General features: G+C 38.7%; 1 protein-coding gene across 2 annotated transcripts; it reads right to left on the bottom strand.

Annotated features, from left to right (window-relative positions):
- Window positions 1-47905: 47905 nt before the first annotated feature.
- On the bottom strand, window positions 47906-66870 carry pcdh10a (protocadherin 10a). 2 transcript variants are annotated; one of them, XM_006790587.3, is made up of 5 exons: window positions 63766-66870; window positions 62490-62548; window positions 61853-61959; window positions 51587-51970; window positions 47906-49626 (listed from the first exon to the last, which is right to left on the bottom strand). In XM_006790587.3, the coding sequence occupies exons 1-5, from the start codon at window positions 66310-66312 to the stop codon at window positions 49607-49609; spliced, it is 3117 nt and encodes a 1038-aa protein (XP_006790650.1). In that variant the 5' UTR covers window positions 66313-66870; the 3' UTR covers window positions 47906-49606. The 2 variants fall into 2 exon arrangements, with proteins under 2 accessions (XP_006790650.1, XP_006790651.1); XM_006790588.3 differs by having other exon boundaries at window positions 51810-51970.
- Between the last annotated feature and the right edge of the window lie 5219 nt (window positions 66871-72089).

Below are 72089 nucleotides of genomic sequence, written 5' to 3'. Positions count from 1 at the left end.
CATTGGCCAGAAGTAAATTCTGGTCCCCCAGTAGTTAGGCTGTGTTAATAGTACTCATGGCCTTAAACCCTGACCCAGAGCCTACTTATCAAGTGAGTGATACTATTTCTTGTTAAAAGTTGAACTATTTTGCATATCTTTTTATTTTTTCAGGTCATGAATAATTGTCTCATAACCTGTCAGTGGCTGCCATGTTTGGACTATCAAACGCTATTAGGTCAAAGTTTATACAAAGGGGTTTTTACTGGGAAAAACTTCCGAAACAAAGTCTCCAGCACCCTTACTGAGAGTTTTTCTTTTTTTCCAGTGGTAACATCTATTGTTTTGGAGAATTCTGCAAAGAGTAGCCATGCCATTAGCACTGGTATAAATAGTATGAAGCTGTGGCAATATCACTGTTTGCTTGTGACATTACCAATATGGCAAACATAGATAGGCCCTTATAGTCTCTTGGGCTTATGCTCCTTACCTTCCATGTAGCCAGAATATTTGGATAGTAGATGAAGGATATCAGGTATAATACTTCATGTTCTATTCTCTGCTCAGTACAAATACAGAGAAAAATCGAATCTAATTTAACAAAAAAGTAAAACCGTAAGTATATGGGGGGTTTTCTTCAACAAAAGCAATTCCTCATTTCAAACCAAAGCCTAGTTACACAGCAATAATCAATAAATCTTGAACAACAAACAGAAACCAGAAAATTTTTGGTACCAAAAATATAGTCTCTTTGCAAAAGATTATTCTTATTTTATGAGAGAGATTAAAGAGATGATAGATATGAGACACTACTAATAAAGTCTCATTTCTTATCCCAAAAATAAAAAGAAATACATACACATGAATGTCAACACATTTCTAGCCACTTTACAACAGTTTTCCAGTGAAAACAATAATAAAAAGAAAGAATAACTTGACTAGATGCACAGGGAAATTATATTACGTAGAATTTAATTGGCTTTTTCAGTTTGCACTACAGTAATCTTTACTACATGCATTATTGATCTATTTTTAAAGTCGCAAATGGACTGCCTTTAGTGGGGGCACACTCTTATGCGATCTGACAGTTCGCAGCTGGGATCTCCAAATGCTCATTTCCCGAAGCTGCTCCTAAAGCAGTGTGTGCTCCACACTACAAAGTGTCTCATTTACTGTAACAGATTTTGTATCCATAGAAGAGATGATTTTTTCAAGAAAAATAGTCTGCTTGTTAAACTCAGGGGGAATTAAGTCCATCTATAAAGTACATTTGGATATGTTTTCTAGCTCAGACCCCTGCTGAGTAAATCTGTGTGTGTGTGTGTGTGTGTGTGTTACTATGTGAAAATCTTTAAAGTGAGTACTTGATTTGTACATATATCGATGATTGACAAAAAAAAAAAAAAAGGAAAATATCATCTGTCCATACCCTAATAAATAAAGTTGGGAAGCAACAAAGTACAAATATTTTCTGCTTTTACTAGCTATTTACAAACATTTCTGTACTTTCTACTCCTTACATTTCAAAACAGGCTCATTTAGGTTTAACACATTTGAGGGAAGTTTTGATTTCCCACCACTGCATGCTTTCAAACATCAAACCGATTGGAGCATAAATGAAGGGAACAATACATAAAAAAAACAGTCCTGTTAGTTTATCCATCACCGAGACTTATCACATACAAATAGATAAAAGGGGCAAAAGCCCCTATTTTATGTATCATTTTTAAAAAATGATCATCTGCCAAAAAAATGCCAAAAAATGATTGCTGGTATTTATAGCGTTTAAAAGAGTTGGTCTATAAGCTGTCAAACATATCTCAAACATATCGCTCACGAATAACATCAGCTCATTTTGGGCCAGAAAGAATATTTCTGTTACAAGGTAGCAATCAGTTTTTATCAAAGCGGTTTTTATCAAGTTAAAAACTTTCATTAACATTAAAATTATCTTTTTCAAGGGAGATGTCTTAGGGCAGCAGACATAAAGAAAACATCACAGCTCTGTAAAGACATATTGAGCAGCCAAAGAACTGGTTGATTAAATGCACTCAGATACTTGCAAAACAGGTAATTTCTTTATTTAATTTATAACCCCTTTCATAACTCCTGTTGACTACAGGCTATTTACAGCAAAGATACAAGAACACACAGAATCATCAGAAATCGCTTTTAGTGCAGATGTCCATAATCGGTGGAGATGGTACTTCTAGGGGTTTCTTGTTTTCTCAAAGTGCTTGCTCAAAGGTAGATCATTTGATTGTTGGGGTTTCTCTCTGTTATTGTTGGTGTCAAGGTGCAAGCACTGATAAGAGTGGACCGAGCTGAGTCTGGTGTATAATTCACAACTTTACTGTAAAGAGAACTGATTTCAAAACACAGAGAATTGGCACTAAGAGACTCTCTGAAGGGAATAGCAGAGATAGGTGAGTTCAGTATGATGACAGCGATTCCTCTGATCCACTGGGAAATCGACTGGAAGAAGAGCAGTGTTTGGCACACTAGGAAACACTACACTAGAAAATTCATGGAGAGGCCTGATTACCACTTGGCAGGTGATAAGCAGATGATCTGGCAAAGAGTGGATGCCTGGACTAGCTCTTAAGGACTGACTGGCCAAATCAGGAAAATGAGTCACAGGTATGTATCCCCAGAGACCCCAGTGGTTGGCTCCTCCCAAAAGGAGGAGTCAACCTTGCCCAACCCAACCTTGATCTGCAAAAGAAAGAAAACAGAGGCCCAAAACACAACCAAGGTCTGTCATGACAGTAGCGTCTTTACCTTAAGTTGGAATGCACCTTGAGGTGACTGTCATGATTTGATGCTAAATAAATAAAATTAAATTAATTTGAATTAAAAATTAAGTTGAAACAAATTCAGGCAATTCCACGTTTATACCAATGGCAAACTGTCTAGTATAAAGACAGCATTTAGTTAGTGTAGGGAATAGAAACTAGCCAAGTTAGCTGCTTACATCTTGTTGAATTTGTGTAAATCCACTAAGACCAGTAAACCTCAGAGCAGCAGCACAAGTCAGCTGATCACAGTCTGTACACAAAGAAATATTTGTTTTTGTATTTTATAAAAAATATAACAATATTATTATACTAGTATTTGATTTTATAGTGTTATTGTATTTTTGGTACTTGTTTTTCATATGTACATGTGTGCCATTCCTTCTGTCTTTAAAAACTTTAGCTCTGAAAGTTTTGAATTATTTATTTATTTATTTTAATCTTTAAGCTTAAATTTCTACTGCCTTTATTTGTATTGGCAAAATGTAGGATATGATCCTGGTATATTGGGATTCTAAATATCACATTATAGCTTACACACAAATATCATGTTTACCTTCTCCAACATAACAATTGTGTACTGAACATGTCATGCTACCTTTTCTGATATTTACTGCACAAAAAAGGTCTCGTATTTCATTGATTTAAGAAGAACGAAGAAAACTTGTGGGCTTGTGCTCTTGCACGTGGTTCTTGTTTTATTGGTTTATTTTACTAATATACCACAAGGTTCATTTAGCTTTACTCTTTTTTGTTTCTTTTATGAGTCATTCAACCTTTATCATAGTATTTTTAAACACAAGTATCTGTATTTCTGCTAATTTTTTACAATTAAAAACACAGTTGAATTTAATTCAGGCAATTCCACCTTTATAACAATGGCAAGCTGTCTAGTATAAAGACAGCCAAGTTAGCTGCTTACATCTTGTTGAATTAATTTGTGTAAATCCAATCATTTATTTTTGTATTTAATGAAAAATATAATCATATAATTATAATAGTATTTGATTTTATAGTATAATTGTATTTTTGGTAGTGTTTGCATATGTGTGCTTTACTCCTTTTTTGTTTCTTTTTATGAGTCATTCAACCTTTACCAGAGTATTTCTTTTAGCACAAGTATCTGTATTTCTGCTTACAAGTTAAGAATGTCTTTACTTCTTCCACATTTGCTAGTAACTGCCAGAACCAAAATAAAGAACCCCTCCCCCAACGAAAAACAGAAAAAAAAGAAGAAGAAGAAAGAAAAAGGTCTCTATCTCAAGTGACGACATCATCTTTATACTTGTCTGAAAGATGGGCTGAATTTGATATGGGACACACACACACACACACACACACACACACACCTACTAAGATATCTACAAACACTGGAATCTTCTTAAATCTATACTAATCCATAAACCTCTGGGTGCGCCACTTTCACCGCTTCTCTGTCGGCGGGACCCGCATGCATTTTGTGCTGTATTCATGTTGTTGAATCATCGGAAGTCATAAATTATCAATAAATGGAACTGAATCTCCACATATACTCAACATGCAAAGCAAACCTCATTTGCTTATTGTTGCTGACATTACATTATACATTATATGCTTCCCATATGTAAGTGTGTGTGTGTGTGTGTGTGTGTGTGTGTGTGTCTGTGTGCGCACAAATTCAGACAGGACTGTATGTGTAATGAGGCAGCATCTGTTGTGTTCTCTACTGCAACTAAACACCAATCAAAGATGATTATGATGTTGACAAAGTTTCCCAGCAGATAGCACTTATTCAACCTCTGCAGGAGTCAACTCTTAAACAGAGCCAGAAAACTATTTTTTTTATTGTCAAAGATTTAGATGAATTAGTGAGTTTGATGTTATATTTAAGACCGCAAGAAATATGAATGATTTTGGAGCTGGTGAAACAAAGTTCAAAATTTCAAATAAATGTTTAAAGATACATCTTACAAACTCTGTACTCTTCAGTTGGATAAGTGGAAAAAAGACTAGGAATATCTCTTTTTGCTTTTCAGATGCGTTTGCCACTTTCATTTTCAACATTTGAAACTGAATAGCCTTGGGTTACGCTGTTTAATTGAGTTGTTAAGGTGTTTAATGAGATCAAGATGTTGATTAATTAGAAAATTAATTAAGAGATTAGTGTAATTAAAGTAACTGTTATTTGTGGCCTTAAATTCCATCCTAACCTTGGTCATTGTTGTCTTTATTTAGTTTTTTTTTTTTTTTTTTTTGCAATCAGCTACAGCATTTTTGCTTTGTATCATCTGTTGCTTTGTTAAACACATTCTTTGCAGATGTAATTTCACAGATTGTGACACTATGCTATCAGTCATTTAGCTTGCACAGACCATTCACCAATCCTTTTTCCTCTGTATATGGAAGGCAGCATTGTTCCTTTTAAGATGTTTGCCAAGCAAAAATTGAAAAACAATAGGTTTAAAACTTTGATAGTGGATAGTAGAATAAATTATCTGTCAGGGAATAATGCATTTATGTTTATTACTCACTCTGTAATTTCCTGTGAATTTATTGCCTATACCAAAATCTGTGATCCCTCATTTGTTTCTTCTGCCAAGACGTGTCAGATTATGGACAGCTTTATTATTATTTTTGCACAGTAGCAGCAGTAGTAGCATAGTATGACACTAATTGTGCCAGGTTTTTGTTGCTAATTCAGCCTATAGGTTTCTCTTTAATTACCAAGGAAATTACATTGCTATGGTAATTAGTGTGGTAATTATTTGCATATGATCAGATCTGTTTTTACTGATGCTGTCCCTCTCGGATGCTCCCACCTTCTCTTGTTTGTAACCTTTTTTTTTTTTTTTGTAACTTGTCACTATACCCAGGGTTTCTTAGCTTCCTGAAGCTGAACTTTTTTTATTTTCATAAAAATGTGCTGGCTTTTAACATTTGCATTTAATTGGTTTCAAACACAAACAAGCACACAAACACACACACAGATTATTCAAATAATTAAGACAATCTGAACTGTTATCAGACCAGCAACCAAACAGCAGATGTAAGTCAAAGTGCATGACTGGCTTTAGGACTAATGGTCCAATTCCAGACGTTTTAACCAGATATATGTCTGATTCCTGTAAAACATGTTACAAAGTTTTGTTCCATAACACCCAACTCATCTTTGGACAAGTGCCTCTTTCATGGCGAGCACTTAGCGTCCATAGATCTTACATTGCAGTTGTTATACTGACCTTTAAGATGAAGGTGATTGAAAATTTCTTGAGAATAAAATCAAAAACCTACTGCAACTTTCTATTGTCAAGACTACTACTCCATCCCATTATTGTTAATTGTGATGCACTCAGTATACAGGACTTGACTGGTCTATACAGGCTCATACTAAGTATATTTAAAGTTATTAAAATACAATTCAAATACAAAATTTAACCTACATGCTCCCCCCCCCCCTGAGGGATATGTTATAATGTCTGAAAACTATCCCATCTCTGCTTTTACTTTAATTTGATATACAGTGGAAATTCATTAATCTTTTCTTCTACCCTGCATCTATCCATTCTTCCATCCCTGCCTCATCCATTATTCATGCCCCTTTCTACTTTATCTGTCTAAAATAAACTGACTCCACTTGAGCAGTAAACAGATACATGCTATGTCCTCTTACATCTATTTACCCATATTTTCATTTCACTATCCTTTGTAAAGGAAACACATTTATTTTTCACAGTGTGAATCATATTTTTCTCCACTTCATTATGGAGCTTGATAAGATGACTGCCCAATCCATTTACACAGCAGTTATAGACCACCTGTGCCAACATGCTGTTGCGTCTCATGCTATTACCTGCTTTCTTATGCTTATCCTACATCTCATATTAAAGGAAAAATCAATATGAAATAGGGCTATATTGAAGTGCCAACATGGGGACGTTAGCTCATTTTTTGTCTTCTGAATATAATACTGGCTAAAGTAAACACAAATCTAAGAAACTGAACTAAAGTCCCTTTGAATTTCCAGCACTCTTTTCTTATCTTGTATGACACGAAAAATGTTAGTCATTTGACTGTAGTAAGTATAACTACAGTCTAGTACTGCCTCTACTAGTTATACTTGACTGTGACTGGAGCAATGTTTGTTTCTGGGGCTAAATTCATAAGATGCCAACTGCAAAAGTCAAAAACAAAATTAGTTTGATAATGTAGTTCATGAACTATCCAAAGCATTTCAATTAATAGTATTTTTGAAATAGTCATCCATCCATGACAATAAACTGGACTGGGTTAAAAACACCACTGCACCATAGAGGAATGACGAAAGCTATCTCTATTTTCTGAGATGGACAAGGCTCAGGATTTTCTATGAGTCTGTTGTGGGCAGTGCCACACAGTGTTGCATGCTGGAGCCACAGGTTGAGGTTCACAAATGCCAACAGACTCAATAAACTGATCCATTGCTGGGACATGACTGAATGTAGTGTGAAGCGCTTTGGGGTCCTTAAGGACTAGAAAAGCGCTATACAAATGCAGGCCATTTACCATTTACAAAGCTGGACTCTCTTCAAGTGGTGTTGGAGAGGCAGAAGTCTTCCGAGAGCCATTCATCCATCCATCCAGAAGACCAGCCACGTCCTCTGGTTCATCCCAGGGGACAACTGGGTTTTACTAAGCCAGGCCAAGAGATATAATATCTTCATTGTGTCCTGGGTCTGTCTTGGGGCCTCCTCACAGTATGACATACCTGAAACACCTCACCTAGGAGGTGTCTAGGATGCATCCTAATTAGATATCCCAGCCACCTCAACTGGGGGAGTAGCTGCTCTATTCTAAATCTCAAGCTCATTCTTTCAGTCACTTACCCAAAGAGGCCATAGGTGATGGTGCAAATGTGAACTAACAGCGTCATGTTCAGCTCTTGCTTCACCACAACAGATTAGTATAGCGTCCTCATCCCTGTTGTTTCATCTATCAGGCTTACTCTCCTCGCTCCCCTTACTCATGGACAAGACCTAGAGATACTAAACTCTTCCACTTAGGGCAACAACATGTTCCACAGTAGGCACTCCAGCAATTTCCAGCTCAGAGTTATGGCCACACACTTGGTGGTACTAATTTTAAAAATCAAAACAAAAATTAAAATCATGATCCAATTCAATTCAATTCTATTTATACAGCACCAAATCACAACAACAGTCGCCTCAAGGCACTTTATATTGTAAGGTAGACCTTACAATAACACATACAGAGAAAAACCAAACAATCATATGACCCCCTATGAGCAAGCACTTTGGCGACAGTGGCAAGGAAAAACTCCCTTTTCACAGGAAGAAACCTTCCTTGCATTCAGTACAGAGAGGTAGCATTTATAATCTATATAATCTATATAATAATATGAACATATTTTAAAGGAACAGTTTTATAAATCCAACTTGAAACATTTGTGGGACTTCATGAAGTCTCTAGCTAAATCTAAAATCTAAAAACACTGCCCCTAGCTATTTAACAGATCTTCTTCATTTGTATAACCCTATAAAAGCACTAAGATCTTCTAACCAGATGCTCTTAATGCAACCTAAGTCTAGGTTGAAAACCAGAGGCGACCGTGCCTTTGCTATTGTAGCTCCTAGACTGTGGAACAACATCCCTATTGCCATTCGCTCTTCTGAGACTGTTCAGTCTTTTAAATCTCGTTTAAAGACCCATCTTTTTACTCTGGTTTTGATGTAAGATAGTTTGATTATCATTTGGTTGGTTTCTATGCTTGTCTCGTCTTGCGTTGTATTTGTCTTATTTTATTTTAATTTTATTTTATTTATTTATTTATTTTTCTAATTTGTGAAGCACTTTGATCAAAACTGTTGTTTTTAAATGTGCTATATAAATACATTTTGATTGATTGATTGATTGATTGAAAATGTCCCAGTGAAGAAACTGTTTTGAAACAGTGTTTCAAGTGTTTCAGTATTTCCTGGTGTTTTGAAACTGGAGACTTAACGGTTGACACAATTAGGGACCTAGGTTTAACATTGTATAATGAATGTGGTGAAAATACCAGACTATCATATCACAAATCAGTCACACTCTATTCAGTTAAAAGGGCAAGCTCAGATTGTGGCACATCACTGTGGAAGCCCTGGTGGCAACCTCAGAAGCCACTAACTACCACAGTTTTTGAGGTTGATGCCATTTGGGGTTCATGTCAAGTCATACAGGGATGGTGTCATGACCTGCTGTGGCAGTGGTCTCTTTTTGGAGGTAATGCAGGTTCAAATTGGGTAATGCCATGGCATTTGGAGGTAATGCCACACAATCTGTGTATGATGCTGTGGCATTTGGAGGAGATACCATAGCATCTAGGGATGATGCTGCATTTGGAAGTAATGTCATAGTTTTTTTGAGTAAGGCACAACTTTTGAGGGTGATTCCATACTCCGAACTTGGGGGTGATCCTGTGGCATTTGGGAGTAGTGCCAAATCCTGCCATGGAGGTGACTTCTGTTTGGAGGTAATGCCACAGGCTTTGGGGGTATTGCTATAGCTGTTGGTGGTGATGCCATGGCTGCTTGAAGGTGTTTAGAGAGGATGTCATGCCATGGGATGATAAAATATGGAAGACAGGTGAATAACTGGAGTTGTGTCTCCTTTGTAAGGCAATGTAATGTGGCAAGTTTCCGTACATTAGTCATCTATTTCTGAGTGCATAATCACATATTAGACTGACTCATTCTCTGAGCTTATTCTCCGTTTCTTTCACACACATCAATTGTCTCGGTTGGTGGTAGAGTTACATGAATTAGTAACCAGTTGGGATCAAGATATACCCAAAGATATTTTTATGCACTGTTTTACAAAATCTGTAAAAAACACATTTGAGTTTTATGTAAGATGCTATGCAAATGTTTGACACTGGAAGCAATGTTAAGAAATAAATAGTTTGTGTTCACTGAAATTCCACTGACAGAGAGATTTTAATTTAAAATTAAAACAGGCATTGGATCAAAAGTAATAAAATTCCATTGACTATACTTTTTTAAACATATAGAACAACAACATTTAACAGTGTTCTGGAAGATGAAATAGGCACTTTGTGTGAATAAAGGAGAAATAATGGAAGCCAATGTTATTTTTTAGTAACTTTTACTGTTTAGTGGTTTCAAAATTTCAAAACATCATGTGATGTCTCTCATCTTCACTGGTTAACATATAGGATAACAGCTAACAACATCTTTTAAGGTGGAACATTTTCTGTGATGTTATTGGGAACATAAGTTAACATTATGAACACAACACACCTAAAATGTCATTGTGACATTTCACCAATTAATTTCACTTTATAAGGCATATTATAAACTTAATGCAATTATTGAAGCTGTGATTTAAAAATTGTCAAGTCTGTAGATTAACGTGAATAACTGGGTATTGTTTCTGCACTACTTTCAAGTAGCCAATTTCAAGTAGATTTTCAGAAGTGTGTTCTGTGAAACCAACCATTCTTGGCGTAAGCTGGCTCGACAAAATCTAAAAGCGCAGTCAGCGATAACAAGAATCACAATGGTGGTTATCAACTTTCTCTGTTAAGCTGGTCTTATGTGTGCAGGCACATAAAGGGCCTCTCTCTCACCTACAGCATAAAATGGGCAAATTGTGAACATAAAAATACAACAACACAATGGAACACTGTTGTTGCAAATAAGACAAAACAGCAAAGCTGGAAGAAAATAATTAATTTTGTAAATTCATAAATTTGCTTTGAAACTTTAAACTTGGTGTATTTAAACATTAAAGCTTACTTAATATATATCATCCTCATTGTTTCATATAGTCTGAGGGATACATTAAAGTTATTTTAGTCTGATGCCAGATCAAAGTCAAATGAATTATCCACTGAATATTTTGGCAATTAATGTAATCTAGTCCACACTTTTAGCAAGAAAAAAAACAAAAATGAGTGAAATGTGACCAAAACTCTACACTCTAACCCTGCTGTTTATTTAATGTGTTACCATTAGTTACCATTAGTTGTCATGATTATATAGGTTGAAAGAGAGCTACCTTTGTGACATTATGTTTAAGAACAACAGATCAACAAGTCATGTTTTGTAGTACACCCCTCTGGACAAGAGCTACAGTAGCTTGTGGCATCACCCCAGATAGCCATGGTAACATATATTCATCTCCAGACAATCACAAACACTTGTGGTAAGTCATCAGCTCACAAAAACTGTGTTTTAAGATTGTTGAGGTTGCTAGAAGTGGTGCAGACAGTCATGAATATCATAGGTCAGAAAGTTCATCATAGTCGTTAATCACCTTACAAACGCCGTGTGTTATAACAAGGCAGAGGTATTCTGTGTTAATTTGTGTACTGTTCTTTTATGATGTTTGATTTTGATGTAAGTGTTATTCAAAAATTTAGATTTGTTTTGCTTTGTATGTATGTGGCAGCTTCAATATGGTTATATTGTTGGTAACTTGGACTTGGAAGCCAGAACAAGTTTTATCCATACTTTGAATATACTCTGTTGGGGATATAAAAGTGTATTCTGTTCTGTTCCTACCACTTGAATGTGAGGTCATCCCCTCAAGACACTGATAGAACTACATCATCCGCTTCGGTGGAGTTCAGCATCCTTTAGGAACAAGTTTGACTTATTTGTTAGCAACTGGGCAGCATTTTGAAAAGTGTGATTTTGTATGGATTGTTTGTTTTTTTAGTTAGATATTAAGAACAATAACCTAATCATTTGCTGTGTGCTAAAACTGAGGCCAGCAAACGTAATCAGTTACAGTAGCTAGCTTTGAAAAAAGTTAGGTTTTCTATTTTACATTAGACTTTTGATGGACATAATGGTCACACGACAAATATCGGATTAACATAATCACATACAGTATATCATTAGTTTTTAGTCAAGAATTTGTATTCTGAATTATGACCAATGCCAAAAATATTACATTGTACAATATTGGAGGGCAGTTTTGCTATCCCATTCAATCATAAAAAATATATAAATATGCATCCTTTCAAAAATTATGTCTCCCAGCCATTCATGCTTGTTTAGATTATGATGATCACTAGAGTTCTAGTAGAATTGGGCTGAAAGATCTATTGCTTTATTACCTATTTAGGGGATAAATCATGTTTTTAAAAGTAACTAAGTAACTAATTACTTTTGAAAATAAGTAATCAGTAAAGTAACAGGATTAATTTTTTCGGACATAGGTGCAGTGTCAAACTTGTCATCTAACATTCACAAGAGGTCATTATTTTTTTTTCTCCACAGAGTAATGATTTACAAAAGCCAACAAGAACATCTTAGCCCATTCCAACCACTCAGCTCACATCTTGCCTATTTCTTATCCTTGTTGTATTATTCATTTTTTTCTTCTCTTTTTAGAGTCGATGCAGAAAGTAGTTCTGGCATCCTCATTGTACCTCTTCTGTGGAGTTAGTCAAGAGTGATAAAAGTACATAAGTGGGCACGGTGATGCATTGAAGACAATGAAAAGGAACGCGGTGTTACTTCAGAAACACACCATCCTTGAGTCTTCCAGTTTTTTGATGTCTGTCTCTTTGATCTTTGATGCTGGCTGCTCCACTAAACTGGGTGGCATTCAGTCAAGCTTCTACCTGTGCCAGTGCTACATAACTGTCAGAAGATGTCATTTCCACAATTCAGACTTTACCAAAAGTTATTTATGTTTTCCCAGACCTCATTACCAACTTGTTTCACACCGAGAGATGCACACATTACTGGGAGTATACATGCAGCATAAGACATGCTTGCTCATTGCTTATCGCCACATCAAATAACCGCACATTATTTGATGGCATATTTCTGTATTTGTTGAAGTACCATTAGAGCCAATCTTGTACAGGAGATGGTTTTGATGTCTATAGTATACATTTTTCATGACTAGGCAATTGCAGGTTTTTCATTTCTAAAAGCTAAGTAGCCATGATTGCATTGCCATGATGAGTGGCAGGGTTTCCATGTCACTGACCAACTTCCTCCCCCGATATGTTTTAATATTTCCAGATAAACTGAATGGTAAAAGAGAATACATGCAGGTGGAATGAAGAAAATGATTATGTGCAACCTCTATGCTCAAAAGTTGAGGATAGTATATCAACTTTTAAGGGACAAATCCACAGTGGATCATCAATAGTGGGGAAAATTACACCTTGCTTCTTGCTATGGGCAGAAACTCCCCAGTCAGCCAGGCTTTGCCTGTGATATCACCAGATTGTTAGTGTGCTCTGTAACATCACACACAAAATTCATGGAATGTTATGAACTGCAACGTAGTCTTAACCTTCGTCATAGTGCACCAGTGCTGCTGATGACAATACATGTACATATGAAGCTCCTACTTATGAGTCACTCTTAAAAATAAAGATGCAAGTTCCCAGTAAATAGAGATGAAAAAAGCCAAAGAAACTCAAGAATGCAAGCACAGCATGTGTGAGCGCGTGCATGTGTGTGTGCGTGTGTGTGTGTGTGTGTGTGTGTGGGAGAGGGAGAGAGAGAGAGGGAGTAATTTAAAGGTCATTGTCACAATGAGGCCTGCTAAAGAGTGTGTATCACAGACAGCCTGACCCAGCATAAAACCAAGGCAATTAAAGCCCAGCCACGGACCAGGGAATCGACACAGCACAGCAGTGGAGTGATCCAACATGGCCTCGGTCGCACAGAGTAAACAGAGGCTGAGGGAAAGGCTAAGGCAACTGGCAGTAAGGGAGGGGAATAGGTTATGCAAATGATCCTGGGCTCCGACAGAAGGGAGTCAATGGAGTTCCTCCACGCTGACGGGAGCAGAAAGTTAACTACACAAACAAGTCACTGGGTTTTTGAACCAGTTTTCTCCTTCAGTCCCTCTGTCTCTTTTTGCAGTCTGTCTAGGTCAAATTATTGCAACTATCAGCTGATTGTAAAGCTCTGAGCTTGATTTAAAAAAACAAAACAAAAATAGACTCCAAGCCGTCTGTGAATGGCACCCTTGGTTCTGGATTGAAAGCTACCACTGAACAATTTGCCGCAATCCATTTTCAAGTATACTTACAATCTCAGAAAGTACACTTTCTTCTCCCCTAACCAAACGAAATTCCTTTGTATTCCATTTAGCCCACAAAACATCTTATCTTTGCTCATAGTCTGCAGTTGACTTGAGAGAGAATGACAGGATGGCTGTGTATATGTGGGTATATTTTCATGCCATTCTGGTGGGAGAGACTTGGCCTGGTTTTCAAAGCCTAGTGCCAGATGGTGGGAGCAACTTGCGAGGCAAAGGAGGAGAAAAAAGAAAACAAGCTTGACTCTATAATGCCAAGACCAGATGAGAAGACATAACCCAAATCAGACACGCAGACATACAATCTTGCATCTTGATCACAACTTCAAAAGACTACTTTGAGAGATGTTCTTTCGCAGGAGCCTCAGAAACGCTGAGGTATGCTATTGTTGGAACATAAACAGAACCGTCTGTTCATCCCACTTAGAGGATTATACATTCACATTTACAGTACAGCTGAATGAGAAGGTATAACACTTTTTTTTCCTTTGAATGGTAGTATACATCATCTGTTCCTACATATCTGGAATAAAGGGCTAAAGTGTTAAACAACTAGTTCGCTGTCACTGTGTCAAGAGCTTTATTTTAGCATCTTCAGTTCTCTTTTTTTTTTGTTTTATTTCAATGTCAATGATAGTTCACCCAGAATACACCCCCAAGTTGCAGGTTTATTGCAGACATTCATGTTGAATCCATTTGGTGCAAACTATTTAGTTACACCAAAACCCCGCACTGCATTTGGGTGCAGCTCGTTTTGATGTTATCAGCCCACTACATAGCCATTAGCAGTTCACTACAAACTGTGAGTGTACAAAGAGGCCATCATGACAATTGTTAGCAAGGTAACACCAAAATGTGTTTTTTCAGGTTAAGGAGTATTTAAAAATGTCATATAATTATTGAAAACACATTCAGTAAGGAATGAATTATCACAAATAAGCATTGTTAAATGAAAACAGTTATAAACATTATAGTATTTCCTAGTGTAGGGACTTAAACTAGGGTTTATGTTTTGCATCAAAAATATAGTACCCTCCTAAAATATGTAAACAAAGAAGTGACACTGATATTTTTCCATCTTCCATCTAGGAAATTGTTTTACATTTGTAATTTATTTCCACTTATCTTCTATGGAACATGTTGTATTTCTACACTATTTGCACAGAAAAAAGAAAGAAAGAGAAAAAAGAAGCTAAAACCATTTTCTGTTTTTTGCTTCATTTCTGTTTTGACGTCAACTTCAACTTAAAAATAAATAAGAAAAATGAATATTTTTCCTCTTACGTATTGTAATTTTGGAGGAATTTTCAGTTTTTAGGATGACTTTTAAAAAAATTTCAAGGGCAACAATAAAATATCTTTTTTTTTCACCATTAATCCAATAAGTTAAAATAATAGGACTTTCTAACAACAAGAATGATATTCATCCCTCCTGTTGAGTTTAAGGTTACTGGAACAATTTGTGTATTGCATTTACAACTAAATATAATTCAACAATAATTCAAAAGTCCTCATCTGAGTTTTATCAAAGCTTATACTATAATAAGTTATATTATTAAACATAGGGGAACTATGACAATTAGAATTTTCAGTCAGTTATACTTTCAGCAAAAAGTCCTGACTGATTCTTTATGAAGCAATTAGATGAGAAATGATTGAATGCCCTCTCCTCTGGTGTGGTCATTAAGTGAGGGCACTGCCAGTATATTTTCCAGAATTTCTTGCAGATCTTTCTAAAAATTTGACAAAAATATCTTACCAAGGCTCTGTTATGTTCTTAAATTGCTGCTAGATTTGAGTTTGTCTACCATTGCCTGTTTCTCTTTTTTATTTTAAGTAGAGGACTCTTTGTTTACCAGCACCCTGGCCACTTGGTGAGAGGTTTCAATCATATGTCTGGTGTTAAAACTTTTTTCTATGGATTCACAGGAAGATGTGAGCTTTTGATCTCAGTACTGTAAATAAATCTGTTTTCAAATTGCTGTGTACGTTGTCATCTAGACTTTATAATTTTTACTTACGTTTGCTGTTCAGTGACTGAGGTCTACATTATAGAAATCACACAGACACACATCATGTACTACGATCCAATGTTTAAATGTATGAGGATTTTGAGGCAGGGGTTAATGGGTCATTCATGGCAGGAATGTTGTTAGCCAACATATGGTGAGTCCAGACAGCTTAAACCCTATTTGGACTAATAAAGGAGGACAAGTCAGGTCAGGAAGTCCAAGCACAAAGACTGTGCAGAGATGACCTGAGAAAGAGATGATCCTAAGTTCATCACACCCCTACACTTCAGTGCACGTCTCACAATACAAAGAACACAACACAGACATGCACACAAACACTGCATAGCATGCATTTGTACTCAACACCTTGTGCTGGGTACTTTGTCTTGCAAAAGATTTTAATGCCTGACAAACTTTTGTATCCTCAAATAACTTGGATTAGACAAATCGGATGAATCAAGCATTTTAGTTTAATGTTGTGGCTCTTAAGATAAAATACTGTTGATAAGAATGCATGTCTGTAATTGGGTGGGTTTTAAAGAGTTAACTGTATTAAGTAACTGGATCAGTTAATTGCAGTCTATTTTAAATGTAACTAATGAATTGATTACAGTTTAGTTAATTAAACTTTTAATCTGCTTTCTGTATAATAGATGGGATAGACTAAAATGCAACCTGAGGATCAGTGTACAATTACATGTATATTTTAATTAAAGAAAATTCATCATGTATCATACCGCAGAACAACCACAATTAATGTGGGTTACATATATTTCCACATTCAGAATGCTGTTCTTCAGTACAGAGAATCCTCAAAACACTTTTGATCACAGGAGCTTATTGACACTAAATATTCTCTGCTTGCTAATAAATGAATTAGAATAAGCATAGATGATCCCTAACACAGCTAATGTACTATCACATTTGGGAGCATTCTTCTCAGGTCTGCATACTACTGCATGTGTGAGAATAGCTATAGAAAGCATTTTTGAAGCTCCAGAGGGAACTGGAGGAAATTAGATTTTGGCAGAATTACCACAAGTTACATCAGTTGCATCAAGATCAGTTTGGGGTGAAAAGTTTGCCCTGACATCTTCCTTGTGCAAGAGTAGGTAATTGTCCAGAGAATTCCCAGCTGCCATATTTCTAGTAATTTAAAGGCATTTGAGATTAACAGTCTTCGATGGAAGAACAGTTCTGGAATATGGAATATTGTCCAGACTAAATAAGTGAAAAAAATGTTTTTGCTTTGTTTTGTAAGTTTATATCAGGTTTATAACAGATTTACAAAGCAGAAGAAATAAGTGTTACCCCCAAAACCCCCAAAACACTTAGCAGTGACTAGTAAAATCTACTAAGAACAGTACAAATTCTCATGCTGTTTGATGAAACAGCACAAAAGCTTAAACCTAGGAGATCTATGTAAGAGAATGTGGGGGAAAAAAGGTTTTATGAAACATCACACACAAATTTCATGGAATGTCATGTTTTATGTGTTTTATATGATATAACAGTACATGTTAGAGGAATGTACATTTCAGGAAAATATTTCAAAACCACAAAGCATGCAATATAATAAATATAAATCGATAGGAAGTCACATTTGTACGGTATAATATTATTAGATATATTAAATTAATATATTTCTTTGCAAATTATAACCTGAACACAGCTTTGTGTTGTTAAAAAAAATCAAAAAACAGCTGGAAACAAATGTTCCCTTTTTAACAGTTAATCTATTACAGCCATGTCGAGTACAAAATGGGGTAAGCTATCTGCTTGTTTTATTTTAATTTAATTTTTTTTCTCTCTGCGCTGTGCTGGTACAGTGACTGTACCTGCCACTGAGACACTAAAGTCATTGTGACACAATCTCTGTGAGATCGTTTTACTCAGATAAATGTTATTGTTACTGTGTGACATTATCTCAGGGACAATGCTATTGCACCGATGTTTAGTAAGTTGGATGTTTACTACTTAGTTTAGCTGTTAGCATCCTAACAGATTTTTTAATAAGCAGTTGACAAAAAGTACAAAAAAATTATTAGATTTCTATAGGCATTCAAGGAATTAGTCATAATGTAAAAATAGGGGCAGGGATAGCTCAGTGGGTAGAGCAGGGGTAGGCAATTCCAGGCCTCGAGTGCCGGTGTCCTGGAGGTTTTAGATGTGTCCATGATCCATCACAGCTGATTTAAAGGGCTAAATGACTCCTCAGCATTTCTTGAAGTTCTCCAGAGGCCTGGTAATGACCGAATCATTTGATTCAGGTGTGTTAACCCAGGGTGGGATCTAAAACCTGCAGGACACCGGCACTCGAGGCCTAGAGTTGCCTACCCCTGAGGTAGAGTGTTCGGGGGTTCAAATCCACTGAACGGCTACCCTGAGGTACCCTTGAGCAAGGTCTCTACACACTGCTCCCCAGGCGCTGGATTGGTAGCTGCCCACTGCTTCACTGAGTGAATGGGTTAAATGCAGAGCAATTTCTTATGGGATTAATAAAGTACACATTAAGCAGGGTACAACCTGAGGTTAATATAATTTTACCAATTTAACACATATTGTTTGAGCTTAATGTCTTCTATTGTTTAAAATGTTTGATTAACAGTATTTTTCCTTTTGTGTACTATACATACGTACGTGCTAATTAATGTAGAGAGCTGTTGCATGCATTTGCTGGTTAAAAATTTGGATGAATGGATAAATGGATTGATGGGGTGTGCTAACTTGAACTGAACTAAATTCAAATAAACTGAATTAAGACACATTTGAAACATATTTAAAGAGGCTGTGTCTTATTGCCTCATATCAACATACAACAGTTTAAGATGTATTTGTTAAGATAGATAATTTGTAGTTTGTAGATGAGGATCATTTTAATAAGCCCTTTCATATCTATTAGTGGCAAGTTAAGAATAGAGACTGACAGCTGAAATATTCCATTGTCTATTTGGAAATCTTTTTACTTCCTAATTAGATCTTTTCCCTGAGATAAAACTGGATCCATAAAAAGAGGTCTGGAACTAAGTTGCAGAAACATCTGAGACTTTGAAGTGGCTATAACAAATATGAAACTCAAGCTGTGCTTGATGTAAGAAAAGCTCAGTCATTACCCCTTAATATTGTGACTGTTGTCAAAGCATTCGCATAATTTATTATCAATTTATAGCACTGCTATGAGAGGGCTTTATCTTCATTTCTATTCAAAGTGTGCTTCTGTGTTAAGCAAGGCAAATACAGCTGAGCTGAGAGACTCTCTCTACAGCCTCTGCTCATTTAGCTCTATACGACAAAGGGAGATGAGTTGCATTTTCGGATGCATTCATTATTTTCTCTCTCTCTCTCTCTCTCTCTCTCTCTCTCTCACACACACACACGTACTCTGTCCTTGCTATTAAAATCTGTGGGTATTTTTGTTCCCATTAAATGAATTATACCCATTACTCTCTCTGACAACTCAGCATTGAGTGTGTGCACCCCGATTTAACATTGTTCTAATTCCTCTCACTATTATTGCAATAAAGCATTCATCATAATAATTAACCATTTTGACATCTAATTTAAGTTAATTAATTTAAGAGAAAGAATGCTTGTGTTATATGGAGTTTTGTGAATTGCTATGAAACTTCTGATAATCATGGGGTCAGAATGAGTGTTGATAAATTTCACATTCTTTGGAACTACAGAAAAAAAAAAAACATTCGCAGAAATGTGACATGGGTCACCTGTCCATTAAAGGACAATGACATTGATCCATCTTGGTAATGGCAGTAATGGCAGATTCCTGTGAGCATAGCTTATGGTGACCATTCTTCTGTGTGCCAACCTAATGATAGACACTCGAGTGAAATGCTCTATTCTTAGATTGGTAGCACCATAATCTATCTGGATAGAGGCAATCTAGCTTTTCAAAATCAGGCTATTGGTTTTCTCTGTATTGCTCTTCTGTTATGGATCCCTCCAGGCAGCACATTGATGTACTATAATTTGCGTGTCTTTGTTCTCTGCATTTGGCCAAAAGCTTCTTTGTTCGAAGAGACAAGCGATCGCAAACAACAGTAGGCAGATATTGTTATTGACACATTGTTTTCTTTATGATGAAGCAAACTCTTGCAAGAAGTGCATTTTGAATTCACATATTGATTCTTTCAAACCGAAGCCTAGAAAATATATAGTTATTTTGCCAGGTTCTTGGTTTGCTTTTGCAGTGATTGGCGTTGAAACAAGAGCCTAGTGCAATAATAAAGCACATCTGATAAAGACGTGTAGATTTTTATGTCTGTGCATTACCAGACCTGCCTACCAGCTACTGACCAAGTGACTCAAAGGTATCACAGACAACAATCGTAGTGTATCAGATTAGTGAGCATGAAAAAACAAAACAGCGAGCACACCAATATGTTTCTCTTGCTGTCACCAGAGCATGCTTTTTCTAAAGCAAAAACACCATTAAATGATATTTAATATGACATGTCTTCAGCAGTACTCAGACAGGTATATTTATCATGCACGCTAATAGATTAGGGAAACACTCATTTGGTCTCAAGTAGCACAAGTCATTAATTAAATTCTCTTCTCAAGTGATTTTTCAGCATGCTCTATAAGCACAACAGTGATATATGCTTGTGTCCCAAGCACAAAGTCAAACTGCAAGTAAAAAATTGTATTCAAGGCATATAAAGTGAGGTGATTGGTACCTGTTGTCACATCAGACAGGCATATGGATGATCTTGTTGAGTTTCCACACATTGCAAAAATAAATAAATAAATAATGTATATTGGGAGATGCCCCCTAGAGTGGTGGAGATTGGCCGAGCTACGCAGTCCTGTGGGACTTCCATACAGATGAGCAAAATGATGGTGGATAACCAACCAGACATAGTGGTGGTAGACAAGCAGAGGAAGACGGCCATAGTGATAGATGTAGCGATACCGAATGACAGCAACATCTGAACACGTGAAGCGTGAGGAAGTACAAAGGGCTCAGAGAAAAGCTCGAGAAGATGTGGAGGGTGAAGGTAACAGTGGTCCCAGTTCTAGTCGGTGCAGTGACTCCTAAGCTAGGCGAGTGGCTCCAACAGATCCCAGGAACAACGTCAGAGATCTATGTGCAGAAAAGTGCAGTCCTAGGAACCGCTAAGATACTTCGCAGGACCCTCAAACTTCCAGGCCTATGTTAGAGGACCCAAGCTGGAAGGATAGACCGCCCGTAGGGGCAAGAGGGGAATTATATAATAATAATAATAATAATAATAATAATACTACATTTTGAGTGTGCCTTTCTAAAACCCAAGGTCACCTTACAAAGAGAAAAAGACATCAATAAAACAATAGATTAAAATAGATTCTAATAAGTTAAAATAAATTAAAAATATATATATATATGCTGTGTGTATAGAATCACATTGAAGTGACACCCTTCAATATGTCCGTCAGTCTGTCAGAAATGTCTGCTTTAATATGAAATGATGTTCAAGGTCCACAAATTTAAAATTCTAACGAATTTCATAATTTATAATTAGAAAGTTATCATGTAGGCCTTTAATCATCTTTTTCTTAACTTTTTATTTAAAATACTGCAGTTTATGACTTGCAAAACTACTGGTATTCTCTTTAGTATAATCAGTAGTTTAAGTTTAGAGATGATTAGCAAATCTTAGGTTAAACTAAGATGGTGGACATTACACAGAAACATCAGTCAGTCTCCACATCAAAGCCTTACAGGCTCATTAGCATTTTTAGATGATTGTATTTAACCACAGCTATAAAGCTTGTTAAAAAAGAAATGTGTTTTTATGCTTGAAATCCATTTATTTGGAGCTAGTTCACTGACACCCTGTCCTTCCCCTCCTCTTTTCCCACCACCACCATCATCAATATCAGCCCTTCAAACTAACCATGTTTCAGAGTCACTTTTGCACTGAGTTCTGTGCCTCTCACAGGTACTACAAAACAATGACTCCATTTCAGAGACTTGGGTTTTTCATTCCATTTTTAAACTCAAGTACCTTTCCGGAAATCCATCACAGGCTGAGATACATAAAGTTTTCTGTTCAGACCTGACAATGTTCTCAATGTAGTCTGGGATGAAAAATACTAAGAAATATTCGGCTGTTTGTTACTAGTTCCCAAGGTAAAAACGAAGGATATAATATGAGACAATATTTTTAATATTTTATATTAATATTCATACTTTTTCACTAATTTCACAAAGTATTAGACAAAGAGTTGTATTTCTGAATTTTTACACGGATCTTAAAACAGAAGTGTTCCTAAATTAAGTAGAGTTCATGTTAAGGACAGAAACATTTGTTGCTTAAAATATGTATACCTAGTATGAAAACCTCTAATTAAATAGAGCATAAACATAAAACTCTTCTTGGTAAACTGTTCCTTTATTATCTAGGTTTGTTCTTGGGTTGCTCTGGCACACTCCAAACCCCCATTTCCCAGTCCTGTTATTGGTTTTATTGTCTCTTGAGCTCTGTAATATTTGTGGAAACTGTCTCCTCTTGTGGTTTTGTTTTCATGCAGTTCTCTGTAGACCAAAACATGGGGTTTTGAAAATTATTTGTTTTTTTTTATTTATGTTTATTTTACATACAAAGGTCAACTTACTCCCCTTGTGATATACTCCTGTGAAAACAGTTGCAAAATGCATCTAAAGTCAATTTGACCAGGGACACCTGCATCGCATTGCTTGTATTTTAACATATTTGTAGTTATAAAGAATTATTATATAGCATAATTTGTATTTTTTGGACATAAAGGATCTAATGCCGTTTAATCTTTGACCCATTTGAGAGACAAAAAGGCAGAAAATCGTTAACTGATTGACTTTACCATCGATTTTAAACCTGTTCAACCAATTCCCACAACTTTGTAAATTTTCAACACTAAATTACTGAAGTAACCTTTCAAGAGGACTCTGGTGATTGTTCTAACTGTGACTGTGCCTCCAGCAGTGGCATGCACGGGGGATGGACGATTGTCACCATTTTGCCAAATTGTTTTCTTAAACATTCATTTATCAGGTATGTGTGTGCACTGATGTGATATTTTTGTGCTCCATTTTTGCCTTAATATAATAGCTGGTGGCAAAGGGGGCACCTGGTATGGTCAGGTTAAGTACCCTGAAAGTACTTTTGTTGTTTACCCAAGTGCCCCTCTAATTAGTTAAAGTGTCATCCTTCTGACCTTAGGGCAAAACATAACCTTTTCCCAAATTCTGCACACTCCATTTTATTATTTTTTACTTTTAACCCATTAGTGTAGCTGTGTTTATCACTGCCCACACTAATCAGCAGCATACATACATTTCCATACAAGCTTGAAATCAGAGAAAATATTCCAGCTGGACTCACGCAGTCAAAATTGCCCACACATATCACAGGAAAAAAAAAATCTCATGTCCTTTTCAATATAGAGTCGTGTTGCCATTTCCAGGCATGCTTATCCATTAGTGCCAGGGAAAATGAAGGGATGTGCAAGTATGTGTGTGGGGTGGGCACACACAGGTACAGCACAATGTTCATGACTTCGTCTGCCAGACTTCCGTGGCTAACTGCATTAGTTCTGCTTCAGTCACAGTTGGAGACCCCACAGAGGAAGAGACTTAGCTGCAATGAGCCACCCAGGAGAATGCAACTGATCAACAGTGTTTACTTCTGAACAAAATTTGTGTGCACTCCGAGGGGCCTCTGTCTAAATATGTGCATTTTGAGCATGTACTTGCTTTCATAGTATTGTCAATATCTGTGTGCATCTGTGCAGGTGTATTCTTGGGAGGTGTTTGAAATGCAGAGACAAGAGTATTTCTGAAATTGGAATGTGGAAATGGTTTGGCATGCATACGCAGGGATTTCAGTGTCTCGCTGTGAGTGTTTTTCAGGAGATGATTATGGTTTATTAGTATGGGACTGTACAGCCCTTCTAACTGATAGTCAGATGTCACAACGGCTGTTGCATGAAATTCATTGACTTTATAAGGAGGACATGCTGAGTTTTGGCTGGCAGGGGGGCACCGACAGCTTTGTAAATGTTTGGGAGATAAAAAGGCTGTGTGACTGTGGGCCTGTGTGTCTATCTGTGTGCATGTCTGGCTAGGGTGTAAACAATGGCTAAAGAAGTCTTGATAAAATGTCACTTGGGCGCTTGACCTTGTTTGACAAATTAAGGAGCAAATAAATAAATCAGCTTGAAATGCATCACCGCAGGGTGGTAATACATAAATACATACCCACACACAGACACACACAAATAAACAGATTAATGCAAAATATGGGGGTCTAAAATTTTAGGATGTGATTTCTAGTTTATTTTAAATTACTAGGTTGATAAAATACCTGGACGTGACATGCCACTCAACTAAGACCATGTTAGTTTTTTTTTTTCAATTAGATTTTTCTCGCACCAAATCACAACAGCAGTTGGCCCAAGGCACTTTATGTTTTAAGGTAAAGACCCTAAAATAATACAACAAAAACAGAAGGTGGAACGCTGAAGGATCTGCAGATCAGCAGAAGCAGCTTCAGTCCTCTCTCTACACAGGATGTGTCAGGCACTGTACTGTGCATAGGTCATTTGATAGTACTAAGCTCTACACACATTCATTGTATTTACAAGAAAAATGACTTAATATCACATCCTCTAGAGAGAAAATTACAAAGTCAATATGATATGCTTCATTGTCAACTATATATATTCAGTTTTGTGTAACATACTGGGATATTTATAATTAGAGGTATTTGTATTTATTGGACTATTTTGTTATATTTTGGTAACTTTGTAATATATTATATTTTTAAATTAACCCTTTAAAGCCAGTCGGAGTGGGTCGGATTTTTAAATCCCTGTAAAACCGGAACCACGTAAGCTAGCACAATAATTGTTTTTTGCATATTAAACCGGAGGAGTTGTACTTACATCTCATGCCATCAGCTTGTCCTAGGTCACGGTTTCCTTCCACATAAAGCTTTGCAAAAATTGCATAAAAAGCGCTTGCAGGAACAAAAACATAATATTCCAGAAACACACTTTGCCGATCCGATCAGCTGTTCGTAACACTTCCCACATTGAAACAGACGTCAGCGCGAACGATCGCATGTCCGCCATTTCCTGCCCGAAAACGGAAGTGACATCATTTTCGCGGAAAATGTAGTTTTTTACTTGCCTTAAAAGCCTATACTGGTGTTTTTATAAGTCATGTTTGACTTTATGCTTTTCTGAATAGTTTCTGGAATGCTTAGAACTCAAATTGCACTGCTTTAAATAGTTTATTTTGATGCATATGCTTTTTTCTTTGCAAATTTGCAATATAGGATTGTTTTTCGTGTTTTTCTGCAGTATATAAAAATTGGTGTATCTCAAAAATAAAAGTATGAAGACACTTAAAATAAATTTCCTGTGGTTGTAAACTATTTTTTGCAACTTTTTTGCATTTAAAGTTTTGAGGGATAAACCTCTCAATTTTCTCTAATTAGAAATATATGTAAAAAAAACAAAAATGATTTTCAATTTTTCTGTAGTTTATTGCACTTTTTTACATTTTATGTGGTTACTATGGATTTAATGCATAAATTTTATTAAACTTTGGGCTATAACAGTTGTATTGATGTATAGCAACTTGAAATGCTCCCAAAAATGGCACTACAGCATATAATAATATAAAGTAAGCTCTGGCGAACTTGGTTCTATGGTAGGTCTTAAAGGGTTAACTATAGTAGATTAATGTTCTTACTGTCTTGGATCAACTGTGACCCCATAATTTCCTCTGGGTTTAATAAAGTATTCTGATTCTGATTCTAAAGAATACACTTAAGAATTAACATTATCATTACCCTAGTACCAGATTGGGTATACCCTCAACTGAGACGGGTAAATACCTGCAGAGGATAAGGCAAGTCCTGAGGGGTCAGCTAAATAGAAAGAGCAAGATCTGGGAAATCAACACGTACACCCTGCCAGTGATCAGCTACCCCACTACGATAATAAGATGTCCAAAGCAGGAAACAGAAGCCACTGACATCAATACAAGGACGCGCCTGACCATACATGGAGGGAGCACCCTGAGACTGTACGCTAAGCGAAAGAATGCAGAGGACTGGTGAGTGTCAGAACCACTGTCCAGGATGAGACAACAAACATGAACCAACTGTGTGCTTAGTGAATACCTCAGGCAGCAGAAACCCAAGAAAGCAGAGGAGCAAGAGGAGGAACCATCATGGAAGGACAAGCCCCTGCACACAGCTTATAGAGGAAGTGACTGACAATCAGAAATCCTACTAGTGGCTGGACAAAGCTGGACTGAAAGACAGCACAGAGGCACTAATCATGGCAGCACAAGAACAAGCTCTGAGTACAAGATCCATAGAGGCTGGGGTCTATCACACCAGGCAAGACCCCAGGTGCAGGCTGTGTAAAGATGCCCTTGAGACAATCCAGCACATAACAGCAGGGTGCAAGATGCTAGCAGACAGAGCATTCACGCCATAACCAAGTGGCAGGCATAGTATACAGAAACATCTGTGGCGAGTATGGCCTGGAAGTTCTGAGGTCAAAGTGGGAGAATGATATGTGATAGCTAACCAACGAAACATAGTAGTGGTGGACAAGTGGAGAGAGACGGCCATAGTGATAGATGTAGCAATACCGAATGACAGCAACATCAGGAAGAAGCTTTAGAAGTACCAAGGCCTCAGAGAAAAGCTTGAGAAGATGTGGAGGGTGAAGGTAACAGTGGTCCCAGTTGTAATCGGAGCACTAGGTGCCGTGACTCCTAAGCTAGGTGAGTGGCTCCAACAGATCCCAGGAACAACATCAGAGATCTATGTCCAGAAAAGTGCAGTCCTAGGAACAGCTAAGATACTTCGCAGGTCCCTCAAGCTCCCCGGTCTGTGTTAAAGGACCCAAGCTTGAAGAATTGACTGCCTGCAAGGGGAATTTTATATCATGCTGACTTTAAATAGAAAAAAGAGCCTTTCAGTTAGTTTATAGGTTTTTTTAAATTATTAGTTTTGCTTTCAATTTCGATTATTATGTCAAATAGTTTTGATTCCTATGATTCAATAAATGTCACTATTGCTTATAACACTGACTCAAAAAAAATGACTTTACTTTCTGTAGGTTTACTGTGAGTGTAGACTATTAACATTGTGTATAATTTTAAATTAAATGGATGGCACCATATAATAGTTGTATTGGAATAGTCTTTGAAAAGTGATCGGGACTGATTTAGCTGTGTCAATGGAAAATTGTACTTAGTAGTCAGTATAATCTTTTAATGATATAAGTTTGCATATGGTAGAATACTGCATGTAATCATTTGTGTTTAGAAGTATATAGTTGGTGGCATATTGAAAGAATGTCTCATCCTTTGGTTTGTAACATTCCAGGGTGTTCTTGCGCTCACCCCCACATCCTAGGAGTATGGAAGAGGTCGTACCTTGTCTTATTGTTTTACGGTAGGATTAACGTAGTTATATCTGTTTTAGTCACACTCTGACCCCCCCCCCCCCTCCCCCCCCCACACACACACACACACACACACCTCCACATTTCAATGTATGGAACAAACGCTCACTGAAGCATATAAATAAAGACCAGGGCAGTACTCAGGGCTTAGTCTCTGAGCCTCACTCTTGGTGTGTGAGCTCAGGAGGCTGCCCTTGCTAGCAAGAAAATCTGTGTGTTTCTCCTCTCTGATTCTCTGCTGAAGAAGTGTTTTAGAATATATCTCTTAACAAGCTGGAATGGATAGCACTAAATTGTTTTAATTGCAGCATTTTAAATACACTTAGAATCTAGATGCAGTTCAGTCCCACAGTGCAAAACTCAGTGTGCAGCATGAATCTGTAACCAGTCAATGAAATACACTGCCATTCAGCAACTCTGCTGTTAGCTAGCTGTCTGTCAGTATGGGACTGTTAGCTCTGTTTAGCTGTGATATTCACTGACAATGTTTTCTTTTTTCATGTATAGATTAGGAACCACACATTTTTAGGCCTTTGTGAAAATTACTGTTACAAAGACCTACGGCATAATCATATGTCTAGTATTTAAATTATATGCACAGCTGGTAATTCTATATTTAATAGGCTACTGGCCATGCTGTTGCACAGCTCTGACTCAGCCAAAACAAATAAACAAACAAACAAACAAAAAAAGGTATATATAAAAAACTATTTTTACATGTTACATAGCTTTGTGGAGGCTGTGGTTCAGGAGGTAGAATGTGTTATCTACTGATCGAATGGTTGGTGTTTCAATTATCGCCTTGGGCGAGATCCTAAGCCTCAAATTGCCCCCAATGCATTATATTTTGTCATAGCAGTACCAGGGCTTTTACCATCTATTTTTCTAATTCGGTTTAAATTGTCATGAATGTACAAACCAATTTCAACAAGGATACATTAATTCAATTTTAAAGTTGTAATAATCTATTCTTTATTTTCTTTTTAACAATTCTGTCACAGTCATGTCATGTCTGATGTCTTGTCATCTGTCAAATCACAACATTACCAAAATGACAGGAATAACAGCAATGCATTTAGTACATTTAGTGTTTATCTCTAAGGACTAAAAGGATATCAAGGGTGCTTTTGGAGATGTTTCAAATTCAAAGGACAAATTAGCCCTTAAACAATATAGTGTTCTTTATGACAATATTTTATGTGAATGTTTAAATTTAAATATTACTATTATTTATCAAGCAAATTTTATGTGGTTATGTCAACTTTGTGGTTCCAGTTTCACATGTATGTAAATATATTGATCTTTGCATTTCATCAACTTAGGCTCTTAAAATCTTTGATGGACATTTTCTTTTCCTTTATTTCTGACATTTTATGCATAAAGTGGTTAGTCAGTATTTCAACAGATATGCTCACTTGTTGCAACTAAGAGTAGTCATTATAAGCCTATTATAATGTATAGGTCAAATTATTTGTTTTTCCGAGATATATCTAGAGCTGTCACACCTTCATGCACTCTGTTTTTGCAACTAACAGTAGCTTCATTATCAAATGAGACAAATGATGCATGATAGTAATGTCAGTCCAGCACAAGACAGCGCTACTTGGCTAAAAAAAATTATTGTCCTGTATAAGATAATTGAAATAATGCATGTTTGTACACCTGAGTACATGTACATTTAAGGTATTGTAACTGCCATTAAACAAAAATATTGTCCCACTTTTCTGGTGCAACATTGTAATTATGTTTGATTGTACACAAAGAAATATGTAGTAGGAAATGTAAATGTTTAAAAAGCAAAAATGATTGAAAGAACAGATTAATCAAATTCCTACTCTTTGGATATATTATAAAACTAAATTCATGCAGCCTATCAAGTGAGTGTAAATAACTTTATACTTGCAAAGTTAACTAACTTGGAAAAAATATAACTCTACAAAACAGCCACGCAGCTAACTGCCAAACCTAAAATTAGTTTAGAATTGATTGGATGTTATAATTACAGCAGGTTCGGTACTTTAGAGAGACTTTAGATGCTTGAGTAAAACTGAGTGGAGGAGCACATCCACCATAATTTGTACCATCTGTGGAATATTGGCCTCTTTGAAAAGTACAGTGTAAATTATGCACAGTCTTCTACTCATCTTTCAAGTCTGTGAAGGAATATGCTCAAATACAGACAGACACACACACACATACACTGACCTAGACACCTACACTCATGCACACACACACACACACACACACACACACACAGACCGAAACCCTTTCCTCCTTCCCAGAGCTTCTCTTCCTTTATCTAATCTGTGTTTTATTGAATATGGTAATTATAATGAAAGCCCTATCTTGTGCTTGGTTTAATTTGTTTTTGTGCCTTTTTCTGCTCTCCTGCTTACTCCTTCTGATGAATGTGTGTGTGTGTGTGTGTGTGTCCGTACGTGTGTGTGTGTGCGCGCATGTGTGTGTGTCTGTAGGTGTGTGTGTGTGTGCACATGTACATGTGAGATGGAGATACACTATGTGTGCTAATGAGCATGTGTGTGTTTGTGAGAAAGTAGTCCCTGCTCTGACACACTGCGTTACAGTGGGACCTTTGTAATAAGGAAATAAGACATGGCTGCTGATGTCACAGGAGTTTAACTGTGGCTCAAGGGAAGGAACTGCACACACACACACACACACACACACACACACACACAATGTAGACAGCCCAAGACATCAACAAAATTCTTCCATCGGGCCTATTGGGGGTTCAGGGGATTAAATACAACATGTAGCCTTAGAGACCCGCTTCTGGTTGGCTGACACGTTTTTGCTCTCAGTGCTCCTGTAAGGTTGTTTGTTGTTTGTGTTCTTGTGTTTGTCGATAAAACCCAGAATGCTTGATTATGCCTAAAAAGTTGCAATTCTGCCACCCCAGGTAAGGAGACATTTGATGTTTCTAGCTTTTTCATTCTCTATTGGTTATTCACGGTTATTCACTCATCAGAACCTCAAAGGCTGAGTGAAATTAAATACAAAGAGAAAAAAGGGAAAAGGCTGTTGATTTCTTTTCAACTTGGTACAAAACAGATGCGGTGCACAGACAACAAAATATAGACAAAGTCAGAAAAAATTCTCCTATAGCCCATTTTGTCTTGCTTTTCCAGCAATACCAACAGAATCAATTCTTCTCTTTTTTTGGCCCTTATTTTTGCACCAACTCATGCTTTCAATAAAAACAACCTCCTTTCAAAGAGCTTCTTTAAAATTCAGACAAACCCAGACTGCCAAGAGGTAGCCTTGTCACCTTATTCCTTGTTGCTACATATTTTAAGTGGCAATACAGTGAAAGGAAACCACAGGAGATGCATAGTTACTGTAATGGGGAGTCTTTTGATATACTAGCTCCATTTGACTGGGGTCTGGGGAGTCTCGTTTGAAAGTATTATCTTTAAAGTCAAGCTGCATCCATTCACTCCATTACCTCTGATGTTAGTCAGTGTTAATAAATAGGAGAAAGTCACGTCATCTTTGACACTGTTAATGCTTGCTGCAAGTAATACACAATGACTGTGAATAGGAAACCTGTGATTTGCGTAATTTTATGTGTGCATGTGCACATGTGCGAAAGAGGAAGAAAGAAACAGTCTAGCAATAGATGGCCTTAGCCTTTGGTTTGAAATGTACTGTAAAAGAAATATTGCACAATTCACTCTCTGAAGTAAATGAAGCAGCTGAATAGCCACACACACACACACACACACACACACACACACACACACAAAAAAAAATACATGAACTCAGTGTCTTTCTAAATAGATATTTAATTTGAAATCTCATACTAGATGAGGCCTTTTCAGTGTGATATATTCATTGTACATGTACTCGAGTTTGTGTTTCCTTAATATGCATATGCACAAAAAAAGAGAAAAGAACTTATGTGTTGTGGGATTTTTGTCATGGAGGTCATGGTGAATGTCAACCAATTGATAAAACATGTTCTGGCTCGTGTCCATGTGCATGTATCAGTAGGAAGTGTTTTTTAATCACTGTATATGCCAGAACCTGCCCACCATATCTCCGAGCAGCAGGGTACCTCTATTCATGTTTGTTAGTTTTGAAGGTTTTTTCAATGCAGATATAATTCAGATTACAAAAAATGTTGTAATGACATCCAAAGGTTCCCTATTTGGGTTTTCTACAAGCATGCTTATGTAGTTTTATTTAGTTTTGCTTCCTGACATTTTTTATTCACAATTCTACTTGCCGGCCAGGAAAAACCTTGATTCTTCTCTCTGAGGGCGGATGTGGCTTGTTGCCTCTTGTCTCCACTGGCAATGTGGGGGTAAAGTGCCACAGGGGTATCACACAAGGGGTTTCCCATTGTGACTGACAGTATGAGATATCAATGTTTCCCTCCACTGCTTGTGTCTCAGTCTCTTCTTTCGTGTATACATTTTCAGCAGATGTACATGCCTCAATTTACAATTTTTCTGGTTTTCCTTTAGAAGCTGTTGTCAAAAGAAAAGTTTATTTCCTTTCCAACATAAACAGTAAGTAGACAAGACTTCAACAAATGTTTCACAGAACAAAGACCCACTTTGATCTCCCATTAGTATTTAACAATACAATACTCAGCAGGAATAAAAACATAAATGCTCATTTGCTCCCTTTTTTCTAACACACCATGTTTTTCCATCAAAGGCTCACTGACGACACCTCAGGAAGGGAAGAAAGAGCCTTGAGCCATATAAGCCTAAGAGGAATTATGCATTACTATTAAACAACTGTGTCTCTGTACAGTATAGTATTTCATTGTGGTAATGCTTTTCAAAAAAGGGAACATAAATTGAGGAAGATACAGTGTCCTAATAGAACAATGAAATATATAATCTTACATTACAATCTTCTTATTAAAGGTGAGTTTGTGGATCACAATGGACAGAAGAGGAATCATCCAGTGACTGAACGGTTGAGGAGAATCTTCTAAAAGTAACTGTAAATATTAATACCATTTTTTTAGTCAATAAATAGTGATTACATTATGTTCTGTCTAGACACGTTTTGGTTTTTATGACAGAATTAAACAAGCAAGCTACAGTTTGTTGTCCATTTGGGAGAATAATTATGTGCCCCCATGTGGAATTTGTAAGTTTGGCCATTCACTCACAACCATCAAACATCTCTAATTTTATGATGGTGGATCACTTGTTGAGAAGCACAAGATATTTCTTGTAGTGTAGTGACCAGGATTGCAAACATCTCAGGAGGGACTCTGCCCACACCTCTTTGCAGGAGCTCACTAAATCTTGGTTTCTTGGCTGATTCTTGGCGTCTTAGGTCTCTCCAAATATTTTCTGTTGGATAAAGGTCTGGAGACAGAGTAGGCTACTCCAGGTGTGATCAAGGTCTCCATTATTGGTGACTTTGCATCGGAAGGTGGCGAATGATGACCCCCAGGTGTTCCTGGAATTGTTTTGGGCCACAGTAGAGGTGTGCCAATGGCCGGAGGCGGAGTGGGCGCCACAGCTGCTATCCAGAGCTTTGTGTTCTTTGTCCCAAGAACAAGAACGGGCGGAGATGATTCTTGGTACTGGCTGGGTACTACCACTGCCACCACTGCCTGGTTTCACGGACCAGACCAGCCCCTTGACTGAATTCACCCGAAAGGGTGCTGCAGATCTGATCTAGTGGAAAGAGCGGTGCAAGGCGATGTTTGTACAGAGAGTTGGGGGATGTTTTGTCCCAGCAGATAAGGGGGTCAACTGCCCAATCTTGTACTAACAGAGCGTAAAAGCAAATATAGCACTGTGGAGAAGGAGTGCCTGGTGATCTGGTGGGCGATCGACTCTCTTCGTTATTACCTCCTGGGACACTCATTCACCATCTGTTCAGACAACGCCCCGCTGCAGTGGCCCATGAAGGATTTCAAGGCCCGGATCACCCAGTGGTATCTGGCTTTGCGGCCCTTTAACTTCAAGGTGGTCCATAGGCCAATGGATCCTGGACTCAGTCAGGCGGTGGGGGTGTGTAGAGGAGGTATGGGCTTTGGCTCCGCTGCAGGGGAGAGGTGGTGCAGCAGGCAGTGCTGGGTAGGCTGGCAGGGCATCTGCAGTCACTCTAGTAATCACGACTGACTTCAGTTTACACAAGCATTATCTTCTTTTGCCATTCTTTGACAGCTCTTTGGTCTTGACCAGCAGTCCCCAACCTTTTTTGTGTCACGGACCGGTTTAATGTCAAACAATATTTTCACGGACCGGCCTTTAAGGTGTCGTGGATAAATACAACAAAATACAATGATACAACCAACACAAAAACTGTGGTATTTTGTAAATATATTAATAGACATGAATTCACTGTGTAATTTGTAACTTTATTAGCAGCTTCCTCCTGAAATGCGCCAACAACATTGAGAGTAATATCCTCCTCTCTGCCCCAAAATGCTCTCTGGTCGCTATGGTAATGTGTAAATATTTCTTTCGAAATAAGACACACAACTACAACACGGGAAAAGACCCAGGGAAACCGAGTTCATGATAAAAACCCTGAAAACCATAAAGTTCACACCCGAGCCTCAACTCTCGCTGTGCGGTGGCCCGGGGGTTGTGGGCCGCTGGTCTTGACCATTGTGGTAGAGGTTGAAATGGTAGAAAGTGATTATGTGGACAGGTGTGTTTTATACACGTAACAAGTTGAGATCAGAAGCATCTATAGATTGATTAATTGCCATCTCTGTGCCCATGGTTAAAAGGGGTCCAATATGTATTTCACTCAATGATATGCAAATCAGTTTATAGTGGGGGGGGGGGGAATTTTTGATTCTGTCGCTCTTTCTTAAAATGAAACTACTGAACATCAAACTCCCGCTTCCAGTCTTTATTCTGCAATAACTGTTTTTCACAGCTTCAAAGATAGAAGACCATTAGAATTTATTTCTAAAATAAGTGCAATGGCGTAGCAGCTACGTGACAATTTGTTTTATATTTTCCAGGCTAAAAAAGACAAGGTCGATTTAGTAATGCTTTAGCATTTATGTAGGCCAGTCTGTCCAGTATGACTTTTATGTTGATTTTAAAAGGTTTTAAAAGTCAGCAGGTCATGGAACAAAATAACCAAGCCTTAGATTCCCCTTTATCATAATGCCCCCAGGGGAGCAGCTTCACTGATATTCTATATTGTGTATTGTGCAGAAAAAGACTTTGATCAACTCCGAGGCATATATTTTGGGCTTTTGGTTACATCAGTTCTGAACCATATCATCAATAGAGCAGGTCCTGTTTTTGATGATTGAGCAACAAGTAAGTAGTCTGCCTAACACACCGTCTGAAAAAAATGCAGAACAAAGTTCAGTCAGTGTGTAGGTTTTCTTTGATCTTGTCAGCATGTCACGCTGATATTGAATGGGCTGTGAGCTCACTGGTTAGATATTCCCATTTGATCTAATATATCCGAGTCTATCACTTACCAGAAAAACAGCACTAGTGAGTAGTTCATATGTGACTTAAAACTAGTGTTTATACAACCTTGCATGAAGAGGAAGGCATTTTACTGGCATGGTTTGGGCCAAGTTTGCCCCTTAGATAGAAGGCACTGAAAATATGTATCATGTGTTGAAAAACTGGTATTTTAATGGAAGTGAGCTCTTCTAGAATAAAAATGTCCTTACACACAGGACATCCGTTGTTACCGAATGGGTCAATAATGTTCAGATGAGAATGACATGCTATGGCCTTTGTAGTCACTAGATCTCAAAACAGTAAAACACCTATGTGAGATTTTGAACAACATTCTCAAGCATCCAAAAAAAGGAATAATTCTTTGGAAGGCACATTGATGATGTTCAGAGGTCTCATAGTGACCTAATTTCTAACTATTCCTACATAATTCATCACACATTTTATATTGTATTTTCATTCAATTTGTTAACTTCCTTTATGCTCACTTTGACAATTGGATAAAAATGTTAGCATCATTCTCATGTTTTAGTAACTGGACTGCAAGCAGAAGAAACGACTTACATGCCTCACTGCCCAAAGTATAGAATAGTGTGACACAGTAACTTGACTAGATCCAAATTGCCAGATCCAGTGAATTCATGTGACCTTCTAACAATATATAATCTCTAAAAATAATGGCTGTAACTACTTTGATGGTATTCTAAAGTATGGTTTTATCATTTGATTTAGTGTAAAACAAACATTATATTTTGTTCAACAGGATTGAAACCTAGCAAGCGAGAGAATAAGCTCATCGCCAATGAGTTTGCTGAGCTTATAAGTGATAAGTTTTTGTTTTAAAACTGTCTATACAATCAGACTTTGCTTTATTCTGGCCTCCTGAAATGGCTTCACTTTTCAGACATCAAAATTATATCCATCTGATAGTGTTGGGGTCATTACTTAAATTAAATTAATGTATTGCACGTTGCTTGTTATTTTTCTCAAAAGTAATTCAGTATCTTACTTAAGCAATCACCAGAGAAAGAAATGAATTACAGTACTCATTACTTATTACATTATTATCGTGTTACTCCATAAAATGACTTGAGACGCATTACCAGTTAAGAATATAAACCTTTGGTTACAGTTCCACAAAATGTGAACACAGAACTAACAACATAACCCAAAGTTGATAAGTAGCCCAAAGAGAATTGAAAGTGATCATCACAGTGATTGTACTATAGAAAAAGGTACAGATAGAAATGGAGGTTACAGTATTGCAAGTTTGTCTTTCCATACTCTGTGGTGAAAAAAAATGTCACATATTTTAAAAAAATATAAAAATAGTGACCTAAGTTACACATCGGTAATCTACATTGAACGTGATATGATAAGTTCAAACAGAGAACGTAACATTGCACACAGGGGGATGATGAAATTAGCAAAATATTTAGGAAAATCCCCCAAATTGAATTAAATTGAATTCTGTTTTATTTATATAGTGCAAAGTCACAACAACAGTTGCCTCAAGATGCTTTATATTGGGAAGTGTCACTTATCATAAATATTTTTTAAAACACATAGATGCTAATAATCACTATATGTGCCACAATGATCGTGCAAAATGTATTTTAGACTGGCTCACGCGTTAAGGAGAAAATAGTGTACTGACAGAACAGAGATGGCAAGTACAAGTACCAAATACCAAATCATTGTATTTAAGTAGAATTTTTTTTATTTGAGTGTTTATTTTTCTGACAACTTTTTACTTTTAGTGTCACATTTTTACACAAATACCTATATTTTCTACTCCTTACAGTTTCAAAACAGGCTTGTTACTTTAGGTTTGAGGAATTTGAGGATATTACTTCAAACATACCAATTCGAGTCTAAACGGAGAACACAGTAACATAAAAAATGAACAATCGTATAGGTGTATCCATCACTTATATTAGGAGTTGGTGGGGTTTCTCTGGTGTGGTGTCATGGGTTTGCTTCTGTTTTCAGCACAGGTAGGCGGGGCCGGTGTGTCACGGGATGCTGGCACACATCAGACGTCATTTGATGGAGCATTATTTAGGAGCAGCGCGACAGACCCCCCCCGAGTGGTAACGTGTTTGTTAATTTCCACGGTGTGCATTACGGCCAACCCATGTTTGGGATTTTGTTTGCTTACCTGTTGTCCTGTATCCTTAGCCGGATCCATCACCCGCTTGCCTGTCAGCTGTTCGTGCAGCCGTATTTCCGGGATCACTACAGAGGTCAGTCTCAGCTTTACTCTCGCATCCTGGAAATCCTCGCCCGAGCCTGTACAGCCAGTGTGACAAGTGAGCTCTCCAACTCTCCCCATATTTATTGCCATTTCTTACCGGTTGTTTGGTATCTTCCCCTAAAGTTTTGTTTTGTTTTTTTCCGAAGATCCACCCTGCTTGCGAAGGATTACCCCTTTACCTCCGAGTGCGTGTCAGCCCCCTTCCCTGGTATATTTATCAGTGTACATAATCTCCCATCCTGTGTTAATAATTCTGTCACTGTAAATAAAGAGTACTTCCTGCATTCCCTGTGCCTCTGTGTGTTCTGCCAAAGAGTCCGTTCACTCTGCATAACAACTTATCAAATACAAAGAGCTCTCTACAAGACTCGACTACTGTAATAGTCTGTCTAATCAAGAAAGGGCTAGCTCGTCTACAGGTTGTTCAAAACTGCAGCGAGGCTACTGACCCGCTTAAAAAAGGTAGCTCATATGACTCCTGTTTTAAAGACGCTACACTGGCTTCCAGTCAGATTTAGGTTCCATTTTAAAATTCTAGTTTTTTCAAAAAGCTTTTAATTAGACCCGGGTTTTTAATAATGTATTTATGACTGTATTGTGTTTTGTTACCTTTCTTGTGAAGCACTTTGTTACATATGTCTGTGAAAAGCGTTATACAAATAAACTTTACTTACTTACTTACTTACTTAAAGAGGCAAAACCATAAAACTTCTGCATCATTTAACACATTAAAATCAGGGGTTAAGTGGGTTGGTGTCATTTGACAATTGTGTATGACAGGCAGAGTGCAGACCCAAATCCAGATCTCTGCCAACAGACTTTAACTCAAAGTACAGTTTTATTAGCTGGCAAATGTTAGACTTAATAAAACATAAAACAGAGTAAAACTAGAGCAAACTGACTCAAAACTAATGTTGACCGATAGACAGGAGAACAAGCTCATAACAGGAGCTGAAGAAAACTAAGGGCTTAAATACCTACATGACATAATCAGGGAGATGAAACACCAGGGAACACAGGTGAACTAAATCTGACTAACGAGACAGGGGAAGCAGAACTGAACAGACACGCACATGAGACAGGTGGCTAACAAAATAAAAGAGGAAGTAACACTGAAACTCAGACCCAGGAACCATGACAGTTGAAACAATATAGAATTGCATTTGTGGTGCAGACATCTAGTTGTCAAGTTGTCATCATGTTACTTCATCATCTAGCTAGAACTACAAAAGAGGATTGAGCGTAAATGGATTAATGAGTTGTGGCAATTAATTTCAAATACAACATTTTTAATGGCTCACCAAATCTCAGCAAACACAAATTTGTTACACAAATGCAGTTTGTCACACACTGTGTCTGCTACCTAAAGCTACATCTACTGTATTTCCCAGAGAGAGAAAAGGATGAGAGATGGAGAAAGATGTCAGAAAGACAGGACAGGAGCGAAACAAGGGAGGTTATATTCAAAGGACAGAACTGCTCAGTGGCATTTGTAAACGGGAACTCTAAAGCTTATGTGCAATGTCCTCAGTTTTTACCTCTCAGCCATGAAAGGATGATGGGGTATTGTTGTCACCCCATTGGGAGTCATTTAGACAGACGAGCGGCATGGACACTTAAGTTTGTGAATGCTATAACTCGAGAACGAGGCAAAGTAGGAGTTTTAAATTGATATCATAGTTGTATCTCCTAAAAATCTTACTGAGCTTGACCTCAAGGTCAAGGCTGGAGGTCAAGTTTTCTGAAAATTTTGTGAATGTGACAACTTATGAAAGAGGTAATATAAGAGTTTGAAACTGATACTATAGATGCATCTGCTAAAAATCTCAGATGAGTTTGAATCCTGGTGACCTTGACCTCAGCGGTCAGAGGTGAAGTTTTCTAAAAAATCTTGTCAATGTGATAACTTGAGAAGAACTTGAGAACAATGACAACATAGGATTTTAAAAATGATACCATAGGTGTAGCTACTAGGAGGCTGAGGTGTACCACTGGCAGTCGTCAGTATTTTTAAATCAGATATTGGATCTGTATATGACAGGAAGTTTGTTTTTTTAACATTGTGAAACATTCTGGAGAACAAACTGAGATATACTAACTTATTACAAGTTTGCATGAAAATAGTGAGCATTTTAAAGTAAAACAAACTGATTTGTTTGCTATACTGTGTGTAAAGCTCTATTTTGGACTGGTGCACAGTGGGTATGATGTTCATGGTCAGTGTTAGGTTTGTGTAGCAGAGATTAATTTCAGTTTAAGATGTTGATGCTTACAGTAGATTCCTTCACTAAATTCCTCCTTTATGCCATCTTGTTACAAACGAGTACACTGCTATAAGTAAATAAATGAACACTCTTGGATATCGATGTGGTCAGTTAGCATATCAACACAAAAATAGCAGATAATATTATTAATCAGTTTCAGTGGTGTTAATGAAATGAACAACTAGTCCACTGGGAATGGTTTTGCAGTTGGAGGCTGCTGACATTTTCCCCCTCCCTCTTCTCTTTTCTGGCTGTTTTAAACCAGTGAAACTGTTTTAAACCAGTTTCACATTTAGCTAGGGTCAGTTTCACTGTTAGTTGCATGAGATAATACCTGGAATCTACAGCTGTTGCACAGCAACTCCTCCAGGATGGTACATCAATATGATCCATTTTCAGAAGAGCATGGAAGAGGTTCTAGGAGACAGACAACACTCTAGGAGAACAGGACACAATATTAACATGCTATTTTGGAACATGTTACACCCGACACCTGTTATAACCTATGGCAGGAAGACATTCAAACACCTAATAAATATGCATTTTTATTTACCATACTATTAAACTGCTGTAAACTGTGTTTACTGAATATTTTAACTGGGATTATTTTATTTATTTCTTTTTCAGCTATTCTGCGAATGAGCTCATCACTGAATCACAATTATAATGCTTCAACCTCATTCAAATTTGATTGCAATCAACATAAAATATCTCTCTAGAAAATTTGTTTTTCTAATGTTTTCTCATACACATAATGTGGGCCACAGTGAGAGAGTGCAGACAAAATCAAGAGCCCTTGCAAGTCTCATAAGTAGCAAATGTCATTTTAGCTAAAATAGTAGTGATGATATCCATTTTCTTTTGATTATTTTATCATACACAAAACAAGAGATGCACAGGTTGGCAAGTGAGGACTGGTCTAAATGTTACTTTTATATGTGTGTCAAATGTAACTCAGACTGTGCGACTGAAGATCTCTGTCTTTTCTTGCACGTCTCCAACAGCAGAGAGCAACCCCTGTCTCGCCTGCAATTTCTAAGTCTGACAGCTGAGAGCCAGATAGCAGAACAGGAGAGGAAAGAAGAAGGAAGAGAGGCAGAGGAGACAGGGCCTGAATTTGTGGAAGGTGAAAAGAAATGGGAAAAATGGGCAAATAAGTAGACATACATAGGGGATAGTTATCACCAGATCAACCCTTCCCCCTATTCTATCCTTTCCTCTGTGGGGACCAGGTGTTCTTCTGAGGGGGCATGACTGCAAAGAAAAAAAATATAAAAGCCTGCCCTCATGTTCACTTGGCATCTGCACCTGCAACTGCAGGGTTGGGAGGTGGGGAGGGGGAGAGACAAGGCGTCAGATAAGGTTGGTCTCTAGAGGTTACTAGCTTTGTTGTTACACCACCCTACAGCAGACCTCTATGCCCTCAGCAACACCCTTTCCCTCTGCTTGACACATCTCCTTGAAATGAATGCCAGGCTTTGAGTCAGCAATTCAAGTTTCTCTTTCCTATAGACCAACCTCTTTCTTGCTTTCCCCCCCTAGCTGGTCAGGTATATTCTGTTTTTACTTTACTGTTACTGTTTTAAGCTGTTTTGTGACAGCTGGGGACAAGGTAGGCATTATCCTTTTTTTCTTAGCATTTTTGGCACTTACGCACTTCCTGTTAGTTTTCTCTTATACAGCGATGCATTTGCTACTCATATGTCTTACATTATTTACACTATTTATTTCAAATTCAATTTCAACAACTATTAATATATTTTACTTCCCCTTATATTTCTACATGAATGCCATTTCTTGTTCCACTAATGTACAGTATGAACATCAAGCCACCTTCTTTTCATTTTGTATTTTGTTTTTTTTGGGGCTTTTTAAATGCTCTCCGTGATGGGTTGTTGTTGTTGTTTTTTTCTTCCTGTGGTTAGCCTGTTTGTTTCTGTCAGGCACGTTGCAGTAGCCTAGCACTGGAGGCTGAGCTCTGTCCTCACTGGGTTGTTCCCTCCCTTGAGGTCAGGGTGTGTGAGTCAGAGGCCTGATTCCGTCACCCCAGGTTACCAACTCACTACTTCCTGTCCAGAATTTAGAATGAGAAGCTGGCTGAGGGCAAAACGTTCCAGGCCCTGTGACCATGTGTCTGTTGTGTTACAGAAAAGCAGAGCAATTGTTATCTAGGCCATAACTCTTTTTGTTTGTTTTACTTTTTTTCTGTCCTGAAAGGACACAGGCCAGAGAACTGATTGTGATTGTGCTAGATGCAGTTTGTGAATATACTGTCTAATAATTGTTGTGCTTGTTTTTTTTTTAAGTAAGATAAAATGGATTTCTTGGGTGTATATACTGATTCATCAGTCTTCTAACAAATATTAATCAGTGTAGCTTTAAAAATAAACATATAAAAATGCCTGCTTCATTGCAGTATGTTGACCAAGAGTCAATGTTAAAACCTAAAACGTAATGATTATTTAACCTCCTAGGACCTGGCGTCCACATATGTGGACATCACATTTTGGGTTTTTTTAGCCCATTTTTAGCCCAAAATACTCAATTTTGCTCTACAAGGGCCTGATATCCACTTACGAGGACATTATGCTGCTACTGTTCTATCAAAATTTTAAACGATATCCTCATATGTGGCTCTTATATGTCTTAGAAACAAAAATAAGGTAAAAAAAAATCTTGTAATTCTTTGTTTTTACATTCATCTGGCCCCAATCAGCCCAAATATCAAAGAGAAATTAAAAATGCATGCTGTGGAAGAGTTCGGGTCTTAGGAGGTTAAACAGTGTTGCGAAAAAGGTTTGAAGCAAATATATGAACACAGAAATAAATAGATATAGACCTTTGTAATACCAAAAAAACTATGTCATTGTTTATGACAGCTGGCAAACGATCTGGACTGGAGTTGCCTTTTTTTTTTGCTTTCGGTGCTTTCCCCGACAACCACCATCATGTGTCTGTGCTTGTATCACTGATGCTATTGTCTGTTTTCATCTTTGTTTTTTGTATTTGGATCTTGGCTTCTCCTGGTGTAAAAAACAGGAAGCTATGATTGGTTGAGATACAACAAGTAGTCATTTGTCTCTGCCAACTGTAGCAAAAACTTACAACTGCATAATCTGTGCCTAATCTGACATGGTGACCATATCAACAAGCAATACCTTGTAACTGTACTGCAGCTTTAGGCAAACCATGTGCAACTCCAAGCAAATAATTACATTTCTATCACAGTCTTTCTACAGTCTTGTAAAAGAGGGTTTCGACTCCGTATCTAATACAGCCTGAGAAAAACTAACAACAGCATGATTGAAAATAGAGTGCCTGTTTTTCACACTCCTCATTTTCTGATGAGCTGAGTCTGACTGATTCATTAATCATAGTTTGTCTAACCAGAAATCTAATTAAAAATGCTTTGTTCTGACTTTGAAAATATTTACAGTAAGTTCCATAAGTAATTTAATTAAAGATTAATCTTTGAATTTATTATGATTTATAGAATAGAATAGAATTCAACTTTATTGTCATTGCACATGCACGGGTACAGGGCAACAAAATGCAGTTTGCATCCATCCAGAAGTGCTTTAGCCATGATATAGATATATTACAATATATATTAGCAATAATATAGATATGTAAGTATATTACAGAAATGGGTCTATTATGGTATGTTATAATGTACACTGTATGAAGTATGTTATGAATATTCTATAACTATAAGTATGTACAGGCTGTAGTGAGTACAAGCTATGTACAGGATATGAACAGGATATAAATATGAAATAAAAAACTATACAGAAATCTGAGATATACAGCTATACAGAAATGGGAACTATGCAAGTTATAAACAGTTGTAGGATTAAAAATTATCGTATGTACAGAATGATTATTTACACAGACCTATACAGTAGTGCAGTTAAGATAAGTGAGATATGTGGATAATTTCTACAGAGGCTATAAAGGGCTGGTGGTTGTGAGTGGTGGTTCAGTCCATGTTATTATTGTGTGTTTGAGGGTACAGTTGTCCATTGTGTGTGTGTGTAGGGGGTTGTGGGTGTGTGTATGTTCAGTCCATGAGTTTAACGTGGGTCAGATGTCAGGAGGCAGAGTTCAGGTGTCTGACAGCTGTGGGGAAGAAGCTGTTCCGGTACCTGGTGGTCTTAGTCCGGAGGCTCCTGTAGCGCCTCCCAGAGGGCAGGAGGGTGAAGAGTCCATGAGATGGGTGACTGGGGTCTTTGATGATTTTCCCAGCCCTTTTCAGACACCGCTTCCTGTAGATGTCCTTTATGGCAGGAAGTGGTGCTCCGGCGATGCGCTGGGCAGTTTTCACGACCCTCTGCAACGCCTTCCGGTCCGAGGCAGAGCAGTTCCCGTACCAGACTGTTATACAGTTGGTCAGGATGCTCTCGATGGTGCAGCGATAGAAGTTCACCAGGATGTCTGAGGACAGGTGGTTCTTCCTCAGAGTCCTCAAGAAGAAGAGGCGCTGGTGAGCCTTCTTGACCAGCTCGGAGCAGTTGGTCGTCCAGATGAGATCCTCGGAGATGTGGACTCCCAGGAACTTGAAGCTGCTCACACGCACCACAGTCGTTCCCTTAAAGTAGATGGGTGGATGTGGGTCAGCATTCCTCCTTTAGTCCACGATGAGCTCCTTGGTCTTCTCGGTGTTAAGCAGCAGGTTGTTTCTGTCGCACCACTCAGCCAGACGATCCACCTCCTCCCTGTAGGCGGCCTCATCGTTGTCACTGATGAGGCCAGTCACCGTGGTGTCATCTGCAAACTTAATGATGGTGTTGGAACCATCAGCAGGTCTGCAGTCGTGGGTGAAGAGGGAGCAGAGGAAAGGGCTCATCACACAGCCTTGTGGTACACCGGTGTTCATTGTAATTGTAGATGAGCAGTGGTTATCCAGCCGGACATGTTGGGGGCAGTTGGTCAGGAAGTCCAGTAACCATTTGCAGATGAGGGAACTGATGCCCAGGTCTGTCAGTTTCCTGATGAGTTGTGAGGGGTGGATTGTATTGAATGCTGAACTGAAGTCTATAAACAGCATTCTGGCGTAGGTGTTGTTGTTGTCCAGGTGTGAGAGGACAGAGTGCAGTGCGATGAAGACTGCATCCTCTGTGCTCCTGTTCTGGCGGTATGCGAATTGGTGGGGGTCCGGGGGGGGGGGGGGGGGGGGGGGGCAGGATTTGAAGTGTGCTAGGACCAGCTGCTCTAAGCACTTAGTGATATGCAACCAGTAAGTTTGATGGTTAAATGTTTGATTCTAAATGGGGTTTTTTCTGCTCAAATTAGAAATGAAATCATTTCTTTATAGTGAGCTGAAATCTTATTGACATTACAGTATGATCTAGAAACATATTTGACCTAGATGGCAAGCACAATGCCAACCCTGCCTAACATGAGGTGAAATGAATCAAATGAACCGCTGTTGAATGGAGTTTGTTGTGTGATGTGAATGTTCACAAAATGCATTCTGGTCAACAGGGCAGCGAGGCTACGTCTCCGGTCAGTAGGTTGTTGCAGACCTCTCCTGCCAACAGATAAGGAAAGAGATAGGAGTAGAAATAGGCATTGAAGCGCACACTGTAATAGCTGTCTGCTCTGGCCTGATGAGGTGGCTGGGGAATAGAGCCCAAGGATATGGGAGTGTTTTTGTGATAGTGTGTGCGGGCTCATGTAGACTGATGAGGTAGCCAGGGATAAGAAGGCAAAGGAGGAAGTCTGCATGGGTGTGCCGTACATGTGTGGACGGCAGGGTGTGTATATGTCTGATGAGATGGCCATGGTGAAAGGTGGTTGGACCAGGCTGTGTAAATGATGGCTGATGAGGTCTCTTGAAAGTCTATTTAGCGAGAGTAATGAAGTAGGTCTGCCAGGGGAGAAATATGTGGGATAGGCTGTGTGGCTAAGACAGACAGCTTGGTCACCTCACTCAACCTTTTATGGCGAGACGAAATGCATAAGACATATCAGTTGTCATGACTTGTATTCTCTCTGTTTGCCATCAAGAAGAAGAGGAATCACATCACTGCAATTTACAGCCACTGATAGAATGTCAGCATCCACCCTCAGATTATGTAGCCTGCTTGGTGAAATCCAGATGTTTGTCTATATTGTCATTTTTTATTTTCATTTAAAATAAACACCTAAATAAGTAATACTTAAGCAGACTGAGTTGTTTATTTACTAAACTAAAGCCATTATAAATCAGGAAACACTTCTATTTTTTTTAAAACTGTTTATAGGCAAACTAGTTTATTAGCTACTCATCTGTCCTTTTATCCAACTAAACTGATTCAAAATATTTATTCAGTATTCCTCAAGTTAGGAATCTTTGCAACAAAATGTGGTAAAATATGAGATGAGAACTGTAGTAATTTTGTGTAACAACACAGAAATAACTTGGTAATAGCAACGAGAAAATGTTTAAATTCATTTTAAAATACAACAGTGTTTTTTTTCTTTCTTTTTTTTAAAACAGTTAACCATCAGACAGTCCAATAACACTTAATGCAATGATTGGTGAAGTCATCAGAGCTGTGAAAACAGCTTCTTTCTCTCCTTGACAGAGCCATTTGTAACAGCTATAAACAGTAAAATGGTAAAATGGCCTGTATTTATATAGCGCTTTACTAGTCCCTAAGGACCCCAAAGCGCTTTACATATCCAGTCATCCACCCATCCACACACTGGTGATGGCAAGCTACATTGTAGCCACAGCCACCCTGGGGCGCACTGACAGAGGCGAGGCTGCCGGACACTGGCGCCACCGGGCCCTCTGGCCACCACCAGTAGGCAACGGGTGAAGTGTCTTGCCCAAGGACACAACGACCGAGACTGTCCAAGCCGGGGCTCGAACCGGCTTGGACGGCAACCTTCCGGTTACAAGGCGAACTCCCAACTCTTGAGCCACAATCGCCCCTAGTTCAGGCTAGTAGCCTGAACCTAGTCAAGAAACACAAAAGACTCATGCCTTTGGGTTATTTACAAATTAAATTGGATTACTTTCTTAAGTGATTCAAAATGATACCTCAAATTCTTTACCAATGACACACACATCTGTTTAGAATGTAGCATTAAAAATGGTTCTCTTACATATGATCCCATATCTATCAAATTTAGATTTTGGTCTTATCTGACCTTTATTTAATAAAGGTAATGCCCCCAATTTTTTTTTGTTACAACAAGGTAATGGTGGGGCAATGATAATTGCATGATTGCATAATGATAATTTTCAGATCAAATTTTTATAATGAGGTAATTACAGGGAAAAATATTCATGCCGTACTGGAAATTGTTTCAAGGTCAGAAGATGTCAGTAGTAACCATGTTAAACAATAGATTTTAATGCTCACAAATTTTAAGTTTTGCCATTTCAGTTCTTTCAAAATTAATGGGATAATGTTAACCCAAATTTCTCATGAGAATATTTTGGGGACAATGTTAAAAGGAGAGAAACCGTGATTAAAAACGAAAAAAAACAAAAACAAAACTTGTTGATACCAACGTATTACCCTATTTTACCATATTAAGACTAATCCAAGCTGTGACCTCTTTTTTTTCCCATTCCTTTTCCTCTAATTTTCCAGTCTCATAAATAAACATACCCTGGATTGTTTCTGGGTGAGATCAGAACCCCAAAGGCAATTCATTCATGAAGGCAACCACCAGATTAGTCACATACTCTGGTCACATGTATCCCTGCTCTTTGATGAGGGCTATCTTGTGATCGACACAAACAGATCATCTCTGTTTTTAGGACGTCAAGTGAGGGACTGCTGTTTCCCTCATGATTTCAGACTCCAGTGCTCCTCTTCTTCTCTTCTTCTTTTTCTTCATGTGTCTTTGAACTTGTGCCAGGCCATGTGAAGATCACACTGGAGTGAAAGGGTGGGATAGGGATTTTTTTTTATGAAAAGCTATTGAGGTCAGGGAATGGGGAAAGTAGAGCAAAACCATGGTGATTACTTCTTGAAAATCCAAGACATCTTTTGGGATAGAGCTATGCATTTTTTAAAACGAAAAATCATGTGCTAAAAACAACAGCAAAAGCAGTTGAAGTGGGCTGTGAAGATTTGAAGTTATAAATTGTTTCGTTGCCTTAGGGGAACAAATGGTTCACAGGTTCACCAAAAAAAAAAATCTTCATAAGAATATAAAAGCGCTACTGTTAATGTTTATAATGTGGTTTTAACCATATCAGTGACTCTACACTACGATTTATTAAGTATGAGAGTGACTTTGCCAGTTTTATAACTACTCTGTTGTGTGATTTGGTAGAGGCACTCTTCCTTTGAATCCTTCCAACTTTCATTATGCCTGGATTTGATTCAGACAATACTATCCCCCAGAGGAGAAATCCTAATGACACCTGTGTAATCTTTTAAATGTCTCTGACTGTTGGGTAGATTGTCACAGAATCTGCTGCAAACATGCACAATGAATTTGGCAGCTCTCTAATTTTTCATCAGCACCATCTTCAAATCAACTTGTAAAAAACCTGTGGCATTCCCATCAGCTCAGCCAGACTTTTTTGGGGGGTAATTAGCAAATGTTAGCACACCCATAACTAAACTGATATGGTGAACTGAGTAAACATTAACTGATTTATGAATGCAACAAAACACACCTTAAATAACTTCAATGACACTGTTTATTTATCACCACTTGGTCTGTGTATGTATATGTGTGTGCAATTCTTTGCGCCGCACCATCTTTGATGTTCATATGTACTGTATTTGTGTATGCCTTCCCTGTATGATTGCAAAACCCTTCGATATCTTGCCGTGATAGCCCTCTGTCCTGTACATGATCAAGTGTTCTGTTAGTAAAAATACACAACAGGCCAAAACAACTCAACTGGTTCTTTGCTACACACAGCAAGGCCCAGCACCTGTAAGTGGTGAAAAGTAACAATCAAATAAGATCAACTTAATTCTTGGTTCATGTGAAGGGGTTTTCTGAAGCACTCTCCCTTCACTTTAATCATCTTGATTTTGTAGCACTTGGTTTTATTAGATTGAATGACGATATGAGGTGTAGAAACTAACCAATGGTTACACAGTTTTCAGAAAAAAGTATATTGTATGCGTATATATATATATATATAGTTATATATATAGATTTATATTCATTTATAAGCTTTTAAAATAGCACAGTAAACACTTTGCACACATGATAAAAACCACTGAATGTGTCTGATTGTTTATGTATAGGCCAATGGCATCAAGGGAACCACACCCTCATCAAAGGAAATTTCACTTTCTCTGCAGTCAGTCAGCTCAGGAAGGAACATCAGAACTGTTACTACTTCAGAAATGAGAACATTCATTTGTGTGTGTGTGTGTGTGTGTGTGTGCTTGTGTGTACGTGTGTGTGTTTTTTTATATAGATAAACTGAACGTGAGGCTAATGAGCTTCTTTTTCTACGCAGTGCTTTTGTTCAGAGCTCCTTCCTGAAGTGGCTTATCTGGAAAGATGATTGAACTCAGCGCTAGACCACATGTTCCTGTCTGTAATTGCAAGTTGGAATATTTTAGAGTTTGCACACTTTAACCACACAGAAAGAACAACAGAAACAAAAAAGAGAAGTTATATAAAGACAGTCAAGTCAAAAACCAGAGATACAGAATTTATAATACTTCACATTTTCTCTGCTTGCCCCTCTTTACCATGATTTTTTTTTTTTCATACCTGTACAACATCTGCTCTCTCTCTCCTCTAATTGTCTCTCACTTTCACTCTGGCAGTTTGTCTCCTTCCCGCAACACAGTCTCTGTACAGCTGGCTTAGTGGTGACCATAGAAATAGCTAAAGGGTTCCGTGTGACGTTGGTTGAAGTTTGTACAGAAACATTTGTTTTTTTTTTCTTTTTGTTTTTTTTTTCTTTATGTAAACAGGCACACACAAATTTCTAGAGGCTAACTCTTCAGTCAACAAAAACACCTCCTTGACTTAACCGTTCCCTCATCATCACACATGATTTGTATTCCTCCGTTTGTTTCAGTTCCTTTCCTCTGTCTGCTGATGACATTGTAATTTTCACATGGTCAAGAGTTTCGGCCCCGGTCTCAGTCCTGCTGAGAGAAATAAGGCCTTGGATTGCTCCTTTGATATCTAGAGGTTTACAGCTACTCAGTTTTTATTTCTCCTTTCCTCCCTCAGCAGACACAGCCAAGGCTTCGTTACAGTTCGCCACCCAAGATAATGAAGTTTAACCAAGGTTGCTGTTGTCCAGGTTGCCGTTTGTTTAGTTTTATTTCGCTGTCTCTAGCATCAGTGTTGGTGGTCTAGTAAAGGAATTCACGCTGTCTCCGACAGATCCACATGGAATGAGCTAGCAAATCCTTTTGCGGGCTGAAAAGACAGAGAACACACTCGTTAAGACAAATGACACCCTTTCCCTCGAGGCTTTTTAGTGACACAGGCGGCTCGAAATACCATCTCTTGAAGGATACGTGCCACAAAGGACGCTCTGTGAAGTTATTTATACACCCTAGAGGCTGGTTCTCACAGCATAATTGTAAAACTAATTTGGGAATTGGGTAAAAACATGTCTATCAGTGAAGATAAATGCTCCAAAATTTGGTGGCTACATGATGCATGCGTAGAAAATACACAGAGCACTAATTGATTCATTAATTATCTATAAATGGATCATTAAACATTTATAAATACTTTATCAAGACAACCCTGGTGATCAGAGTATTGCCATAGCAGCATAAGATGCTATTTTTAAAAGTAGAATATATTGCCTATTGTTTAATAAAGTCTCAGCTTCTGGGACTATTCTGATAGCCTATTTTCTTACAGAATGATGAACAGCAAAACCTTTGCTGTGGCACAGCGGGTCCATTTATTTCAACTGATAAGAAAAAATGGAGGTAACATCAAAAAAGTAAATTGAAATAAAATAAAGTTGTGAGTTTTGGACTGAGCGAATATGGAGCACATTTATCCTAACCCTGCAAGGCAGACGAGATGAGCAGACGCACAGGCAGCTATATTTGGAGCAAAACAAGCTCTAGCACCTAAAGGCTAAATACCAATTATTTTTCACACAGACCTGATGTGCAAGAAGAAGATTGCTTGCCTCTGTTAAGTCACAAACAAGAAAAAAGCAGGTTATGGTGCTCATCGTTTACCTGAGAGACAGCCCACAGTCAGCATGCAGTATCATGGAGGGTGGTGGTTAACATGATGGTGACTTGACTGGAAATGACTTCTCTACTGAATGTGTATATCAAATCCATTCTCTACTCTTAGAGCTAATAGAATATTCATGTAATGTGGGAGCCTGGAAAGCAATTGAAGGTGCTAAGAAGTGTCCAGCCATCCTTTTTTTCCCCTTGCTTTCCTTAGAAATGCAAACTGGAAACTGAAGTCTGATTTTTAGTGGTTCAGGGATTATCAATATGTTTCTTTTGCCAAATTAAACTTACTTTATACTGCAATAGTTTCCTGCCTTCTTGCAGAAAACTTGTGTACGTGACATTACCAACTGAAATAGTTTGACCTCATTGTTGACAGCCCATCTCACCCACTCTTCTTTATGTCATGTATTGATCCACAAGCAAGCAAGTATAGATACTCAACAGTTCCTTTGTAGAACAAAATGGACTTCCGTCCTTGTGAAGAAGAAGAAGCAGCAGCGTGGGTTGTATTTCACCTTTTGAGCTATTCAGTAAGGAAGTCATCATGCTCGAGCAAAACCAATGTTGAGCAAATGGAAAAATATGTCCTCTACATCATGAGATGATCTGTCTTTTGTTTGCTCTTTGCATGCTCTAATCACACAATGTAGATATGTGGAAACATGACGTGTGCTTGTTTTGACAACCTTTACTTGTATGAGCATCAGATAAAAAGGATTTTGAGGGGAGAATTTGGAAAAAAAGGAAAAAGAAAGGGGCAACAGCAAATTACCACAAGTCCAATTCATTTTTTTATTATTATTTTAGAATAAGTCACATAATTACAAGCAGCATTTAGGGTTAGGATGAGGTTGATTAAAAATTTAAGTGTCTTTTGGAGAAGGACAGTTAGAAATAGTTTTTTTTTACAATTTTACAATTGATAAAATTAATGATAATTTACAAAAAAATTAAAAAAATAAAAAAACTTAACAGAACGATATAACAAAAGATAAAGCCGTAATTTTAAACTCCTTAATAAAAGAAGAAATAAAAGTTGATGAACATCATTAAAAAAGTCCAGATCAGAATCAAGAGGCAGATTCATTGTCCCCTCCTTTAGTATCTGTACTGGACCAGACCAAAGTCATAGGGTCCCAGGGACCTTTCATACTGATACTCACAGAGAAAGGTGGGTTTGTATGGTAGGGTCCCCCTATCATACTCTTTCCTCTCTAGCGTGCTGGAGCTGTACTGCTGTTGCTGCTGATGGAGATGATGGTGAAGGCTGTGGTGTGACTGTGACCTTTGGCCGTCCTTGCCAAAGGTGGAGAATGACCTATCGTTGGACGAGGCAGTGGACGAGGTCATGGTGAGTTGGTCGGAGAGGTTGACAGAGGAGGGTACCTCAGTGTCGGGCAGTGTGGCATCCATGCCGGGGACATGCAGATTGCTACGGTAGTCCGGCCCCTGACGCCCATCTGATGGCACAAAGGATGGCATCCAGCAGCGGTCGGAGTGACCCAGGGCCTTGCACTCTTCTGTACAGTTGGAGAACAGGTCAGTGCCTATAGAGAGCATTCAGAGAGAGGATGCCAAGTGCGAATGAAGAAAGCACAAATGGAAAGCCAGAAATGTTGATGGAGGACAATAAGTAAGAAAAAAGGAATGGGGTCATGATAAAAGAAGCAGTACAAATATTTGGAGTGGAAAGGGGAGATGGAGGGAGAGATGAGTGAAAGAAGAAGAGAGAACACAAGTTAGCAATCATTTGCCAATGTCGCAAGCAGAAAAAGTGCTGCAAAAGCTATTCATCACAGAGACAAGGCCAACATTGATGAAGCGAATTGTTTGTTTTCCTCCTCACCCCATTCATTCCGAATGAAATGTGCAATCAAAGTGATGTGGTGTTGAGAAAACATTTCAACCCCCCCACCCCCCGACATCAACATCCTCAGTCTCACAATTGATTTTGAAACGCCAGGAGACAAAATGCGAATCTATATCCCTTCGTCTGTACACAAAAAACGATAATTATGTTAAGAAATGTGCCACAAAACCAACAAAATAGTCACTGGCTACATAACCACACTCTAATGTCAATCATCCCTATACCAACCGACAAAGTGTGTAATTGGCACACAGCTTCTGCCAAAAACAAAAGACCACATAAAAAAGATCAAATCAACATCTGAAATGATATAATAGAGTGTCAAACACACTCGCGCATAAACACCAAGCATGAAGGAAGTACCAGTTGTGTTAATTAAACTGTCTCTGTGTCAGAGTGTGTGTGTGCTCATGTGCATAGTGGATTGTAGTTTTCCCGGCTCTCCAGTGAAATGTGGATGGTTTAGGAAAGCCTTCAAATGGCGCGATCAAAGCAGGAGATGATCGGTTTTGGGTGAGAAGAGGAAAGAGATCTGTTTCATAAGGAAAGGGAAAAAAAGAGCAAGGGAAAGAAAGTGGGCGATAATTCCCTGTGGCTGAGTGGGTTTCAGATCTATTCTACTGATCCATTCAACTGATAGTGTCTCTATTGCTCCATTACTAACACTACACATGTACACACACAAACAAAATAATGTTAGAGAAAAAGCAGAGATGCTAGACTCTTTTCATATTTTTTGAGAGAGTGGGGGTGTGTGGGAGAGTCTGTATAGTCAGTAGTGATCAGTGCAGTCATGTCAACGAATAAATGTGTTAATATTATCTGCCGTCTACATAGCATGTTTTTTTCTGCCATTTCCACAACCTGTCATGGATTACAGATCATTTGAACCTATACATTATTTTCTAAAAGACGAGAAATGAGTACAGAAGAAAGTATCCATAAGGTTCATATTGTTAGTTAAGTTTTGTTTGTTCTGTCTGGTAGATTGCAACTGCTCTGCTGTTTGTTACAAATAAATAAATAAATAAACAAAATTAAGTTGCCCTGTTTCCATGTGTTCAATATAATGATCTGAGCAATCATCAGCAACAAAAGGTACAACCCGCACTTTCTGAACTTATTTTGGTGACCTCGCAGGCTATATGCATACTTGCAGATGTTAGTCAAGGCAAAAAAAGCACTTGTACCTCCTTCTCATGTTTATCAAATTAAAATAAATTAATTGTAGTTCTAGTTAATGTTCTTCTGAACAATGCTAGACTAAATCTTAAGTGCACAAATAATGCAATAAAGCTGATTCCCTTGTTGTGGAGACAGAATACAGTATCTTTCATCATCTGGAAAGCATTATGTAGGCTTAATGCATTAATAATAAAGCTGAGATTTAGGTAGGATTTTTTTGTCTGTCATTTTTATGTTAAGTGGGATAACTGGTTTCACTGTTTATGGATGCATTTATTTATTTATGTATTTATTTATTGAACTGCAACTAAGGTAATCCTTGAAAATACTGAAGACGGGGAAAAAGGCTAAAAAATGATGAGATGAGAACAGCCAGTAAACGGTTACGTATTTCGAAATAATCTTAAAATTAATTCAATCTAATTTGATGCAAATTATTAAACATACAACAAAAACATTATTGTAGTTTTGACTCTGTTGTGTTATACAGTTATTTTAATAGTAAATATTGACTACTGCACATGTAAATAACACAGCAATATCAGTCTTTATATTGTCAGAAACACCACTACAACAGAGCCCATTTCCTTCTATTTGTGCGCGTCGTGTGACTCTAATCTTGCTAATTCATGCCTCATGGGGAGCAAGAGAGGCACAAGACTGTGCAGTGACCAGAGAGCTACAGACAACAAGGGCCAAGCAGACTGGGGGGAGTCACAGATTTCAGAAACAGAGACAGCAGGCGGGCGAAACGGCAAGACTGCAGGAACCATAAGGAATGAGAGGGGAAACCTGGGCGATCGCAGATGGAAAGAGCAATGGCCAGAAAAGACAAGGGAGACCCAAACCTTACAGATGGAGATGGGAAAAGGGCTAGAGAGAGGTGGGCTGAGTTGGAGGCTGGCTTTGATTTACCAGAAACAGCGTTACAAATGTCCAATTAAACATTAGCTTTCATGTGCTTCAACCCTATTTCACAAATATTTTTTAAACATTCATTCAGATGCCACTTTTCTAATTCTAATTATTCAAGGCTGTGTGGAGCAGCTGCCTTATCCGAGTTTAAATAGTTTAAAAATAGATACGTGTTAGCTGACAAGTTCTTTGTTTAGTATTTTACCTTACATATTTTGTTTGATTGCGAAAGATTTAAAGACATGAGATATGTTTTTAGTTTGTATACACTGTCTGGTTTGATTGCCCCATGAGTAAGCACGAGTCACAGGTTTTTGCTGCCAAAGGGTGCATTTGTTTTTTTATCATAGGAGGGATGTGGCTCAGTGGCAGCACAAACCGAATCGATGGAGAAGAAAATGAAGAATCTCTCAATTCCATCAGGACTAGTCCAGGAAAAGCTGCTCCAGGAGATATTTGTAATGCTGATTCCATTTTTGAGTGGCGTTTACTTCAATTTACCCTCCAATTCACCCCAAGAACTAATGTATATTTATGGTGTCTTTAAAGGCTGGGTGCATATAAATTATGGTATTTCTGTTAATTCCCACTTTTATATTTGCCCTTTAACCTTTTAATGGACTATTCAGATATGTCTCTTCTCACACGTGAAGGGCGTTGACCTCAGGCCACTTTCTGTCATTTCTGAGGTATTGTGTGGATAAAGAAATTGGGTGTCATAATGCATGCATATATACATTCTTAAATGTATAAACAAACGAGCAGGAAGACTGAAGCACAGGTGCGTAAACCAGACATATATTTGGCAGAAACCACATGATACCCACACCTGCATACCAATAAAAAGTTAATACTGAAGGATTATAAGAGAAAAGGTCTGTTTGTTCCGTATTTCTCATTTCTCAGTTCGCATTGTACTCTGGAGATGATGTAAAAATATAGTCTGCTCTGCATTGTTTACCATATATCAGGCTGAAAGTCGTGTCACAGCTTCCGAAGTGCTCAGTGATTTTTTTGCCCGCCAACTCACTCTTGAAAAATGACAACGTGAACACGTATGTTTGCAAACACACATACATGCTTGAAATACTCCATTAATACAGAGATATGTAAATTTACATGAGTAAACAGACAGGGCATGCATACATGACACCAAGTAGCTGTTGATCCCCGTGAAGCACCTTTTCCTCCTCAGGCAGGAAGAAAAACAACAACCAAAACAGTGACTGGCAATGACAGGCCCTGCCAGCAGCCCTATCTCTCATTGTGACCTCATCAGGCAGGAAGAACACACATACGCACTCTCACATGCGCATGCAGGAGACAATGTAAACGATGCTACACAATAAAAACGTGATCTACTTGCTAATAAGCAATCAGCACTTCCGTTCTTTTTTCTTTTCCTTTTTTCCCCCATTACAACTCTGCATGTTTCTGAAATCCCTTGTTGGTGTGATTTGACTAATTGCGCTGTCTGACATACATCCAGCAACAGGGAGCGGGGAAATGAAGGAAAACAATTTCTCAGGAAAACCTAGTCTCTAGCCTCTAGTTTGAATTCATTTTGCGGGTTTACACTTAGATTTGCAGTCTCTCATTCTCTATTAGTCCCTATGAGTTTATTTCCTTTCGTCCTCTGTCTCTCATTATTTTCTGTCACATGTAATTCTCCTTCTTTCCTCTCCTTGCCTGTTGCTTTTTCTCTCCTTATTTTGTTTTCTCCACCCTTAAAAAAAGAGCACTCCTAATCCCCCAGGTGGAGGGTGTCTTCTATCCATACCTCTGTTTTTCATCTTGTCCTCCACTGCTCCAGAGAGAATACAGACACAAAACATCAATATTTGGACAGCAGCAGCGTACGGCAGGGGAGTAGCAGAGCTTCCTTACATGAGTTGGCCAGAGAGGCTGTGATGAGTAAACCAGAGACCTCCCAGGGCCAAAACAGAACAAGATGGCTCTCACAATTCTAGACGTAATGACAGACAGAAAAGACTGTTCCTAGCTACCATTTTCAATGTTTGTTAGGCAGCAACTAGGCTGGGATGGAGAGCCAAGATGGCCCCTCCTGTAACAGTCACTGCTTGATTAACATCACCCTTTAGATCATACGTGCAAAGGGACAGGTTGTATGATTTGGACCTTTGTTGAATGCCAAGAATTACAGTGTATAGCTATAACTATTCTTTGACATGAAAACTTCTGACAGCATCGTTGTACAAAATTCTGATTTATTACTACTTAGCTTTTCTTTTCTTATTTCTGGCCTTCAGATGTTATTATAAAATTGCACTCAGAGACTATTGTTTCTAATATTTTGCCTAATCTATGTATCGTGACGTCCTACTCTTTTTTAAATAGGTTTATTCAGGCAAGCTAGACCAGATCTTCAGTGACATTAATTTTCTGGAGAGAAAATGTGTGTTACTCATGGCCAAAGCATGTTTATGACTCCCCCAGAGTTTTCAAATAGTCTTAAGGCCTTACCTTTTACTTCGAATTTTTCAATGCCTCATGTGAGGAAAAATGAATACAATACTCTTTCACTTTTGATCTTGAGTTTTTAACGGATTCAAGGTATCTGTCCATGTACAGGCACTACAGCCATACTTGTGTCCTCTTTATTCAATCACTTCAGGGTTAAAAACACATTCAGTTTATTCAAAAGCCATAGCCTATTTATACTGAAGAGGGTATTCATCAAGGTGCTGAAGTTGTTTGAGTGTATTAGTAATCACTGCAGGACATGTTCCTATTGTGGTTTCTTTTTCACACAGAGAATCCTCTTCCATCTACCTTAGCCACGTTACAAAGAGGTCATTCAAAATGGAAACTGTTTAAGTGCTTACTCAGAGATAAGAAAGACATCTTGCAGGAATCTGAGCAATCTCGTCAATTAGTTAATCAAACTGATTGCCAGAACTCTCTTTTATCTTTCTCTGCTCTGATTTGTATCGACTATTTTGGAATTCAACAAATGAGTCGTGTTAGTAGAAGAGATGCCATGTCCGTCTATTTCAGGTAGAACGCAAAGTATTTTTTTTTTATGAGAAAATGTTTTTTTTTTTTATTCTGTTTCCTGCAGAAGATTTTGCAGCGAGCTCTTTTCAAATTCTTCAACTTCAAAGGCAATAAGTGTGGATCTACCAACACGTTCTCACTCCCAAAGCGTAACATTTTAGGCTAGGTGACAAATCGTCAACATATTACGTTTTCGGCTACCCACCACGTTCCTAAATGACGACCTTGGAAAAATGAGGAAATATGAGAACCGTCTGGACTCAATCTACACATGTGCGCTCTTTTTCTTCAAATCGCTTAGAAACACGCTATTTAACGTCATTAAAGTCCTGGTTAAGGTCACGAATAAGGTTATGGTTCGGGCTAGGGATAAGGTTAGGTTTAGGGCTGGAATACAGGGCTGGAACGTCTATTACCGCGGGAGCGTCATTGCACTGGATTTCAGCCATAACCCGCCGCGTACCATAAGAACGCCGAAGGTCTCCTTTTGCGTTCCACAGGAACGCAGCGGGACGTGACAAAACGTCGGCATGTTACGCCTCGGGAGTGAGAACGGGCTGGGATCTACGCAATGATTTCACCAAACTTCCATCATGCCATCTTCGTTCAGAGGTTGCACATTTAAGAAAGTGTTCTGCTGTCATTGTTTCTTGTTAAAAGAGCCGTTCCTTAAGAACAGTGATTTTAAGCACAAAATTGCTAAACATTTGCTGATTCCAGTGTTGTTGCTTGTTTTATATGATAGTAAACTACATATCCTTTGGACTGGTGGTCAAGACAAACAAGCAATTTTGTAACAATGTTTTTAGGCATTAAACCATTTAGAGCTTTGAAATGATTTCAGTCAGAAATTAAACTAAACGAATGATGAAAAGCATGATGCACAGCCAACTGATGACACAATAATTGTTAATTGCAGCCTTTGTCTGGTGTTACTATTTTAACTACTGACTTGAAAAGGTTTTCATGAGTGAAAGCTTTTCGGTTATGACTGTTTGCCTTTTGTTTGTCATTTTCACCTAAGCAAAAGAAATGTCTTCCGAATGCATTTGTGTATTTTCTTCCCCTCAACTCCTCTTTGTTCGACTTTCCTTTATGCAAGCTTTTAAACTAAAACTCGAGATGTTCTCTTAATCATCTCACAGATTGCATTTGTTTGTTTATGACATTCTTTTGGCATAAATCTATATTTCTATACAAACCAGTTGCCCTTTAGTGTCTGGGACAATGAGAGAAGGTGGTATCAAAACACTGTGTGCTAAATTCCTCTGACAGCTTACTGACATGGGAAACTGCAACACTGTGGCCGCCACTAATTCATAATCAGCCATCTAATACACCGTTGCCACAGTGATTTAATTGTCTCATTTGTCACGGCTGTTGTTCTCACCATAACAAACGTCATGATAATGATCATTTCCAGTCTCCCACCCGTCACACAGTCTTCCACAGCTGATCGAATGTTTCTGTGAAGCCAATTTTTTTCCCTGATGAATATTTTATCTTCTCTTAAGTGTCACCTTTTTTTCTTACGTTCACTCACTCCTGTTGTCACCTCCAATTTAGATGATGGGAGAGCAGTGTATAATTTGGGAAAAAGAAGACTTGGGATATAAAAGGTGTGGCAGTCAGTCAATAGTGCTTCAGCTGTTGATGAACCAGTGCCTCACTGCAGACACGCTGCTTTGAGAAAAAGCCATTTGCCCACTTTTTAAAGGTATCTGGTGGCTCACAGGCAGTGTCCCTTTGATTTAAAACCACGTCAGGAGACTTATTTTCTAAAGTGTCAGCCGAGCGGCCGAGCGGAAAGCTAAGGCAGGTGTAGTTGATGATATGCCAACTGGAAATGGTTTTCCCTTGATTTGAAATATTCTGAGGTGCACAAAAAGGGAGAGTGTGCTGTGCGGTCCCATGAGGAAACCTTGCCTCTAACCCTCCTTTGATAATTGCTATGCAAAGGATCTAGAAATGAATTACTGATCAGCCGAGTGTTGCGGAGAGCCAACGTGTGGGGGAGACAGAATGAAGGATGAGACCCTGCCACAAACCCAAGAAAAGAATATGTGTGTGTCAGGCAAACGCATGCACACACAGAACGCCAGCATATGAAGTGTTATCTAGGCATAGTCATGTCAAACACACACACATATATATGTATATATATATATATATATATATATATATATATATATATATATGTGTGTGTGTGTGTGTGTGTGTGTTCACAGCCAAACATAGGGTTGTGAACACAGGTTCTCAAGAAACACATAAAAGTACATCAAGTCAGTATAAAGTCATCATGGCTCAGGCTTTAGCCGTCTGGCTTTCTACTCGCACTAAACACAAAACTCATACAGGAAACAGCACATAATAACACAACTAAACTTACAGAAGCATGCAATCCACATAAGACAACCAACAGCATTCCTGTCCTTGTATATTATTAAGTAACACAGAGAAAAACAGAGACACAAATGAGCAGTATGTACACCTATATAGAGAAAATATATATAGATGGCAAAGTGCCAACTGCTTTCCTCTTAAACTGAATCTCATTTAAGCTTCACACAGCACCGTCTCAGAGGAGAAAGCCGTTTCAATACAGACATCATCACTGAGCCTTGTGTTCTACACAGCACACACACAAGCAGATTCAATGCAGGTATCATGTATACACCTACATATTAAATCAGACAATGGTATACCTTTACACCTACACAGACACCCACTCCATCTGGTTTTGTTTACAGAAGTCTGAGAAACTCAAGTGTCCCTCTTTCCAAAATACCAGTCGTGTGATATTACCTCCCATGGAGTGTTAAGCTGTTCCCTTCTAAATCCAACATGCGGACCAAATGTTGGTTTCCTGGTATGAAATACAGAGTACAGCACCAACTGTGTACACTCCCAGACCAGTGCCAAATGAGGTTTCTAGGAGCCAAATAAAGCTGAAGAAACATGTTACCGATTCAAAAATGTAGGTCTGTAACTATACTAGCAAATCGTCACAAAGGAATTCAAGACAATTTTCCACATAAAATAAGTGTTAAAGTACAGTCTCAGACTTGTCCAGGATCATGTTAGGACTTATTCCTTTCTGAAGTTTCCGGCTACTGGCTAGCAGAATATCTTGAGACATATATCACATATTTATACATCCAATGTTCCTTGTTGTCTTTTTTTTTTTTTTTTTTTTTGAAATCTTATCTGCTGGTTAACATTGGGCAAAATGCTTGAAAAACAGCCAAATGCTACATGCATTCCAACAAGAGGTGTATGTTTAAGCAAACCCATTAATCGTTTCACAAGGGTTTTTTTCTGATAAAAAAAAATAAGTGAGTTTTGGATTTATTCCAATCCTGTATTTCAGTCTCGCACAGTTTGACCTTCCCAGCCTGTTTCATGAGCGAGGGCAGAGAGTGACACTACCACTGCTGCATACTGGCTCTCTATTTTGGCTTCGTTCATTAATAATGTCAAACACAGGAGAGCCTAATGAGGGACCATTCACTATCCTACAACACCTATCTGATCTTTTCTATTTGTATTCCCAGCATTGATATGATATTTGGCTGGCTCCCGTCTAGACAGGGGTCTTACACGCGTCGTGTGGAACAATCCCTCAGAAGGAAAGGGCAGTTCAATATGAAATGAGATTTTGTATTGCTCCACTTTTTGCCTGACTCCACTTTGATCAATAAACAGGTAAAAACCTAATAGAATTTTAGATAGAACAAGGCTAGCCTTATGATAAGACCTAAAGACATGTCTAAAGAAATCTGCGTTGTTTTAAAGTGTAAAAGAGAAATGAGTGAGTAAACAGACCTGAAGTGTGAGTGTAGGTGGGGAAATGTTACCTAATCCTGATATTTTACCTTTATTTTAGCTGTAAAAGCTACAAAAAAATGCAAAACGTACTAATTTTTTTTGATAAGCAGAATCTATACATCAAAGGTAGTACAACACCCCAAGTGTAATGCTGATTGAAATGCTTCTCATTATATCAATTTAGCTTTAATGCCTTTCATTTCACTTCAGTGAGGATATTGATTTGTGCCACCAAAGCACTATAGGCCTCACACTGCCTTAGTGCCATTTGCTGTCCTTTCAGCACCACTTCATGCTGAAACAGCAGCAGACTTAAAACGAGAGAAGTCGGAATGCAAGGAAGGAAGAAAGAGAAGAGATTTCCTCCCAAATGTCCCTCCTTTTCACCCGGCTGTGAAATGTAATCAACACCTCTGGGGCCCAGTTCGTGCCAGCAAGCAACCTCGGAGTCTAGGCCTTCGCACTCTCTCAAATTAAGGAAATTAAAAGTCACCGGTCCGCACCAACAATTCAGCATTATCCCATTCACAATAACAAACACACGCTATTGAAACAGATCAGGGTAGGGTGTGTGAGGGCTAATATGTTGGTGTAATTATGTGGGGTAACTCACCGGCTGAATGACCCCGGTTTGTGGCATCGTGGTCACTGTCACCCTGTTCGCTGTCACCGTGACCACTGTCTTTGGAGCTAACAATATCTGCTTCTTGAAATGCCGAACTAAAAGAGGCAGTGGGGAGGGCAGAGAGTTGAGGTATGAAAATAGTAATAGGGCAGAAGGAGAGAGGTTGAGACAGGGAAGCAGGAGACGAAGAGAGAAGCCAGGATTAAAAGGGAAAGGAGAAGGAGTGGGAGAGTCAGAAATCAACACCACGTTAATATAGTCACGGTGGCCATCAAGAGTCTAAATTGGATGTTACACATGGCATGTAATGAAATCCAGCATTAGAGCTTTAATAGACGCTACTCCGTCAGTTATGGGACTGATGCCAAATTGAAGATGAGTGTTATGGATACACTGGGAACAGTGTAGCCTCTCAACGCCACAATTAAGGATGCAGAATATATGGGATTCACACTGATGGTTGTAATATTCATTTTTATAGACATATGAATAGGTTGTGGCTCCATGAGGCATATTGAATGTTACAGGTCTTCTGATGGTGGATTGTGTGTGGCTCTTTAGGCGCTGTGATTTGGCGATGTTTCAGTGTCTGTGCATGTGTCGCTAAATGTGTGCTTTTCACTACCTGTTGACACGTCTGGGTCTGTCCACAAGATAGCTGAGTTCTGCTCGTTGGTGTTTTGTCTAGAAAACCCACAGACAACATTGGTCACATGTGATGCCGAATAAACAGAGGAGAGAGACATACGTTTCAAAATAAGAGAAGCATTTAAAAACATGTATGGATACACTTGATGTCAACGTGTAACTGTGTAGAATAAGTTGTGGCTATGTGAGGCGGGGTACCGACGGTGCGCGCATCCACTTGGTGAGTGAGTGGGCGAGAGGAGACGAGAGTAGGGGAGAGTAGGTTAGGGAGGCGATTGAATGCGTAAATGATTGAGCCGCGCGATGCTGAAACTGAACAACCTTTGTTCACCGTGCTGCCGTGCTGGGTTGTGCACGGAATACTTAACGCACAGAAAAGGCAAGGCTGTGACTGGCTGTCTGGCTCCAGTCCAGCCAAACCGCAATCAACAAAAAGCCCCAACTCCACAGCTCCGCTGGCAGAACGCACAGACTGAGCACATCAAGTCTATTGAAGCCGCTGGTCTCATATCTTCTTATAGATTCTTATATTTGCCACGCAAACTTTATAGCGTCCTGGGGACATGTGCAGTATTTTGTTTATTTATTTTTTAAAAGATCCACTGTTAGGGAAAGATTCTGGCGTTGCTAAACCAGCAGAACGAAACGCTCTCCGGGCGATTTTTTAATTTTTTTTGCACATTATAGTGCTTTATTGATGACATACTCCCTTCTGTGTAATTAAAAAAAAATTATTTGTTTGAATGACCAATATAAGTTCCACAACTCTCCAATGTGTAGCCTAAAATTTATTAATTATTAAAATACATTTGTAAAATTCACAAATTACACTGTAGGCCCTTAAGTTGGAACTGGTTAATATGTGCGTCAAATTAAATCGTTTTTACTGAATAAAGAATAAACATTAAATAAAACCCGTTTTTCAACTTGGTGGTCTAAAGAAATTGGCAAGTAAAGAAAAATATCTGGCGCACTCAACTTTTTCACAGCAATCTGTTGCAAAAAAAAAAAAGACTACCAGATTTAAAAACTGACATGTCCAGTCACCATTAAGCATGACAGCGGTTAAAGGCCACTAAGCACAACAGCCAATGGCACATTCCTTTATAAGTCTTTTGAGAGAGTTTGACATCAGAACAGCTTTTCATGTCTAAAAACTGGGTTAACTGTTGAAATTGGGGTTTTGTGCTCTTTTGATGCAGCTCAAAATGTAGCCCAGAGAGACTACTAATGCTGATTCAGGCCTCTCTTACCTCATTAGACAGGATGCTGCCATTAGATATGATGTCCGGCTGTTGGTCACTGTAACCAGTGACTATGGCGCCGCAGGGGTTGGTGTGATCTGTGTCAGTGCTGCGAGAGGGGCTGCATGGTTTCAGAAACATCAGATCCGTTTTGGCAGATTCCGGTGTCAGACACACCTGGTAGCAGTAGGAATTTTGGTTTTGGTGATGGTGGGAGCCGAACCCCCCTCCTACGCCGCCTACACCAGACTCCTCCACGGGCACCTGCCCCACGGGCCCGACTCCTGACGTTACATTGGTGCTCTGAACTAACATGATGTCGGATTTACTTAGCTTTTTCTGTTTACGGCCACGAGCCTGCCTGCTGCAACACGAGCCACAGCACAGGCAGCAGTCACCAGCAAGCAGGCACGTGTATATGTTGAGCTTCTTGTCCTTTTGGCAGCGCACGGCCAGCACGATCATGGCCAGGAGGAAGATAAAAGAAACAGAGCCCAGGGCAATGATGAGAATTAGGGTGAGGTCAAGGGAGGTCTCTTTTGTCTTGGAAGCTGAGCCGCGATCGACACCGCGGCCTTCAGTCACGCTGTCCACTAAAATTACACTCACACTGGCAGAGGAGGACAGAGGTGGCTGCCCGTGGTCCCTCACTTCGATCAGCAGGTCATAGTAGCCCTGGGGATCCCGTTTGGGAGATATCCTGCGGGCTGTTCGTAATTCCCCTGTCCTCCAGTCCATGCGGAACATTCCCATCTCGTTGCCCCGTAGGATGCTATATGACAGGCGTGCGTTCTCTCCATCATCTGCATCCATGGCCACAATGCGCGTCACTAGATAGCCTGGTTCTGCAGAGCGTGGCAGGTGCTCTTTGGCTGTGCCGTTTTTGCCGATAGGGGCTATCACAGTAGGAGCGTTGTCATTTTGGTCAACTATGATCACATTTACAGTAGCGTTAGAGAAGAGCTCGGGAGCACCTGAGTCCTTAGCCTGGACCATGAAACTGAACTCCTTCAGCTGCTCGTAATCAAAAGAGCGTAGTGCGTAAAGGTAGCCAGTGTCCTGATTTATTGACACATACGTGTCCACGGACATGCCCTGTATGTCACACTCCAATATGGAGTAGGTAATAAGAGCATTTTGTCCTACATCGGGGTCCAAAGCGCTCACAGCGTGAATGAAAGCACCGGGCACGTTATTCTCAGTCACATATACATCATAAACAGCCTGCGTAAATCGGGGCGCGTTGTCATTCTCGTCGGAGACGTGCACTTTAATTGACTTGCTGGTAGCCAGGGAAGGCTGACCTTTGTCTTTAGCCACCACGGTTATGGTGTATGAATCTGTGTTCTCTCTGTCCAACGGTCCGTCTGTCACAATGGTGTAATAGTTTTTAAAGGAAGATTTCAGCTTAAAAGGAACATCCCCTAAAATTTCACAGCTCATTTGTCCATTCTCATCAGAATCCCTGTCCGAGACGCTAAAAAGTGCGATCACGGTGCCCGGGGCGTCCTGCTCGCTCACAGATTCAGTCACAGTGCTGAAACCGATCTCCGGTGTGTTGTCGTTCACGTCCACGAGTTTGACAAGCACTTTGCAGTGCGCGGGGACCGCATTAGCTCCCAGATCTTTAGCCTGAACATAGATCTGGTGCGTGACACTCTCTTCATAGTCCACCTCACCCGCTACCTCTATCCTACCCGTTCTGGCATCAATGTTGAATAATTCCTTTATCCGCGGTGTGTTATGATTGCTAAAAGAATAAACGATCTCTCCGTTTTGTCCCTCATCAACATCAGTAGCATTGAGCTGAATCACGAGAGTGCCCACGGGTGAGTTTTCCCGCAGATTAACCGTGTACACGGACTGGTCAAACGTGGGCGCGTTGTCGTTAGAGTCCAGAACTTTAACGACCAAGAGAGCTGTCCCGGTCCGCTGCGGGATGCCCCCATCCACAGCCGTCAGCACATAGCGGTGCACTGCCTGCTGCTCTCTGTCCAGCGGTTTCTCCAATACCAGCTCCGCAAACTTGTTCCCGTCGCTCTGTGTCTGCACGTCAAGGTAAAAATAGTTGTTATTCGTTATGGCATATGTACTGAGCGCGTTTGTGCCAACGTCAGGGTCGAAGGCGTTCTCCACCGGGAAACGGGTCCCGGGAATAGCGCTTTCCGAGATTTCCACAGAAATGTCTGTTTCAGGAAATCTGGGTGGATTGTCGTTGATATCCATCACCTCAATCTCCACGCGAAAGAGCTCCAATGGATTTTCCAGAAACACCTCCAGGTGCAATAGGCACTGGGTGGTCTGCTTACAAATTTGTTCCCGGTCAATTTTTTCCTTCACCACGAGCGCACCGTTCTCTAAGTTCACCTCCAGATAAGGTGTCCGTGAACTAGGCACAGTCTGAAAGTGGCGAGCGGAAAGTTTGGTAATGTCCAGCCCCAAATCCTCTGCAATATTCCCAACCACAGAGCCCGGTTCCTGCTCCTCTGGCACCGTGTAGCGTAGCTGAGAGGCAGCTCCATCCAGAGTGGAGAGCAGGAATATTAACCAAATCATCTCCTCTGCCTCTGTCCAAGTGCACTTCAAAACGGAAAAAAATAAATGTTATTCCCTCTTCTCACAAGAAATGAGCATTTCCCATTTTCTCTGTCCGTAAAAGGGCAGTGAAATAAACAGCAACAAGGCTGCACGACTTTGAAATTCCTCTCCTCTGCCTCAGGTCAGTGGAACATTGTGTCGTTTCAGCTGTGAGAAGCACAGCCATTTGATCCGAGCTTCTCTGTTTTAATCAATTCAGCACCGGTCTGTGAGTTTTGGCGTCAGCGCAAACATTGCAGGCTGGAGCCAGGACGCATAGCCAACTCATAGCCTCTGCACAGAACAGACTGCCCCTTCTTCACAGGAAAAAAGTCACAAAACAAAACAGGAAATTCCACACCAGCAGAGAAAGAACGCAAAAAGTCCTATTTATGCACAACCGAAATCAGCAACAAATATAACTTCTAAAGAAAGCCAGGCGAATAACACGACTTTCTCCCTATCTTTCTCTATGAGGATGTAATCACTGCGCCTAAGCGCTCAAAGCGGATGATGTTCTCAGCTCGGCTTCTGTAAAGCAAGTGTGAGCAGCGAGGTTGGTTTTGCGCACAGCTCCTTTCCCCACCAGCCAATGATATTCTCAAACAGCGGGTGTAATGGCACCTGATTGGGGCTCCGCAACGCCAGCCAGAGAACACATCGGACCCTCATAACAAAACCAGTTAAGTGCCGCTGCGCTCCTCTCCTCTCCTCTCCTCCCCTCTTTCCTCCAGGCCCAGCCTCAGTTGTAGCAGGGAAATTAAATGTTTTACACATCCAGTGAATTAAGAAAGTTGAATAATAGTGGGTGCTAGTTGGCGTTGGCGGGGCTGTGTAGATAAAACTGAAGCTTCCGTCGAAATAGTGGATTTTTTGAAAAGTTTTTTAACCTTATTCTTATTACTATCATGAGGATTCCTTTTTTGTTCCAATATAACAAATATCTCACAACTTGTTAGATGAAGAGCCATGACCCTCGTGTGGCTGTCCTTGACGCAATTATTTCAACAGTTTGCTATTAAAGCGCTGCTCTGATAGCAAAGCATGAGTCAGACTGTACCAAGCATACTCACAGCCAAAGACCACCATGTAAAATGCCTGCGCAAGTAAAGACAGCTAGTGACGCAATACTCCAAAGTGCCGTGGTCACTCTCGTCTCTCTCTCTCTCTCTCTGAAATGCACACATCTCAACAGGATATTGGAGGAAAAAATAAAGCTTTTTAAATAAAGTATACATATATCCAATGCAATTTCCTGACGAGCATCAGTATGATACAAGGTTCCATCAGAGCAGGATCACACATGACTTACTTTAATTCAGAGAAATGAAGCGTTGTACTTTAGTCCTACCGTGTTGCTAATAGCCTGAAGCCTATTAGTTCTCCCATCTTCCCGTTTTTATCATTAACCCCCTCACATGATGGCCTTAACGTTAACGTTGCATCATGCGCTAATTTAATTCATAAAGCACATATTAAAAATGCAAATGGTGGAGTTTTGAGAGAGATACGAATAGTGGGGGTCTAACTACTTGCACACCATTTGGCGGATGATGACAAAAAGATGAAAAAGAGCGTAATTGAGGCTAATTAGCATAAGTCTCTAATTCCAAATGTAATAGATGGAGCGAAACAATATCGGCCGTAATGCAAAACGACGTGCCCATTGTGCAGTGGATTAAACAGCGAGTGATACGCGATTCTGCATCTCGCCATACAAGTCAGGAGAAACAAAGAGGAGACGTTAGATGAATTTCTACCCATGTCTGAGCTGGAGCTGTGTGACTGAATCGAGCTGACACTGGAGTCGAATCGCAGAGCGGTGCGCTCTGCATCTCCTCTCTCTCCAGCTCTCTCTCTGTCGCGCTCTCCGTCCCTGTCAGGGAGTTACAGACCAACGTCGCCCCCTTGCGTTAGCCCACTTTCTTTTAAAAAATTATGTTGATAAAGAAGAGCCAACAGAACCGTTAATGCTATTTTCTAATTAACAGAACATTCACCCAGTTCCGTGGAAGGAAAGCAACATATTACATTGCTGAACTCTACTGAAATGTTCTCTTTTGTTGCTCATTCCACTTCAACATTATATCTTATTGTCATTTTAATAAGTCTTGCTGGCTTTTATTGATACAGCGGTGAAATATATATATATATATATATATATATATATATATATATATATATATATATATATATATATATATATATATATATATATTAATTCAAGTAACAATAGCAGTATTATTGCAAGGAAAACCTCTGTATATAGACATAAAACAAGTCAATACTGGAAATATTATACTATAGATTCATTGTTATGCTTACTTCATTTTAATTGCAGCAGGAGAGACAACTACAATCCTTGAGTTATGGAAACAGTGCTAGTTGGCACTTATGGCAGTTATGAATGTGTGGAATCATGAATAGTTCTGTAGACAACCTTACTTTATTTTATAATAATGACTTACAGAGAGAAGGTGCAACCTATTTAGAAATGCATCAGATTAGAAGTATGAACTATAATAATAAGGTAACACTTAAGTAAAATGCCTCTTAGTTGTTTTTAATTGCGCTGCTTAAGTAAATGAGCATACTTGAATTCCAGAGCTCAGTAAAAAGACCCTCGACAAGCCGAACATTACCTTTTTAAACCAACCATTGGATCAGAAATCTTGTTAGAAGTATATATATATATATATATATATATATATATATATATATATATATATGTAGCCTGAATCAAAATTTATTTGTAACTCTTTAACATAGGTTGAACTGTAGGACACATTCAGCCTGCACATTAAACAAGTTGAGCCACCACAACTACACCCGACTACCTTCACTACCGTTACACCTTTGTTTTTTCCTAATGTGGCATTCATAGTGTGTTCCATGTAAAACCAGTAAAAAGTCATTTTAAATGGAAAATTACTCAATGTTACTAAATTTATTGTGCACAGGCTTAATATAAGAAGTCAAGTGTTCAGCCAGAATATGGGAAAACATCTAAGCATCATAGGGCCACCATGAGTTAAAGACCTTTAGTAGTTCTTGTGTTTAACAGTTAATATCACTGTTAAAAGTGTCAGTAGAATGACATTATGGGTGAAATAACATTTATTTTTTTTACCAAGAATGAGAGTGGGGAATCAATATTACTTCATATTTGCCTGTTAAACACTAATCCTTAGAAAGCAACTGATTAGCCCAGCTAAAAAAAAAAAATAGGAGAAAGCAGTCCTAGATGGTTAGTTTTTTTCTTAAAAACACATTTTTTTAAAGATATTTACAGCTAGCATGAAAACTTCAAACGTTTAGTAATTAAGAAATGACTGAACACATAAACAAACAAACTAATACATAAATAAATCCAAGTTTAAATAAGCCTGGACTGTATATAAGCATGTGTAAATATGGGACCCTAACTTGCTCACTCTAAATATTATGCTGTTAGACATATATCTTTCTCAATTACACTTTTACCCTATTTTGAGAAGCCAGCTGCGATGAAGAAGATGAAGAGGTTAAGGACTGATCTATGGACTGTTTAGTCTTTGAGAAAGTCACACTTCTTCCTGTCTTCATACTAATCATGTGCTGTCTATAGCTTACTATTCATATTCCTATTGATCTTCTCAAAGAGTTTTCTTTTAAATAACTGCAATGCTACAAAGGCATGTTAGCGTAAGAAATATGCATTCACAATTTGAAGACTTTGGTTAACTTCATTTAGCTCCATTTAATTCCTCACTTGACTCCTTGTGTCCGTGCAAGAACAACAGCCATATTAATTCCTCTTTCACTCTCGGTGCATTTATAATTTAGTGGCGCCGAAATGACAAATGGGACATAATTTTTGACAAATGATATCATAACTAGCCATGATGTGAAAGGCTAACAGACTAAGGCTGGTCTTTAGGTAAAAGCTCGGCAGGCCATTAAAATTTCATAATATGAACAAAAAGGCAATTAAGATATCATTAAGGGGGTTAGCACCCAAAGGATATACCTCAAGCTTATTACAGTGCCCTTTGATAGGCCTGTACCTAACCGCTGTTGCAGCCTGCACTTCAGAGACTTAAATGAGATGAGTTGTAGCCCAGTGACAAACTGCTAAATGGGAGATATTGTCTCTTTCAATATGTCAACAAAAGCCTGTGTTTGAATTTAAGTGCACAATCGTGGCCAGAAAATTAGTTCAGACTTGGTTTAAACGAACTCTCGATGGTTAGTTTATAGAGGAAAAAGAAACTTGTTAATTTCTGACTGTGTTATCTCATCGGCTTATTGAAGCTCTGGGGTCATAAACGCTGAAGAAACTGTAATACAAATGGAAACAGGTCAATAAACAAACAAAATAAATGTGTAGAACAGAGCTGTTACTTCTTAGTGTCACAAGAATCAAGCTTGAGAAGAAAACTGATCAATACGTAGCAAATACAATTCACTCTTAATAACTACCCCACTCTTACTGAAGAAATTCTGTTCAGTTGTCTCACAGGGCTTTCATGTGAAATCCGCAAACAGTTGCATATTAAAAACCACACTACATTCACCCTTTAACCCTAGATGAGTATGATCAGCGCAAACCATTTGTACCATTTGGGCTCCTGTAATTGCTTTAGCTTAGAAATTACAGTGTGTTGTAAGCTGGATGAGACCATGTACAAAATGGATGGCTGTGCCCTCAGCCCAGAGTGACTGTGTGTGTGATCAGTGTCTGTCCCAGACAGCTGCAGGGTGACTCCCTGCCCTGATGGCCATTACTCAGTCTGATGGATGGAGTGATGGTGTAAAAAGTGGTGGAGAGAAAAAGAGAGGGGTAATAGGAAAGTAGGAGGACTCAAAGGAAGCAGTGGACAGCACATTAGGGCAAAATGAACAAGATAGTGAGAGGGAACAGAGGAATGGTTGGAGGAACAGAGGCCACGAGAGGTTGAAATGTTAAAGTGAGATGAGAGGAGGTGAAGGAAGAAAAAAAAAGAAGTGGAGAGATGGTGATATGGGATCTGGGCATGACAGCAGTGAATAGTGCTGATAAGAAATGGAAGAGGAGGCAGAAGAGGATGCTACTTTGGGTAATTGGTTTATTTTCATGGGGAGAATCCATCACCATTTCTGTAAATACATCAGTAACTGCCAGTGATAATTTTCAGTCCTTGCTTCTCAACATGATGTAAAAATTAAAAGAGAGCGAGAGAGAGAACATAAAAAAAATCTGTTAGCGTTTAAAAACACAAACTGTATACTACATAAACATAAAACATAGCAAGTGTAGAATGCAGAATTCAAAGTAAAATAAATTAGTTACCAAATCTTTTGAAAAAATTTACATAGTTAAAAAAGAAGAGCAGGCGAACAGGTTTTCTTTCTGTATTTCACAAGTAACTTCACACAGAAACATCAACAATTGCACAGCACTCCAGCTAGCACTCTTTGATGCAAACCATGAAAAGCATACTTTGCTAGTGGCACTTTGGACTTGGTAGGCAATATTAGAGTGGCTCTACTCAAAAGCAGTGTTTGCATTTACATGTGGTATTCAGTCTCACTGACTACATTCTTGTCCTTTTACAATGCCAAATGGTACTGTGCAACAAGTCGAAAGGTCTTAAAGCAGGAATAACTGGTTTGTATTTTGGCCATTTTTACACACACAACAAGCTGTAAACAGCCATCAACCACAGGACATTGCAGTAATGCATGTGGCAGCAAGCAGTTGCTTATGCACAAACAATAAATTAGCACAAATGCAT

Source organism: Neolamprologus brichardi, chromosome 6 (genome assembly GCF_056152115.1).
Source record: "Neolamprologus brichardi isolate AB-2024 chromosome 6, ASM5615211v1, whole genome shotgun sequence".
Taxonomy (NCBI): domain Eukaryota; kingdom Metazoa; phylum Chordata; class Actinopteri; order Cichliformes; family Cichlidae; genus Neolamprologus; species Neolamprologus brichardi.
The sequence above is the reverse complement of the archived record's forward strand: the minus strand, read 5'-3'. Positions and strand labels throughout refer to the sequence as shown.

What these genes read in the sequence shown, in the direction of transcription:
- pcdh10a (XM_006790587.3), bottom strand. Translation starts at nt 66,312, where the DNA reads ATGATTTGGTTAATATTCCTGCTCTCCACTCTGGATGGAGCTGCCTCT. An exon ending in GCAGCATCCTGTCTAATGAG is followed by an intron (nt 62,549 to 63,765) that starts GTAAGAGAGGCC and finishes TGGGTTTTCTAG; the next exon opens with ACAAAACACCAACGAGCAGA. An exon ending in AAACCGGGGTCATTCAGCCG is followed by an intron (nt 51,971 to 61,852) that starts GTGAGTTACCCC and finishes TGCTCTCTATAG; the next exon opens with GCACTGACCTGTTCTCCAAC.